Consider the following 58198-nt stretch of genomic DNA (forward strand, 5'->3'; position numbering starts at 1 on the left):
GTTTCTGACGTTTTGTACCAGTTTTGTTAGTTCAATCTTTTTAGTAAAGCAGTGCTCAACCTGCAATAAGATTTGTATCAGCATTGGTTGTGTTATTGTTGCTTTTTTGCAGCTGTTTTTTTTGTTTAGTTTTTTTTTTCTACAGTTTTTGTGATTTATCTCTGTAATAAAGAGTTACATTGTATAAGAAACAATGTAAACTTTTTTTCACAATGTGTATTAATTCCATATAGATTGTTATAATTATTTAAATAGGCCAATACTATTAACCAATTTTTTTTAGTGGCTTTGGTGTAAATGTTCTCTTCAGTGTTCCAAAACCAGTTGCTATAAGTTACAAATCATGTGACTATGGATGACCTTTTCTAAATTTACTTAAACCTTAAGGTAAATATCATACAAATGCTGAACTAATCAAGAGGTGGCATAAACAAACATTGGCCTGATGGCAACATTCAGCTTGAGGCTTGTATGGTGTGGGCCATTGTGACCTGGAAACGAGCGAGTTGAGCTATAGAATGGATGCTTTTATTTTTTTCAAAACAATACACTGAACACCATTCCTGCACAATGTTCCTGATTGTGTGTGTAGTGAGAATGCAACTCTTTGCACATTCAAAAAACAAGGGCCTCTTGAACTATTAAAACAAAAAGAACTGTAAATGCGTCATCAGATACAGAACATGGACAAATCTTTAATTTTAAGATTATTTCTATTTACAATAGATTTCATAAAATATTTAAACAATTTATAGACAATGGTGTCAAACAAATAATGACATGTTACTGCTAAGCGTCTTTGGGTTTTTGAAAAGCGCTATACAAATTTAATGAATTATTATTATTGTTTTATTTCTCTGAGTTGACAAGGATAAGAAATTACACAAATCGTACCATTGTTTCACAGTCAAAACTAATTGAGAGGAAAAAAATATTGTAATCTTGCACCATCACGCGTGAAGCTTGAATAACAGGTTAACTTCACAGTGCAAGAGTGTCTTTTATCAGCCTTCTCATGGTGGTGCTCACAGATGTGCCCAGAGAGTCGGTGATCTGGTATGTGATCTTATGGAGATAAGGCTGCACTTCTCTCAAACTGGTGTCAAACACATTGTCCACTTCGGACTGGGTGGGCATCTTTGGCACGTAATCGTGGCGATTGATGACCTCGACGACGTTGATCACCTTCTCGCAGAGTTTTTCTCCCACTTTCTCTCTGCAGATCTGCCTCTCCTGCTCGTTTGCTAGGTTGACCACGTTGACTTTGATGTTCCATACCTCCCAGGGAATACACTCATCAGAGAAAGGCCAGCGGGACTTCTTTTTCTGGTAGAATTCCAGGGAAATTTGACCAATGCCATCACTTCCGGAAATGTTCAAAGCGTCCTGTAAACAAACACACATGTTGACCCCTCAGGTGGGTCATCAAAACACCCTGAAAGGAATATTACCTTGAATTCAACTACAGCTTTTTTGATCACCCTGTCAAGCTCTTCCGAGGAAATTTTGACAAAAGTGAAGTCGATATAGTCACAGTCAATATCCACGGTCCCAACTGTACCGATGGAGTAGGTACCTTCCTTTTTATAGTGAAATTTTCCCGTGCTGCGGTGCAGTACAATTGTGTGCAGCAAAGACAGTATTGACTCTTCAACCTGCCTCGCCTCCACTGTGACTTCAAGAAGCTCCGATCGACAATTCATTGTCAAATCGTTTTTAAAACTCAATCGCATGCGATAAGTGATGGCGTCTGTTTACAAACTACATTTAGCTTTAGCTCGCGGCTAGATCTGTATTTTATTACCTTGACAAGATAAACGGGACAAAGATTTTACGACGTATTATAGGATAATATATCGTGTGATTATCCACTGATAATCCAAATTGTTATATTTCTGTCCAGGCCTCTTGTAGCGACCACAAGCCGCCGACCGAGCTAAATGTTTGCTACAAAAGGTACCGGAAGTCGTGGTGATGATGTCAGTGGTACAGTCTACGGCAAGTCAAGTGGTTCAAAATAACAAATTCAAATAAAATCTACTAAATGGCCATTTTAAAACCATTTTCTGCAAATAACATCAATGACATATAGTTGCTAAACATATGAACTATGAATAATAAAGCTATGGTAGGCAACATTTAAAGTTTAAAAGTGTCGCATTGACTTCGCGGTGCATCATGGGAGTTACAGTTTGTGCCACATATCCAAACGGTAACTTCTCGTACCATTACAGTGCACATACAAACCTACACGAGAAACGGGAGCGGCTCACTGTCTCGCTTCACCTTTAACAAATGTTTCATTGGATCATTTTTTTAATATGAATTGGACATCGTCTTCTGGCGCCTCACCGGGGACTTTGGATATAATTCCTTTTAGGGGAAAGTTTTTCAGTCCTCGCTGCTAATGAGCTGGTTACGCGAGCCTTAGCTGGGATTAGCCAAGTGAGCTAACTAACGAATTCGATGGAGGAGTATTATTATGCAGTCCTGCCTGACACTCAAAATTACCTGCAGCTATGAGAAGAGGAGCTTGGAAGAACTGTCGCCTTTTTTCCCAATCGGGATTTATCTTCAAAAAGCAACATGGACGTGAAGCATCATTTATTTGGGGCATTGAATGCAACGCGGTTATTATAATGTCTTAATTGATTTTGTTTAGAAGCAAAACTAATGATGCAAGGGACACTTTCACTGGAAGTGTGTTAAGGTGTAGACTTCATTTTATCAGCAAAGAATGTCCGACCTGGAAAGTTCCAGTTCATATTTTGGTCTGGCTGATCCGCAGTGGCTATGTATGGTCACACTTTTTATTGCATCCCTAGTTACCCTGATACTGTATTTTGTACAGTATTTCCAACTAAGGGCAACAGGGTTGGAGAAAATCGTAGTAGAGGACAATGCGGCGAAGGAGGAAGCCGCCTCTCTGCTTGGATGGGCGCTGTCACTGAATAGTTGGAAACGTCAGTGGAGAGGTGCATGGTGCAAGGCATTGAATTCCAAATCAAGGGAGACGAGTGGGGTAAGTCATTATTGCTTCGTCACCTCAATATGAGGCTGGTACTGATCAAAATGAGCTGATGATGTTATTAGATGTGCAAGTTGGTTGAAATATTTGGAATTAAAGACAGCTCAGGTATTGGTTGGCATTTCATTCACTTGGTGTTGCTTATTTGAGTGTTTTTTTTTTTTTTTAACAGAGTCCACTTATTTTGACCTTCGATGAAGATGACATCGAAGCATCTGAGCTCACCATCAGCAAAGTGTCCCGCTTTAAGAAATCGACCAAAAATAAGGTACACTTGACGAAAGTCTGCAGTTGCAGCCCAGTATATTTGCAATTTGACATTTACATATTCTATATAAAATATTTCGCTTGATTCTTGGCGTGCTTTGCCGGTTACAGAACATTTTGCGCCGAATGCACTTTATTTTCTAACCAAACCTCTTTTTTATATATCTAATATCACTTTTTTTTTTGAAGATTTTAATGTAACTTTCACGACGAATTCAAAAGAGTTTCTATTGCAGCGCCTTACATAAATATAATTTAGCTCACTGGATTTGCATCAATTGTAGAATGTTTGCTTGTCAGCTTCAAACAGAACAGGAAAAACATTGAAAAACAAGCACATTTTGACTTGTTTATGTAATTTACTTTGGTATGTACCTTACTGAAGAAGAGCGTCTCGTCAACCGTCCTTAATTTAGCTGAAAAAGAGTCGTCATGATCAGAGCCGATTGCCTGCAGTCGCTCACAACCACTGACTCATGCACTAATATTTTCTTTTACCAACCCTAGTCCATCCATTAACCAAGTGGTGTACAAACATTGACCATTGTGAGTTTATTGCACCTCCATTTGTTGGAAACTCTACAAAGAGATGACTCACCTAGAGTGATGCCATAATAAAAGGTTTCATTTAGTCAATATTATTACCTAAGTAGATTGAATCCCCGGTTTGTGCAGAATTCATAACAAGCTGCCACAACAAAGCGGATTGTAACAAATTCCTTTTCTTTGTGTTGTTGGCAATTACGTGCACAAACATCCCCATTGCTTTGTTGTTACTCTGTAATGTAATGAACCGATGCTTATTTTTACTTAGCCACAGCGTCTTTATTTAAGAAGCTTACATTGCCACGTTGGTTGACAGCAAGAAGCAACCCACAAGTGTGTGTGTGTTTACATTTACCACAATAGAGAAAAATCACGATACATCCTTTTGAAGTACTTTCATTGTTAAATTACATAATTAAAGTCATTCACTGCCAGCTCTGTTAAAATGAATCTTTGACGCGTCAGTTCAAATATTCCTATTTGTTGCCGACGTTCATCTCCTCAGTGGCTCGCTGTCTTCCTCCAACAGACTGCTTCCTGTTGCGTGGTCGGCGAAAAGCTTCAGTTCTCTCTCGGCGTGTCCACAAACACAGCAATGTCGGCGGATCCTTGTAAATACAGAGTATGCATATCCCCGCTGGAGCTGCAGGTACATGGAGTGACGTTCACGTCTATAGCAAATGTGTCCCCCTTTTTTTACAGTGTGACTCGTGAGATCTTATTTAAAATGACACGTGGCCCAGATTTAGATCACTACTGCCTGTCGGTAGCATTAGATTACATGGTTGAGGTATGTGTCTGGGATTGTGTCCCAAATACTTCACTGCAATCATGTAAAACTGTTCTACTTCATTTGAACTGTTCATATCGGTGATAGTTTTTAAAATGCATTTTAAATTTACTCCATTTATTCATAGCACCTCAAATATATTCCATCTTGCTGACTAGCACTAGCAAATAGCACGTTGATGACTCAGCCCCTTGAATTAGCATGTTTTCACTTCATCTTCCCTCATCCAACTCAACACCAAAGGTCTCATTTTAGCTACACTAAGCTTTTATCCCGTATTTAGGTTCAGTTTAAGATCTTCAATGCAGGCTAACCCACTTGTATTAAAGATTATTTTTAAACCAATAAGGTGCTTGTAACACCTCGGCGCTCCCTGAGCTCTTTGTACCATAAATACAACTTGAGTGAGAGGGTAGAGAGCTAGGGTCAGGATTAGAAGCTGTAGGTCGGCTTCAATGCTTGCTCTCGCTGTTTCGGCTCAGTCTGGAAAGGTCCAAAAGACCGACCGCATCCATCCAATGGAACTTTGACTCGGCTGCAAGCTAGAATGGTCCCGGCTTGACAATAATACACGTTGTATGTAGACAATCGAAAGCAGTCGAGGGCCTTTCAACCCACTCCTGGCCCACATGGCTTCTTGCACGTGAGCACACCCATGTGACACTTTTGTGTAAACTCAGCTACGTTGTTAAATAGCAGGCAAGTGTTCTATTAAATCAGCCAGATGGTGTGAACTCTGAAACCTTTTTAATACTATTCAGTGGAGATGAAAAGCTTCACTCGCAAATTATTTTCGTGCTTTTGTTTAGGAGAAATCTGACCGTCCTGATTTGGCAGTCAGCGCACCGCACACTGCGATATTGTTCTTTGGATCAATCTAGATGTCTTCATTGCGCTCCGATGTGGGTTTTGTTCGGCATGTTTGGTATTACGCAGGCAGCTCTGAAATCCAACACTCGAAATCCAAACAGGCTAGGACACGATTGGCAGCTGGAGTTGGTGTTCTCACTTGTTTTGCTTCATCTCTTAGCAGCTGGCTTCAAATTTGGAATGCACCTTTTTTTAATAATCCTCTTTGTCAAGCTGACCAAGTTGAATTTTTGCACATTTTAATTTGTATCTGAAAACCTCCCTTCAGGCATTCATTAAAATTCTCCCCTTTGTGGTCCTCAGCTTGAGTTACGATTGCAAGAAGCGGAAGATCAGGTCGGAGTGAGCTGGGGGATTTCTCACCTGGAGACAGAAATGGTGCAAGTGACCCCCAGTTTGATCCAGGTAATTTCCAGGGAAATGCACGGATCACCGAATAAAGACCCTGAGTGCAAATGTTCATTGTACATTGAAAAGGTCAAGTTTGATTTCCATGTTCCAAGTGTGATTTCACTGCTCTCATCGTCTGTGTGATCAGCACAACGTCAGCACTTCCTGCGTGGCAGCAGTAAAGGAGCAGTTGAGGCAAGTCCTCTGTGCGACGCAACCTTCTTTGTTATTGAGCTGCAAGCCTTCTCAGGCCTGTGAGGTCAAGGTGGGTGCTTGAGTCATGCCTCGTTTTAACAGCGCCAGTTTCCCCCCCCCCTGGTTGTGAATAAGTATCAAATGAAATGGACATCAATTAATAATAAAAAAAAAATTCAATTGTCTTCAACAGGAACTTTGCAACAAAGTGTTTTCACCCCCCAAACCTCCTCGCGCCCACGACTGGAAGCTGTTGGTGAAAAACATTCGGGTGACACTCAGTCAGCAGGAAGATGCTGCTGGTATTCACATTACAAACCGTCATAATGACGTCATGTCATATATAATAATGTCACATAAATACATTTAATGATGTTTTGAGATGATTGACAGCAAGTCTGGTGTTGTGGAATTTTTTTTAATAGTTTCCACCATTGAATACTTGTCCATTATATATACACATAGTCGTAATTATTATTATTATAATATTCATATATAATAATAATGTTAAATGCAGCTCTTTTTCCCCATCAGAATGAGGAAGAGGAAGTTGCAAAAGCAATATTCAGTCTTGCTTCAACACATTTGATTAGCCCGCAAGTCTGTTCAACTCGAAGACATTCTTTCATTTCATCTTAATATTTACTGATATGAAGATTTATTATGTCTCCTGGTTGACAGTCGGCGTTGGTAATAGGCCGTTGCTCAAAATTGCTGTGGACTCTAAGATGACTTTTTTTTGTTTTGTTTTTCTTATTGCAGGCAGCATAAGTCCTCTGTGTGTACTGCAGTTAGATGACCCTCCACAAAAATTTAATACACCAGCTTTGAAGAACACAGCTAATCTGGCCTGGGATCAGCCTTTTGTCTTGTAAATTTCGCAACACACCATCATCACAGGAAGTTGTACTCGTCCTCTCTCTCCAAATGACTTCTTTTCTCCCCCGCCTGTAATATTTGTGCTTTCCAGTGAACTGAATGGCCGATCAAAGGAGCTTTTAATTCTATTGATGAATGATGGACAATCTCAAGAAGGTGAAGAATTAAAAGTATTGTGTAGCCATCCTATGATTATCGCACTGGTTTGACTAAACTGTCCTTTCTCAATTGCAGATGGCTTTTTGGGACAGGTGTCAGTGCCTTTTGACCTTGTTAGGAAGCAGCCCAAAGGAAAACAAACATTTCCACTCATGACCAAAGATGTAGTGACTGGATCCCTTACTACTGATGTAAGACACTTTTTCTATTTTCCAGCAAAAGATGTCGCAGCGTCTTAACTCGCCATTTTTCAGTTGACGTACCTGGATCCCAGTGAGGTGAGGTCCTGGCAGCCTCCGACCCCCGCCTCCACCAAGAGAGTGGAGATGGACCGGACCGTCATGCCCTGTGGCACGGTGGTCACCACCATCACTGCGGTCAAGAGCAAACCGGGCCGGGTGCTCCCTCCCGGACTAAGCATTGGTACGACAAAAATCAAATTGACAGACAGAAAATATAATACAAGTCAATTTTGCTGATGCCATTTCTTTCGTGTTTGCCTTCAGATTCTTCACAAAGAGCTTTGACCCTGAAGCCCAAGATTTCCGAGCGCCGTGTTTCCGAGCAGATGTCAATGTTGGGCGCAACGGTTAGCAAGGCCCTGTCTTCTTCAGACACCGAGTTGCTGATGCTAAACGGCACCGACCCCGTGGCCGAGGCCGCCATCAAACAACTCCATCAGTCCGCCAAGCAGAAGCTCAGGTCTCCGGTGAAGAAGAGTACCATCATCATCTCCGGGATCGCCAAAGTAAGGATGAGGTAGCTTAGCTTCAGCATATTTTTGCTTGACTATGATTATTTTCCCCCAGACACCGTTGTCCCAGGACGACGAGCTGGCTCTGATGGCGGGCTACGCTGCAGCGATGGATGCTTCAATGTCAGATGAAAGCTCTTCTCAGGATATGACCACGGCCATTATGTCAGGGACCAGTAGCCCGCCGGAGGGCTCTGAACACGAGGACGGTCCCAGCGGAGTGGGCCGTCCGCCCGAGACTTGGGAGAGCCACGATGGAGAGGATCAAAATCATACCTCGCTCTCCATGTGCGTGTCAGAGGTCAGCTGCAAAAAGAGAAGAGGTGAGATGGACTGTTGTTAATTCACTTTGTATTATTTTTTTCCGAGGGGCAATTTAAAAAAAATAAATCATGTTTGACTTTTGAGGTTTAGCTAAATTATTGTTTACATCTCAATCTCAGTGATTTAAAATGACAACGCTAATATCGACCAGATTTTCTGCCCTGTCTGTTTTTATTTCTGTCATTTCTTGGTTCTATGGTCTGTTTTCTTTTTTCTCATCACTCTCTCACCGTTTGTGCTATGATTACTGCCATCTTAGAGGAAAGCAGTCCTAAGCGCACGATATATCCAGATGAGTAAGTTACCACTTGTGGGTAGTAGTAGTAGTTTTAGTACTGTAGTTTTTATTGTGTGTCCTTTGAGTGGGTAGAATGTGTTAAACTGCTCTCAGCAAACTCGAGCACCCTATTGATTATAGCAATCACTGTCGATTATACGTGCATTGACTTTTTTACGAAAGCTAAAGGTCAAATGATGAAAGCACGTTTCACCCTGTCCACTTCTGTACTCCAGGAAGCTTCCTGAGGAAGAGCGCCAAGTTGTTCTTCCGACGGCGGCACCAGCGCAAGGAGCCTGGAATGAGCCAGTCGCACAATGACCTGGTCTACCTGGAGCCTCCTGCCACTGTGGAGCGGGCCAGCAAAACTGCTACCATCAGCCGCATCCTCAGCCGTAAAGGCAAAAGCAAAGCGAATGGTTCCGCTTCCGTTGGGCAGCCTCCCGCGTGACACGTCCCTCTCCTCCTCCCTCATCGACAACTACCACCTCAAACTTGCCCTCTGTACGTCTTTGGGATTTTTGTCTTCCATTGGCTGGCCAGCACAGCGGGGCACCTGCATTGTTTGTGACAAAAAAAAAAAAAACTCTGCAGAATATGAGTCAATCATATCTCAGAGGATATTATTTTGCATGGTTCCTCAATTGGGTTTTCTGCAGCCTTCTCAAGGCGCTGGTGTGGCCTTGTTAGCAACTAATGGGACGGTTGTGGGCCTTCGTCTCTACCTCCCTGACTTTGAAATATCAACCATCCCTGCTGTGAACCGTATCTTTTATACGACGGATCAACAGGACCAACGATGAACATGAGAGTGGGCTTGGAGGATTTGCACACTTTTCACGTATCTTTTCTATTTTGAGTGCAATGACTGTTCCAAATATTCACAAAGGGAGATGATGCATTGGTGCAAGGCGGTGGGAGTGACATGACTACTTCTGGGCACAAATACTTTTGACGTATGGTATTTAAACACGACATTTGTATGCATATTGTTATTTCTCTTCACTCTGAGGTCAGTACGTCAGATGTGAGTGATTTGCAAGTCCAGTAACATTTGTAACATCAAAATTCGCATCAGCCGTGCAATATCAAAGTCAATGTCCAAAATATCCTAAATATAAACTCACCACACTGTTGATAGGATAACACAATGTGTGCATTTTTTTGTGTGTGTTTTGAACAATGCAAATGTATTGCGTCTTCCCAAAATATTTTTCGTGTACACTAAAATGACCCTTAGTGACTTTCACCCTGCAACTATGACATCACACTCAGCTACGTTATGTTTCACACAACCAGTTTTCTAGTTAGATCCTCAGCTTCATGGCCGCAGTACCACACATAAAACTACTTTTTTAACGTCCGGTATGTCAGATGCTGATTGACATCCAACTGGTTGTTTTTGCTTTTTGATGTGAAAGGTGTGTCTGCAGGCTGTTGTAGCTAACTACTGTACCTTCCATTTGAATGACTAAGATGTAAAACGATATGCAGTGCTAAGATTGCCTTACAGTAGCTCTGTGCACAAATGCGCTCTAGATGAGAACCTTGACTCAGCTTTTGGCTCCCATGCCTCATTATAAAGCCTATGCACAGAAAAAAACAGAGACTTCTGCATTTTATGCCATTGAGCATTTCTTGGAACCCATTTGCTTTTCTTTGTCCTTAATTGTGTAGTATGGCCCTTATCCGATTACAGGCTCCTCTTCCAGCAATGACTCCTGCTTCTTAGAGGTGTTAAATTTTGCTGTGTCTAGTAACCTGTTTGCACTACGCTACTATAAACCATTCAGTAAACAAAAGGGCTGTTGATTTATTTGTGTGTGTGGGTGTGGGTATCTTCTGTTTGCACAGAAACAGATCAGCTGTACTAATTCTACAGAAATAACCTGTCAAATCATTAAATTTTCAGCAATAAATACTGATTGCATGATTGGGATTTTGGTATTGGTTGTAGTTTTTAGATTTACAAGCATATATGGGGTTGCAAAAGTAGTTGTAAAAAAAAAAAGAAGAGAAAACGTGCTTTTTTTCATTATATTTTACATTAGTTTTTATTTACAATTGTATTTATTATGTCAGTTTTGATCCTTCATAGATAGTAAGGACACAAATGAACGTCCATTGGCGTTATCGTCCAAAATTCAACTTTGCCTACAACTCCCACAATGCATCAGGCATCTCATTTCCGGTCCTGCGCCGTTTCTGGAGCGGATTGGAACCCGGAGTCAGGATTCAATAAATGAAGTGTCTTTTGCAGAAAGGGTAAGATATTTCACCATCAATCTATGTGCTACTCCCGCAAAATCTCACCACAGTTGTGCAGAAAATGTGTAGCCGATTCTTTTAAATCGCTGCGAGTTCACCCTTGTCGCCTGCATTGCTGTTTACTGGACACCGAGGCACTGCGACTCCGGTTTGGCGCTTTGCGTCTCCCGTCCATCCGCCATGCCGACTGTTCTTTGTTACATTTTTATTCGAGACCAGACCCTGAGATCGGAGTTAAAACCCGGCTACAGTTTGGGAGCAACTGAAATCCTGGATCTACTCGGACTGCACACGTTAACATGTTGGCTCCAACTATGTCGCTTCATTCATGCTGTCAAAATACTCTTTTGTTTGCGCAATCAATGGTGCTCCATAGCACCGCATTAAAATATAATTGCAAACCCATCATTTCATTTATATCCGTATAGCCAGTCATTTTCTCTCTCTCTTTCGTTTGACATCTGTCAACTCTTTGGCTTCCTACTTACAACGTTGTTATTTGTTGCTAGGTTTACAGAATGGCAGCTCAGACTCCAGAGGAGTGCATCTGTGAGTATGGATCATCTCGGCATCCTATGGAAGTCCCTGTGTGTGTAATGGCAGGTTTTGGTATCTGTGTGCTTGATTATAGGGTGTGAAGACTGTGGGCAGTACCATGATTCCGAGTGCCCCGAATTAGGACCCCTAGTGACCGTTCAGGACTCATTTGTTCTCAGTCGGGCCCGGTGAGCGTGCACAATTGACTGGACTCCATCGATCAATTTGAGTTTTGCATAGAAAAGTAAACGGAAGTGTGTATTCTGACATCTGACCTCACTGTACAGAACTTCCAAAGCTATGTCATATTGTAAACATGCTCCGTTTAGAGGTTTTGAAGTGTAAGCATGAATATTAAATTTGTAATGATGTTGGATATGCAAGTCTCATAATGCACTCATACATTTACAGTCAAGTCCAGAATTATTTTTATAATAATACTTACTCCCATTCTGTATCAGTTCATCGATTCCGAATAGCCTGGAGATCAGACCTTTGGCAGAAGGCGGCGAGGGAGTCTTCGTCCAGCGACGGCTGGTCAAACGAACTCGTTTTGGGCCTTTCGAGGCGAAGCGGGTCTCCGTTTTGGACAACGAAGGCGTGTTTCCCTTGAAAGTACGTTCATGTGCTTCCTGAGATATTTGCAGTTTGAGACTTTGGTGTAATCCCTCCCCTCTGATGAGCAGGTCTTCCAGAAGGATGGAATCGTGGTGTGCTTTGACTGCAGTAGTGAAGATGACTGTAACTGGATGATGCTTGTTCGACCCGCCACAGATCACCAACACCAGAATCTGACAGCTTACCAGCAAGACGATGACGTGTTCTTCAACACATCCCAGGTTTGTCTGTGCGCCCAATCCCTGACGTCTTCCAAGTGTCCACTTAAGCTCATCCTTTCTGCTTTGGTCATTTGTTGCTTAGGACGTGCTGCCAGGAGCAGAGTTGAGGGTCTGGTATGGAGCTTTCTATGCTAAAAAGATGGAGAAGCCCATGCTCAAGCTTCCAGTTCAACCATTGCCACCTCAAGGTTCCGAACATTGTAATTATGATGTGTTTAGAAATAAAATATGGTAATTGTATCTCACTATATCTTCTGGATCTGTCATAGAGACTTACGTGAAAACCAGCTCCTCTCCCCCCCCTGTAACAAACTACAAAAATGCAGGTAATCCAGTTCAAACTATTCTGTGACTATGAGGATGACTCTAGCTCACGCGATATGAAAATGACTATAAAAATCTCTTGTCTTATAAAGACATCACTAGATGTCATAAAGCCAATCCTTAAAAATGATAGATACAGTTATATAATACTTTTCACAGTGTTCCAAAGGGTGCTTGGAATTCTTGAATTTTAATCGTCAGTATTATTTTGAATGTTGGATTAGGCATAAACCTCAATTTATTGCAAGCCATATTTTTATTTCATATTGTGTCGTAATAGTAGACAGTGAAAATGTTTTTTGTCGTTTGCCTGTTTTTCTCACATTCGCCATGACAGGTGCTGTCAGTAAGTTGATGGCCACTCCAGATCTCCCAGAAGACCCCCTAACAGAACAGGAGGAAAGCACAGTGGGGCCTAGTGAGGAGATTCACTCCCCCGCTGGCCGGCCTCCTGTGAAGAGGGGGCTAACTCGTGGAAGGAGAGCGAAAGGTCGCAGGCCTCACCCTGTCACCGCCGCCGCAAGCAGAAGCAAAGGTGAAAAAAACACAAGTGATCTTTCCAGGCTGCCAAAGCTGCAGATTTATTACTCCATAACCGTTCCTCATGTGTGCAGATGTGAAGCCCCCCGTGGTGAGCACGCAGTCGCTTACTTCCGAGTCAGCAGTTCCTACAGAGAGAAACCGTCATCTCGGGGCTGCGGACGTCGGGATTGCGCACAAGAGACACAAAATCCGAGAGCACAAGAGGGTGTACCGCTGCTCCCTGTGCACCAAGGTCTTTCAGAACAGCAGTAACCTGAACCGACATATCCGATCACACGGTATTGGGACGGTTTTACTCCAGTCAGGTGCCTCTTTGGATTTGAATCCGATTCAAGTGAATTCTCTCTTCACGTGTCATCTCTCCAGGTGATAAACTGTTTAAGTGTGACGACTGTGATAAGTTGTTCAGTCGAAAGGAGAGTCTGAAGCAGCACATCTCCTACAAACACAGTAAAAATGTGGTGGGTAATGTTTTAATCCATAATCAGCTTCTCTGTCAAACCTGCTTGTTAAAAAAACACTTGTCATGCATTTGTGCAACAGCCCGACCTGGAATATAAATATAAATGCATGACTTGTGACAAATCCTTCCGCCTGCAAAATGCCTTAAATTTCCACAACTGCAGGACAGGTAAGGATTTTGTATTTTTTTTTTGGGTTACATTTTGTTTGACACATCGAAATAAAATGTATTTTTCTTTTCCCGCCAGACGACAAGACATTCCAGTGCGATATCTGCTCCCGCTTCTTCTCCACAAACAGCAACCTGTCCAAGCACAAGAAGAAACACGGAGAGAAGCTCTACTCCTGTGAAATCTGTAACAAGATGTTCTATCGCAAAGACGTCATGCAGGAGCACCACAGGAGGCACAGCGTTGGTGAGAACATAGTGACTCGGCACACCTGCTGTTTTAATACCTGTCTGCTCACAGCTGAACAATGCCAACAAAGGAATTACGTTATCGCTGTTTACCCAGGAAATTCCTATTATTGTCGAGAGCTTCAGGGTTTTCGCTAAGCCACATGTCGTTTAAACAGGGCAAAAGCACATGAAGCGAGAGGAGTTGGAGACCAATGGAGAAGAAGCGTGCAAGTACAGAAAAGAACCATCACCGTGTCCCATCTGTGGAAAGGCGAGCTTTTTCTGCCTTGCTTTTCCAGCACTAGCACAAGATGGCAGATGTTTGAGCATTATTTTCACGTGTGTGTGTGAACAGGTGTTCTCCTGCCGAAGTAACATGAACAAACATCTGCTGACTCACGGCGATAAAAAGTACACCTGCGAGATCTGCGGCCGCAAGTTCTTCCGAGTGGACGTGCTTCGCGATCACATTCACGTTCACTTCAAGGTCAGGCATTCGTCGCTAGTCCGTTTGCAGCCTCACAAGTGACTTTGACTTCTTATTTAGATGATGAAGAGGAGAAATAATTAATAAAAAATAATTAATCAGGCATAGATGATAGATGGTATTTTAGCTCTCATCATAGATAACTAAAATAATCTCCAGCAATATTGAATTGTTAAAAAAGTAAATTAACAGTGATTAAAATGACAATGCTATTAAAATAATGACATTTTTGCAAACGTCTCAATATCAGCTTCTCCTCATTGCAGGATATAGCCGTAATGGATGAGCAGAAGAGGGAGGACTTCATTAAAAAGATCGGCATTCCAACAGCCGATAGTGACGAAAGGGATGAAGATGAAGAAGATGAAGATGACCCAGAGCACCACAAGTATCACTGCAAGAAATGTCAGGTAGGCTTTCAACATGCCAATGTGATCCCCACATGAATTCAAATGGGCCCTTTTTGCCGCGTACGCAGATGTCGTTCGCCAAGGGTCGAGAATATCTGAAACACATCACGGAGCAGCACAAAGAGCGAGGTTTCGGCTGTGCCATCTGCAACCGTCGTTTTGCACTCAAGGCCACGTACAACGCCCACCTGGTCATCCACAGGGAGCAACTCCCTGACCCCGCTGTGCAGAAGTAAGCATATTATCATTACTTCCCTTTCAGAGTTGCTTCAATATAGTAGAATGCAAATTTTTGTCCCGCAAAGGTATATCCATCCCTGTGAAATATGTGGCCGAATCTTCAACAGTATCGGTAACCTGGAAAGACACAAGATCATCCACACTGGTGAGGTCATGCAAATTTATCAAAAATGTATTTGATTTTTTAGGTCTACATATAATGTATTTTCTGGACTATAAGGCGCCCCGGACTATAAGGCGCACCTTCAATGAATGGCCCATTTTAAAACTTTGTCCTTATATAAGGCGCACCGTACTATAAAGCGCCCCATTAATGCAGATTTTTAATCCAAACCAAATCATTCTCCATTTTATCTTTTTTATTTCAACTTCAGACGCAACAAATTACTTTATAATCACAAAATAATGATCCATCGTCTTTTTGATTCATGATTCATAGTCTTCAGTGGGCCACTTATGATTGATTTCATGACACAATGCTTCGGGCCAGTTTAAATTTAGGAATTTGGTCCATATATAAGGCGTACCGGACTATAAGGCGCACGGTCGGCTTTTGAGAACATTTTAGGTTTTTAGGTGCGCCTTATAGTCCGGAAAATACGGTATTAAGTAGGTACAATCTTGCACAATCTAAATAGAGAGTTGTACATCCTGCAGGGGTGAAGAGCCACGGCTGTGACAAATGCGGCAAATCTTTTGCAAGGAAGGACATGCTGAAGGAGCACCTGAGGGTCCACGACGACATCCGAGACTTCCTGTGCGCAGAGTGTGGCAAAGGTCAATTTTTATTGTCTGCATGGAGTAGCTGTTGCTTGGATGCTTTGGACATGATTGAACCTTCTTGCAGGCATGAAGACCAAGCATGCCCTCAGGCATCACATGAAGTTACACAAGGGTATCAAAGAGTATGAATGTAAGGAGTGTAACCGCAAGTTTGCCCAGAAAGTCAACATGCTCAAACATTTTAAGAGACACACAGGTGAGTTATTGTTTCAAATTGCTGAGTTAAAATTGTCGATGTATTGGGTCATATTTAGTTTGTTTTTGTAGGTACAAAGGATTTCATGTGTGAGTTGTGTGGGAAGACATTCAGTGAAAGAACAACTCTGGAGACACATAAACTCATTCATACCGGCAAGTATTCTCTGGAGTTGCCATCTTGCTTGGTCCATTTGTCATATTTTCTTAATAATGGTTAAGCTAGTTACGCTAGCCTCACTGTGTTCCCCCTCTCGACAGTGGGAAAGACCTGGACTTGCGCCACCTGCGATAAGAAGTATCTAACCGAGTACATGCTGCAGAAGCACGTGCACCTGACTCACGAGAAAGTGGAAGCCCAGTCGTGTAATCTCTGCGGCACTAAGGTTTCCACGCGGGCCTCGATGAACCGACACCTCCGACGCAAACACCCAGAGGTGAGCGTCACGGCTTGTTTAGTTGGACTTGATGCAATTACACATTAACCTGGTTTGCCTTTTGTGTTTCAAGGTTGTCCCCGTGAGAATTGATGACTTTGATGAATTTCAGGAATCATCCACATTCAACGATTCGTCTATCAGCATCGCGCAGGTTAGCTTGAAGCATATACGACCACGGGCAACGTGTGTGTTTTCTCGTATGCTTGGTGAAATGTAATAAATGACCTCACAATTCTTTAGCCAAGCCTGACGCTAGTAAAAGACAGCCTGTCTCAGGAAAGACCCAGCCGACCTACTCGCCAGGCCAAGAAAAAGCTCAGAGTCGCGCCCGAGCCAGAACTTTCCGGATCAGATGATTACGTTGATTTCACTGAGCCCAAACATCTGCCAGAATTCAACACTGTAATCATTGGTGAGGAGACAGAAACGAGCTCTGCGGTGCAGAGTATCCAGCAGGTACGCTTGGAGTTGCCAAATAAAATCCTTCTGTTCAATGAAATCGTGCTCTAATTCCTATATTGGGATTATTTCAGGTGGTTGTTCTCACTGACCCCAACGCTCCATCCGGCTCCTCTCCTAACAACTCCGTGGGGCTGAGCAACATGGCGGTCGCGCCCAGCCCCACCCCAGCTCAGTTCACAAGCCTGCAACCCGTAGCCGTCGGGCACCTGACAGCCGGCGACCGGCCACTATCGCTGGACAACTCCATCCTCACGGTGACCTTCGACACGGTCAGCGGCTCGGCCATGCTGCACAACAGGCCCGCCGAGCTGGGCCCAGAAACCGTCGGTCCAGCGGGAGGACAGTCAGCCCAGTCGGTTTCACACTTCATCAACCTCGCCACTCTTGTCAACCCCATGAGTCACCAGCTTGAAGCCCAGACTCTGGCCTGGAGGCCAGTACCCACGGCTGAGGGCGGTCAGGTCACTCCTGTGGTTGAAGGCACACAGGGGGACGTTCACGGGGTCCAGAGTCAGGTCCCCGAGGGAGGCCACCCCGGCCAGAGTCAGCCACCCACGTCACAGCAGCAAAGCGGCGCCACACAGCAGATGTTCAGCTACTAATGAGGTGCTGGTCACCTAAACCTGTTGCTTGTCCAAACACTTTTATGAAATTTCATTTGATTTTATGAAATGTAAATAGATTTGATCATTGTCACCCAGAGGCCTCTCCAGTGTCATTCAAGTGATTGAATCAAACTGTTAGAATAATCAATTCAAACTTTTTTTTTTTTTTTTTTTTTTTATAAAAGAACTATTTTTTTTTTTATCCTTACTTAAATGCTACGCTATCCTTATAAATGTACAGTACATGTTATCAAGATGGAAGCGCTTGGACAGTTTTTATTCATTTGTATGCTTGTTTTAATCATGTGATAGTGGCTCAGTTCTGCATTTTTATCAAACGATGTCTTTTTTTTAACATTAATCTGTGTATATTTGTCTCAATTTGCCTGTGAAAAAAAGAGGATGTAAAACCTTATTTTGACTAAAAATATTTCTGTTTTATTAAGAACGTCTTTCCTTATGCAGATGGTCAAATGTGTTTGACCAAATCAATGACTGAATTATGACTGCGATGGCGTAAATTAAATTGATTGATTAAATTGATTGAATTAACCAATCGCATTCTTTTTGACTGTGACGCACTTGCGTCATTTCGCCTACTGATCCCAGAATGCATTGCGCCTTCCCTATTTCGACCCAAAGGTGCAAATACCAGTATTCAGATTTTTCCTTCAACATCACGCTTGCAGTGATTTTAGAACCTGAAATTATTTCTCGATTAGGACAAGTTCCTCTTGACGACATAAAATCAAAGTACATAAATGAAGTCGACGATTTCAAGCCCAACTATCGCTTGACAAGATCTAATGGAGAATCCCTAAGACGGTGAATATGATGATGACCTAAAATGTTTTTTATTTTTGTTTTTATTGTGTTTATTGTGAATTTGTATTTTAACCATATCTTTTTCTGCTCAAGTGCGTGGAGTGTGGTTTTTTTCCTCACCGCTTGGTGGCAGTAGCGTGCTGAAGACAACAACCTCACGTCACTACGAAGGTATTAAATCTAATTGCAAATAAATTACAAAGAATTAATGTAACTAAAGTGACAAGTGGATGAGTCTGATATACAATACATGTTTAGTATTTAGCATTTTATTTGTAACATCAAAGAAGGAGATATGGAAAACAATATAATATTAATAGTTTTATGTTTTCTGGGGGAAGATCGAGTGTGGAATTGTTAATTTGAACTTGATAACATAAACGCAATGTGAAATAAATGATAATGTACATACAATCAACTTGTGAACATAGTCTCAGATTTTTTTCCCCCTCAATTTTTCAATTTTTTCTCATATTGTCATAATTTAGTCCTGTTAACTGCCTGCTTCTTTGTACATATTGCTGGCACATTTGACCAGAGGCAACAGCGAGAAAGTAACTTGATTCTCACTGTTGCTGAGCTTGAGTACATTGCGCAAACCGGGTGACTGTTATCAGATGACCCCTCCTTGTTCTGCCAACTTTCCGGCCTACATTGACACAAGATTACGTATGTGAGATGACACATTCTTGATTTCACTGACTATGAATATATTTTCCATTTGACCACCAGAAATAAGAGTATATCTGGATTTGTGGCCTTCATGGTGGATCCTGTGAACGCTTCCATTTGTGCATGATGCTGTCAAAGCAGGAAATGATGTCACAGCAGGAGGCTCAACCCTCTTTTACACCTGAAGAGAGGGAGAGGCCAGGCTGGGTTAGACAAAAAGAAAAACAAGGAAGTGCTCACAAGTAGCTCAGTTTGGTTGATCACTCGTACACTTTGTGCCGGGGAGAAAAGAGGAGTTGATCCCTTCCAGTTGCTTTGCCAGCACGGATATGGATGATCCCGATTTACCGTATGGGAATATGGGACTGCTCAGGACCTTTGATTCATCTGAGTTCTGCAGTTGGGAGAAAATTGGCTCAGGTGGATTTGGACAAGTATACAAAGTCCGGCATGTTCAGTGGAAAACATGGCTGGCTATCAAATGCCCTCCTTGCCTTCATGTGGATGACAAGTAAGTCTTGGAGTGATGTCATCAAATCTCATTTCTGTCATTGAATAAGATTAGAACTGAATGACATTGAAAATTAATCTGATATGATTTTTGTTCCTCTTATTGGGATTTAAAATGTGTGTTTTTTTCCTGCAAGGTTTATTTATTTATTTTAAAAAGCACAATCAATAAATTCATCTGCATCACCAAAACAATCCGATTTATACATAAATATTTTTGGTTTTATAGGCTAGGCTTATGCTAAAAAGATAACCATGAATTAATATTAAAGACAGTTTATATAAAGACAGTTTATCTACTTCAAAATGAGTTATTAATTAAAGTTTAATACAACAACAAAACTTTATGGCATAAACCAGTAAATCATAAACCAGTAAGTCATAAATTAGACAATGCAAACAGTGACTTTATCATTTCATCTTTCCATGTCTCCCAAAACAATATGTGAACTTTTTAAGCACTGTCTGAATTTACGTAAACACTATATAAAGAATTATATAAACTTTACATACAATGTATATATTTTAAACCAATTGTAGCCTTTGTGATTTGAAAACTGCATTCTACTACTATGCAATGTTTTTTTCCACTGTTCACCTTCATGTTGGTAAAAATATTCTTCCATTCTAGAAATGCAAATTTTCACCTTTGTTTAAAACGGATATAATCAGCCGTCTATCCAAAGGAGGGGTTGTTTTGAAAATGACGTTGCCCAAATTTACTCAACAATGCAAAGTATGTAAATGGTGTGGAATTAACATCTTAAAGCCACCAGAGCAGCTGTTGATTCAGTCTCAACTAGTTTGCAGGCTAAATATAAACGACCTAATGTGAACTACAGCCACAAAGACACTATTTTTAATTTTTCTTGTTACTGCATTGGCACGGAAACAAGAGTTCTTATCCCATTAATACAAATACTTAATCAATGAATTGATGTTAAAGAGACACAAACGCTCATCCATAGTGTATAAATAGCAAAACCATTTTTAATTTTGAAAATATGATTTAATTTATGTGAGCATTAGAAATGAACTGTTACTTTGCACACATCAACTCACAGATCACTAAAGTGAAGTGACGATTTTAGTACACTTCCCCCCCAAGGTTGTGGCGCAACTCCCAAGCTGAACCCGAAGCCAAGATGTTATCAACCCTAAACATCTCCAAAGTACATATTCAGGACATTTAGCCTGCTCCTTCACTGACCTGCAAAAGACTCAAAGGCACCTTTTGTGCTGCTGCCGCTGCTGTGTGACACACACAATAATAGAAGCTGTAAAACCAGTCCTACCGGGCCTGTTGGGAACATTGTTTGGTCCTGTTTGCAACAAGTGAAAGATTGGGCAACAAGTCAATGCCCATATTCTTATATAATGCCTGAACATTTTTTTTCTGAGAGTTTGCATTATTTTATTTTCATGTATTTTACACTCAACAAGGAGCAATCATTAATTGGACACAACACAAGTATGCACGTCAATGAAAAGATTACATAAACTGTCTGTATTTAGTCGGTGTTATTTTGTTTTTTTCTGACTTTCAAGCACTCTGTGTGTCCTTTTTTTAATCTTTTGAGACACCTGTTGATTTATGTTACTCGAGTGGTCAGCTTGATTCAAATTAGAATCCTAGTTTTGTAATAATCATCTGCATGGTAGACAGTTCACAAGTGAGAACAAACAGGACAATTTTTAGAAAATTCCAAATGTCTATGATTAACGTCATTGATGTCTAAAGACGGATTGGATGCTAAAAAAAAAAACACCAGACAACTGTAATTTTCCTGGTATGTTGCTTACGCAAATGGTTGATGCGCCATTATTGTTACTGATTATCAGTTGCTAGGCAGAAGTTGCGTGCCAACTGATTAAAAAAATGCCAGTCATGCTTGGTAAGCTGCTTCAACTTTGAATCATTAGCTGAGACAAGGAGAGCCATCTGAAACATATGAGTTATAAATATCATTATTGATATTCTAAATTTCCCACCTTAGGTTTCTAAATTCAATCTGAAGCTTCTATCATTTCACTAAAGGCAAAATTCCCACTCAGGTACTTTGGTCTTTCCCACGCATTCCAAAATCACAAAAATTTATCTTTATCTAAAGCCCATTAAGAGGTTGTATTTTTAAAACGGCGTTTGCCTGAGATATTTGCTCTGAGTGCATGAATTGTGTTGCAGTGATGTCAACGGGGCCAGCGGGTAGATAACGGCAGCTTAGCAAAGGTTGAGCAACACGAAACAGGAGCGTTCACTCACCTGCAGCATTCCAGGCTCATTTGGAATGGGCTAAAAAATGTGCTTAAAAAAAAAAACTTCTTTAGTCCCTAAATTTGAAAAATAATTCAAATAAATCTTTATCATTTTATTTGTTCAGGTTTCATAAAACAATTAGTATATGCAAACCACTTATCTTGACACATTATGCATAAAAAAATAAAACAAGCATTTATATGTATTAAAAAATAAAGCACCGACTGAAATTAACTGAATTATATTTATTTGTTCGTTGTTTCATTCTTAAAATAGTTTAAAAGTGTACAAGGTCTTGGCTCCAAGGTTAATGCTAGTAAACATTTACCCTAACTGTTAATCTAGTCAGCATGACATGCAGGCTCCTGACATTTGATTTGGGCCTGAAGTTAAATATTATAGGTCAGTGAGCAAAGCATGAGCCTCCAAATGATTTGGTTAATGTTTTCTAAGAGGCTCACTCAAATATGTGATTAAAGAAGATGAACATTGCACGTTTGTTGACTTAAATATCGATTAGGATTATTCAAACAACAGCTTGGGAAAAAGATGGTTTATGCTGATGGATATATTTGAACTCTCTTTAGGTTACATTTTTCTTTTAGATACCAATAAAGCAGCAATGAATGAATATTTTTTTCTAGCTAGCAATTTCTAATGTGGTCTTCCATTTTGTTATTTGCTCAGGGAACGGTCAGAGCTGCTGGAAGAGGCCAAGAAAATGGAAGCAGCCAAGTTCCGATACATCTTGCCTGTGTATGGGATCTGCGAGGATCCTCAGGGTCTGGTGATGGAATACATGGAGACGGGTTCCCTGGAAAACTTGCTGGCTACGGAGCCGCTGCCATGGGAGCTCCGCTTCCGTATCATCCACGAGACGGCTGTGGGGATGAACTTCTTACACTGCATGAACCCGCCCCTGCTCCATCTGGACCTGAAGCCTGCCAACATCTTGCTGGATGCCCACTACCACGTCAAGGTGTGATATCCACTTATTGCATATCAAATCATTTGATCATAAATATTTTTGAACGGGTCAAATTGTGATGGCCCCGTCAGATCCAATAGTGCGTCAGATCATCATAATACAATTTTCCATGATAATTTCATATTTAGCACTTTTTATTTTTATTTCTTTATTATTATTATTAATTATTTTTTAACTTTTTTATTTGAGGCTAAAATCAAAGCATTGTAATTTCACAAATTAATGTTTAAAAGAATAACTCAAACACAAAACTATTCACATACTTATTTACTACTTGCATTCCATCAATGCACAATAAAATGTTTTTATGTTTTAAATAAATGATAAATAAATAAATGATGTGCCTGTGATTAAGTTAACTTGTTTTCATCCAGGAAACTACCCGTTAATTTGACCCTGCCTTGCCTTTCCTGTTGATCCGTTTGAAAATGACGCCCATCGCATTGTCTTTTTATTCTGAGCAGCTCAATGGAAATGAATGCAGTAGGCGGGAAGCATCCATTTAACTGTAATAGCTGCATGTAAACACCTCTTCCAGGCTTGTCCCTACAGGATTCCTTTAGTTCCTGTGACTGTCTATGCGTGTGTGTGACTGTGCGTGGGCGTGCTCATTCTGAAGGACCAGCCTCTCCTGCATCTGCTGCATGCTGGGACATGGCCCCTGGAGCTTTGCTGCTCCTCTCCTATGAGATGGGTACTCAGGGTCTTCTTGCTAAGGTCCCTTATCTGGTCTCTTCTCTTTCTCACAGATATCAGATTTTGGCCTGGCTCGCTGGAACGGGCTGTCACGAGCCGATGACATCAGTCGGGACGGCTTCTGCGGTACCATCGCCTACCTGCCACCTGAAAGCATCATTGAGAAAGACAGAGTGTCTGACACTAAACATGACATATACAGGTTGGATTTTTTTTTGTTTGTTTTTTTGGAAGCCTCGAATAAACTACTACTCTGTCTGTCGTTAAATCCCCATGCTATATTTCCTCCCCAGTTTTTCCATTGTCATCTGGGGCATCCTCACTCAGAAGAAACCTTATCAAGGTGAGACCAATGTAATACAGAAAAAGTATTCTACCAAAAAAAAAAAAAGATTTTGCTACCATACAATATAGTCATCAGGTAATCTATATGAAATGTGTTTTCCCCAAGGAGAGAACAACATCTTGCAGATCATGGTGAAGGTGGTGAAAGGGGCGCGTCCAGATCTTGGTGCAGTGCCGCGGAGCCGTCCTACTGCTTGTACTGGCTTCCTAAGTCTAATGCAACGCTGCTGGGCAACTAGTCCTGAGGCCAGACCCAGCTTCCAGGGTAAGTTTTATTTTATTTTATTATTTTTTTGCTTTATCTTGTTTTAAAGTGAATTTATTTTATTTATGATTGTTGATTCGTCCAGAAATCACATCGGAAGCTGAAGCTCTGTGTTGTAAACCTCAAGAGGAGCCCAAGACTCCGACTTTGCCAGAGTCCGAGTCTACTTCCTGTGACGGGCTGTCCCTTCACCACAAGGTAGGGGAAGCAAGAGCAACTAAATGGTCATTATAAATAAATGTAACATGTAAAACAATTTAAAAACACTTTTCACAGGTATGAGGGTTATTTATTGTCAGCATCTGTTGTTTAAGAATGTGTGGATGAATGAATATAATTGTCTTTATTTTTTTCATGGCTAAATGTCAGTTTATTTCCTGAGTGAATATTTGATTAGAACAGTGACGTGGCCAAGGAAGAATGTTAACTGATTGTTCAGCCTGTCTGCTCTGTGCACTGTTGATTTTGTGACAAGACAAATATGGTGCCCCAAAGCCCAAATTGGCAGTTATTACTGAATATTTATCAGTCTGTTCAAATGAAAGATTCTGAATTTAAATATAGGTCATTTTCAAGTGAACTACAAATATTAAAATAAACGTGGCCTTTTTCCGCCATAGCTTGAAAGCAGCTCTTGATCTTCTGCTCTATTCTCTCCACAGGTTAAAAACGATAAGCAAGCAGTTCGTCCGGTCTCGGCCATGTTGCCCGAAAAAGACTACAGTCTGTCCGAGCTGTTGACCCAGGTGGATTCTGGAATCTCCAGGAGCTTTGATCGACTGAAGGAAGAAAATTGCCGCAGCAAAGAGAATACTTGCAAGAGATTGTCTGGCATGTCCTCCGCAGATTCAGCCTTCTCTTCGCAAGACTCTATAACGCTCTCTTTTGAGAAGGAAAGCACCATCGGTAAGAGTTGACCTTAAAGTCAAAGGACGAATAGCAGCTAATGTTTTTAAACGGTATCTTCTTTCCACTCTGTAGATTCTGCCGAGGTTCACAAAAGGAAGTTATGTGACGCCATCAGAACCAAGGACATTGCGAAGCTGATGAAGATCCTCCAGCCGCAGGATGTTGACCTTCGCCTCGACGGAGGAGGCAGCCTCCTGCATCACGCCGTCACCTTGGACAATGAGGAAGCCATCAAGTTCCTTTTGTTGAACAACGCCAATCCCAATCTCGCCAACTCGCGGGGCTCCACCCCCCTCCACATGGCCACCGAGAAGCACTTGAAGCCACTGGCGGAACTTCTGCTGGGTCGGCGGAGCACCAACATCAACGCCAAGGATGAGGATCAGTTCACAGCTTTGCACTGGGCGGCCCAGAATGGCGACGAGGCCATGACGCGCCTGCTGCTCGACCGCGGGGCGGCCATCAACGAGACCGACGGTCAGGGGCGAACTCCCGCTCACGTGGCTTGCCAGCACGGCCAGGAGAACGTCGTCCGCGTGCTGCTGAGCCGCGGCGCCGACGTTCGAATCAAGGGCAAGGACAATTGGACGGCGCTGCACTTCGCCGCCTGGCAGGGTCACCTGGGAATCGTGAAACTCCTGATAAAGCAGGCCGGCGCCGACGTCAACGGTCAGACGACGGACGGACGCACGCCACTGCATTTCGCCTGCCAGAGGGGGCACTACCGAGTGGCCCGAATGCTAATCGAACTGAAGGCAGACATTCACATGAAAACCTTGGAATTAAACACGCCCTTGCATGTCGCGGCAGAAACCAGTCACACCAGCACATCCCGCCTCCTGATCAAACACCACGCGGATATCCACGCCGAGAACAGCCAAGGATTTACTCCTCTCCACTTGGCCTCCCAGCGAGGTCACCTAGCCACAGTCAAGATGTTAATAGAAGAAGGGGCCGATCCTCTGAAAGTGACCCGGGCCCAACGCAGCCCCTACCGCCTGGCGGCAGAAAACGGACAGTGTGCGGTTCTGAAAGAACTCTTCCTTCACTGTCCAGATGGGGGTGCTCTTTCAAATGAGCTGGAACCGGAGCCATACTTGCCAGAGGACTTAATTAGCAAAGGTTTGGCACCGCTTGAGCCCGAGCAGCCAGCAGAGTCAGTCAAATCACTTCAGAGGAGAGTCGTTATTCTCAAACTAACAGAGCGCAATGACAATCCCCAGGCGACCACCACACAATGTGCACCGGCTTTGTGCTAACTGGAAAAAGATGCGTACAAAACTGTTAAAAAAATATATGAATGTGTATAGTATTAATTGCCAATGCCCATGTGGTGCTTAGACGATCAATGGACCAGAATATGCTAAACACCTGCTCTTAGCATTTTATGATGCTTACAAAAGCTTCCATGTAAATGTGTATTTATGACATATAGAATTTACTTTTTTACCCATTTTTTTATTTGCTAGGATAAAATCTGGTATAAAAACTTTTTTGCACTGTAAATAACTGATTACCTTTTTATTGTTTGAGTCATCATGGATTTTGAAAAGGTTTGACAATGTTCTATGCCTGTTGCATATCAGTGCTACATCAGGGATGTCATTAAAATACCTTGATAGTATTCTACGGCCTAGTTTTTTTTTTTACGCAAATATTCGCTGTAATTATGATTTCACCAGTTTGTGAACATAGATTAATACAAATTCCCTAAAATTATAAATTGGAAGAACTCAACAAATGACTTACGGATAACGCCTGCAAGTCAGGGAAGCCTATGTGGCGGCCATCTTGGGAGGGTCAATGTTCCCATGAAAGATGTAATTTGCTCATTTCTCAACTTATTTGTCTTCATTGATTTTGTAATTGCCAAAATACATGCTATCAATACAGAACATCTTAAAAAAAAGAAAGGCATTTTTAAAATACCTGTGAAGGCTCTATACACGCAATTGCTTGACATTCTACACAACCATCTGCAACACCATTTTTTTTTTCTAATTCTGCTGATCTTTTTTGGAGTTCTGTTTCACAATAATTGGAACTCACAGTTCACAATTTGAATGTCCATCAACCACAGTCTATTTATAAGCAATAGAATATCTTGTTTCACGTGTCTCAGATTTAGTTCTCACAACCACCGGCATGTGAGAAACAATAATCGCGCTTGACAACAGGCCGAGTTGGCATGTCTTCATCTCCACCCTCATCTTGAGTGAAATCACAGGGTTGTCTGCTCTCCCGACCCCATAGATCACGCTCAGGTTGGCAAGCATCATGGGAACTGGCCCGGAGGAGGATCACATGATGCATGCCTGATTAAGAAATGAGTGAGGGTGCTGACGTTTTTTACAATTGCTGCCTGTTGATTCAAACGTGTCATCACAAAACCTAGACGCCCTGCAGACTTGGCACTTGGAACCCGAGGCATGTTGCACGGTGGCAAATGCGCAATTGTCCTGTTTTTGCAGAGAGGCTGAAAATGAGTACGCCTTTCCTTCCAGGTAATTTTTTCAGACCTACAGTAGCTCCCATTATGTGGCATTATTGAGCCACACGCTTTTATTTTCTATAAATATGGTGTTGGTTTTATTAATGTCTTAAAATGCTTTCTGACCGGCAATGTTTACCGCCATTTTAAAATCTTAACAATCAGCTCACAAATGTAACACTGTCTTTTTATTTTGAGGTCATTACTTAATGACAAATTAAATGAAAAAAATGTGCATTGTGCAAATGAAGTTTCATATATGTCCTTGGAGTTTATATTCTAATTTTTCATTTCTTGTTTCTTTTTCTACTTTCCTGTCTTCCCACTCAGCAATTTGACTCCTTCCCCTCAGTCTATGACAAATGATGGTGTCACTCCCTCCAGGTTGTGACTGTGTCTGTTTGTGTAAGATACAACCGAGGGTAAAATCCTGTGGATCTGCATTCACGTAACTAATGTCGGCTGTCATTAACTCAACTGTGTTAATTACAGAGCATGGAATATATGACCCATCTTATGATAGTGTGTATAAGTCCACCCTCCTCTGTAAACAAGTTATGAGATGGTTTGTGTGTAATCATGATGTTTTTTTGTTTACTGTACTTCCCCTGAGGGCCATTGTATTTTCCACTCACACTGTATAACACGGGGAGTGATATTTACTTTAAAAAGAATCTTTCAGAAGAAACACGTTATTGATCATATAAAGTCGGAAAATGAATGAATGAACCAAACTTTATCAGCATGTGATAATATAGATCCAAGCGAATGCTGTGAGCTGTTTTTCCCTACCCTCTCTTTTCTCGTCCTCCTCATTTATTCGAACCAGACGGAACAAGCTAAACAAGATCTTAGACCTCGCCTCTTAAGACACAAGGCGTGCGACAACATGTGCTCGTCTCCTCGGGGCAAATACACGGACGTGGGCGCACTCACACGGCAATAATGGAGTACAGTACACAATTTATGGCCTGTTTCCTAGTGCTTGCACAATAACACTGAAGTTGAGTTTGAGCTTACTAGGTAAAAGGTTAAAACGTGGTTTGAAATTATGTTACACGTGACAGGTGGCAAATCTATGTGTTTGGAATCAGTAGACATTTTTTATGGCCTAATGTGATTGCTTCCTGGAGATGTTTTGTGATTCAAGTTGTGAGGATAAAGTCCACACAGGGGTGGGAAGACACACTATGATGTCACGACAAGGTAAACTGTGCTCGTACTGAGTCAACACATGCGCCTCCTGCCAGCTAATAGAAAACTTTGCCAACATAACAGAGGTTTCATTTATCATGTCGACACCCTGGGAATTAAAAATAAAAAAAATGCCTGGGGCCTTGAAGAGGGATGGGATTTGTGTTTTATGTACAGTATTTTCACAAGAGTACAGTTATAAAAGGTCTCTTTTTTTTTTTTTTTTAATTGTTGATCGTATATAGTACGTAGTATATATATTTTTACCATTTTCTGTTGATTGTGATTATAAAAGCGGCATGAGTATGGTTTGGATTTGTTTTGTCTTAGTTGCTTTTCGGGTCTTTTGCATTGCCTCAGTCCCACCCAACATTTAATATGTTCTGTTGTTCAAAATTGCACTGACTAACATGTCATGATGGTCAAATTTGATTGTGTATTTTTCTTAGTTAAGAAGTGTTTTGAAATAACAAGATGTAATGTCCATTTTTAGCCACAAGATAGCGCAATTTATTTTCTCTCAAGCAAACTTGAGAACTCTGCTTCACGCCCGAATATATACATTTTTGTAATAAATAAATAAATAAATAAATGAATAAATACATAAATAAATAAATAAATAAATAAATAAATAAATAAATAAATGTATTAATAATGCATTACGCGTATCTAATATGAATTATGGACTCTTTCTTCATCAGCACCAATGCATATGTGCAAGTGTGCGTCCCTCTCCTGTGCGTGCATTACTCGTAAATGGGGATTAAATTATATTATTATTATTATTATTATTATTGCATGGAAATATGTATGCTGACGACATCTGGAGGGCATATCATGTTGAGTTTGCGGGGGGGTGTTGGTATTACATGAGACAAGTACGTTAAAAAAATAATGTATCCCTATATTCTATTCATCTATATATCTTCATACACATGTTTCTGTAATGATAATTATTGTTTTAATTACTAATGTGTTAACGATTCTTGTTAAGAAATTCCTATATTTCTCACCTCCCCCCTGGGGTAGAGTAGTGGTACATTCCGATGAGAGCCAAGAGGTTTCTGCTAAGTGTTTTGGGATTTGCCGTGACGCGTGGTTGTTATCAGATGTTAGGGTTCCTTCCCGTAAACCAAAGTGTGGCCCGAAAAGGCGACGACGAGTCAGTGGACAGTCTTTTTATGATAAGGTTGAGTTGACGACACTCGCTGGGTAAGACACTTTGGTGCTCTTCAACGCCGAATAACGGACGAATAATGCAATGTAACCACTCGAGGGGATGCTAGTTTGAGCTACTGTTACTAGCTTAACTTATTGTTAGCTGTTATCAGTTTGAACGAAATGGACACATACAGTCCATCAGTCGTATTATTTATACACCATCCAACTTTATTCAGTCAACGAGGAAACTGATCGAGTGTTAATCAAGATAACCAACGTAATCGTGTAGTCGCTAAAGCGAATACAACGGAAATCGTGTATCGTTCGTGCAAACAAACCATCTGCACCAAACAAAGAATCAGTTACTTTACTTCTTTCCTATTCTTCCTTTGGTGGGTGCGAAAGTTTCAGTGAATCATTTACGTCAAGAGGCCTCTAATATCTGTTGCATTATTTCTCATTATAATCGATCGAAACGTCACTAGATTAAAATGACACAAAAGATTGCAATACACAGCACATCAAGAAGATAGAAGAACTTTCTGGTTGTGCAAGCTTCTTCTAGTAAGCCATGTGATCCATTTCACAGTTGTGTCGCCCTACGCGCCATGGATGAAGAGGAGCAGTTTGTAAACATTGATCTGAATGATGACAATATCTGCAGTGTCTGCAAATTGGAGACAGATACAGGGACTTTATCTTTCTGCCACATTTGCTTTGAACTCAGCATTGAAGGTAGGACAACTATTGTTTTTCTTTTTGAGCATCAATATGTGTATGTATGTAGTCATATCGACTCTGTGGAAAAAAAAAAAAAAGGTTTCACAATCAGTTCTATATATAAAGACATATTAAAGATCAGGAAGGGTATTCTTTGTTGGTGTTCCGAGGAGATGTTTCCTGTTACTTCCAAAAATGACAGCAGAGTAACGGGTTATCTTCATTTGGAATTTCTCACTGGTGAAGACACATTGTATTGCTCCACTGCACCATGTGAGCTGTGGTCATTACGTAGCCTGAAGCGTCAACCCGGCAGAGAACAAGGGAGCTGCTGTGGTCTCAAAAAACAATAACAAACAAAAAAAAAACATCAATGTATGGTTTATTCACTTATCTTGACATATACGTTCCACAACTTAAACGAAACACAAGAAATTACCACCAAAGCTGCTTGGAGGGAATAGCAATTTAAATCCCTTTTGCTGGATTTTGTTTGCATTGAGATTGTCCTCTTCCATTATGGTGGCAATCTAAAAGCTGCGTTTGCTAAGCCCCCCCACACCATATAAGCAGCTTTACCAGGAGGATTGTGATGGGTCAACTTGACAGTTTTAGCTTCCAGTGTTTATGCACAAACTTGACCACCCTCTATTTGTGCCGGGGGGAAAAAAAAAGAAGCAAGCTTCAAGGTTGCTTCTTAATTGTCTATTGGTGCATTTCACGTCAGAATCACAGAGTCCACCTTGCGGCTTGATTGACCGTTGTAAATAATTAACACGTCTAACTTTGTCTGCTGTGACCTTTCGAATGCCCAAGCACTCAAGTTACAGACTGGTTAACATCCACAACAGCCAACTGTACATTCTCATTGGTTAACTTCCACGTCACTCACCAGGCCATGCCCAGCCTTTTAAAGCCACACACAATCCAAGTTACATGAGGAGAATGATACATGCCGATTTATTCATTTATTTTTAATTAATGCAAAACCAATGTTTATTTTCGATTTGATTCTAGTGTTTGTGTGTTTCCAGGTGTTTCTGCTACCACCTTATTACATTCAAAGTCTCTCCGCGGCCACAGAGACTGCTTTGAAAAATGTCACCTCATCGCCAACCAGAAGCTGTCACACTCCAAGGTCCCCCGAAGTGCCTACGAGGGCATGAAAGTGGCCCTCGGCCAAAAACTGAATCGTATCATCCAGTACGCCCAGAACAAAGACAATGCCTCTTCCAACAACAGTCTCAGCAGATGCGGGTCCAGGCTTCTCTGTTACAGCCAACCCAGCGAGCGCAAGCTGCTGCCTCAGTCGGAAGCCCAGGTGCCTCGCTACGCCCCCCGCTGGGAACCGGTGGAAGCACCGCAGCTGCCCGACTACACAGCCCAGGAATTGAGGATGCTGCAGAACTCGCAAGGGGACCTTTGGTCCAGCGATGTCAGGAGAGCTCTTCACATTCGGGAGTCCTCGTCAGCGGGAGGGCAGACCGAGAGCAAGCATCGGGGCCACAGCAGAGATGAATGTGAGCCAATTTGGAATTTACCTACCGCTGGTGCAAAGTTTCACTTTCAATGCTTGAGCGACATGACTCGGCACGTTCACATCATTTTGTGGTCATTGTTCTGTGTCCATTCCTGTTTTCAATTCCTACTGATAAATATTGACAACATGTAAGATGCATCTCTGCTTTTCATACAGAATCTGGATTCACATTTTGTTATTATTTATTTATTTTCTTTTTTAGTGACTGAAAAGAGTGTGGATGAGCTCCATCACTTAAACACCCAGCTTCTTATGAAGATTCAAAGTAAGTGGTGTGACTGAGCAAGTGCGGCTTGATTGTGTTGAACAGCGCTCATGTTTTGCAGAAAGTCAACTATCATTCAATGTCCAAATTTGAGGGACAATGCAGGTTTTTGATTTATGTTCTCTGCTTTGACATTTGACATGACCTCTTCTTCCACAGAGGTCTTCGAGGAGCTGACTGCGGCCGTACAGGAGAAGGACTCGCTGGCGTCCGAGCTGCACGTTCGTCACGTAGCCATCGAGCAGCTCTTCAAGAACTGTGCCAAATTGCCCTGGCTCCACATTAGCAGGGCTGGCATCAAGACCAGCAGCAGCACCACCGGTATCGGAGGCCCTGTAGAGTGATGATGAGTGCGGACGTGTCTTTGGGACACTGGTGAAAGACGGTGGTTGCTGCAATAAGACTGAGAACAAAATGCCCTCATCGGGGTTAGATAGCACTGAGCTCAGTATTAAGGGCTTGCTTGCCTTGTGACAAATGGCTGAATTTTGCTCCAATTGCTAAAAGTCCAAGTCACTGGATTTCATTTCATTTTATGGGGATATATTTCCCTTTTTTTTTTATTTTAATTGTCTCTGATCACCTTCAGCATTTTAAAAGTTTACTTGCTTGATTTTCTGTTGCAACAATAGCATCCATGTTTGCAAGCTGCTTCCTGGCATTTCAACTGCTTTTTGTGCTTCTTTGGTATCTTAACCTTTCGAAACAGTAGATACCATAAAAAAAAAGAAGAGTGAACGGTGATGGTTACATAATTGTATCACAAAGGACCTTACATTATTGCAATATGACATACAACCCTGAAAAGAGCACAAGTCTGTAGAAAACAACCAAAGGGAGAACTGATCAACTAAGGCTTTATAATTATTGATCTGTATAGCTTATATGCCCACTTGGGTACCCCCCCCTCCAAAAAAATGCTTCTCTTCTTCATTAATTCATTCAAGCTTCCTCTGAAAAAGTATTGCTGTTGTGTACACAGATGCATGAGGAAATGTTAATCTAGTTTATTGTCAAACCAAAGTTGCTTCAAATTCTGTGCTTCAAACGCCACAACTGGGATTTACTTGTGCTGTGATGTTTAGAATCAATTCCACAGCAATTTTACTTTTTACCAAGTGAGAACGATGTAATTCTTTCCGTTTTCATCCACGTGGAGTTTTATGAATGTGTGATGGACTTGACACAATGTTTTATAAATGTACAATGTTTTAGTTCATGAGATGAAAAATCTATGCAAAAGAGAAGCAGATCATTTAGAAGCCTTATCCAAACAATTATTTGTCTTCTGACGACGACTCTTAGCTCCAGAATCGCATTCACGGTTAAAAAGAATTTCAAGTTGTTACTGTATTGCTTTCATTCTCTCTTTATAAGAGAGTACGTTAATTTGACCCTTTTTGGGGTTTAGCTCTTCTTGAAACATATATTTTTTTAGCTTTTAATGTGTGTCTAAAAGTTGTGGGATTCTAATGTTTTGAATACGGATGCTGTGTATTTTTGTACCTTGTGGGAAAATGGCCGTGCTCATTTATGCCTTTGTTCAGCAGAGTTCCTTGACTGCAGACTCAAGTATTGCTGTTACTTTTTTTGCTTTTTACTTTGAACAAGGCCACATTTGTGTTTCTGTGATCTTTTATTTTCTATTTATTTTGTATGCGTGTTATAGTGGACTTTACGCGGGTTGTGTAATGTATGCTTTTTCATTTTCAATAAACAGACAATTTTTGCTACCTCGTTTGTATTCAATGCTGCAAGCACGTGTGGTAACAAAAGATCAAATTAATGTATTTTAGTCACTTCTCATCAAAAATCTTTTGTGCAAATTCATAAACATTACCCAACTCTTAAGCCAAAACTTACAATTTTCACATAGTAACAGAACGTATGAATTTCAATCGGATAATGTTTGGTTGATAAGCAGCAGATATGAAATGCGTTCACCATTATGTTAAAGCACTTAAAGGGAGGTAATTAACAAAATAGTGTAAATGCTGCCATCTAGTGGATGATTAACAAAATAGTGTAAATGCTGCCATCTAGTGGACCGATGGCCCAGTTACACCTCATGAGGTAAGCCTAAAAGGTTACTTCAAGGTACTGTAGTCTGCACGTTTTGACGGATTTTGACGGGTTAAAGGTCAATTCTTGTCTTTGCCATCGCCAATGCGTGATCACGCGTTATCTTTTCGGTTTAATTGCATAACGCAATAACACCATTTAACCTTTAGATGGCAGCACTGTATCGAGTTTCGGCTGACCAAAGGTCACGTGACACCCTGCGGCTCCCTGTGCACCTGCAGAGAATAGAAGGAGGAGCGAGCGGACTTGTGTGGATGCTTGGCGAGAGCTCTGCGACCGCCTTTCCCCTCTGCGAACAAGTTTTCCCGAGTAAAGTTTTACCGAAACGACTTGGACTGACATTGAACTGCAACGGGGATGGAGGCACCTAACGCCTGCTTGTGGTATTTGCTGATCAGCATTTTAGGCGGTAAGTTTTCTGTCATTAAACGCGACTTGGATTCCGACGATATTTTTTCGGCTGGTAGTGCGAGTGGTCAGCCTCGCTGTGTTTTTTGGAACGTTAAAAACCAGTGGCGAGAAATTGCACACTTGCATTGTTTAAATTGATTATGCGCTGATAACTTTGCTGTATTCTCAGGACCTGCAGGAGTAGTTAGGTGTGCATAGGACGTGCTTAGTAGAAATAACATAACTAAAAAAAAAAAATGAATGCAATGCTCAGCTGGGGCCAATTCCGATCCAAGGTCAGTTTCATTATAAATAATTAAGCGTCGCAACTACGTTTGTCTCAAGAACTTGAATGAATTATATTATGCACTTAAATCATGAGTTTGACTGCCCTTACACCTGTCTATGGACCCCGTGGAGGCTATTTTGTGTGTTTTAGGGTGTTCTCTTGTATTGAGGGGTGCTGGTTGGCCGCTGTTACTTTTTTCCCTTTGTCTTTTAGCTTTGTTTTTGCTTTGATGGCTTTTATCTTGTGCACTTTCTTTCTTACTTTGTGGCGCCGTTGTGTGGCAGCCTTATGAGAGCCTATTGAGTTGCGCTCATGCCATTTGTGTGTCTTTTGTATACGCACTCTGTGGTATGGCTACTGCTGGGGCCTGAATTTCCCCACCCGTGGGGATCAATAAATATTCAATCAATCAATCAATAGACCAAAATGAAATAACCCATAAGTACACGTTTATGTGGCCTCTTTTGATGAACACAATGGCCGGAGGGTTTTTTAAACCTGTGGCTGCCCTGTAGCGCTTCAAAGTGCGCACTTTAGCAAATAAAACTAAATGCAACGTTGAATTTCGTTGTGCTTGTGTTAGCTACTAGTTACTATTTAACCCTAGTGACCTTTTACTTAAGATTGCTAATGTGGCCCATTAAACCAAAAGTCACCTTTTTGCCTTGCATATCTTTCTTTTAAGCACATATTTCAATTTTAATATTTCTTGTGATCTTACAATCCCTTCTTATGTTTATTTGTGTATTTATATGTTGCTATAAAACTGTACATGGGTGTGTTTAATGTCCTGGAATTTACATTGAAACTCACAATACTAACTCCTCCCACGCTAAACAGCAAGTGAAGTGTGATTGTGTTTTTGTTTCACTATGTTTTCTGTTAACATTAGGAGAATTGCTTTTTAATTTTAAGTGAATTCCACCGAGCATTTTCTTATTAGCATCAGAGCCATCATGTAACAAAGAAATGCTTTGTTGGGATTGTGGGGCATACAATGTTTAGATTAAGAGCATTTTTTTTTTTTTACACTTCTTTTGTCTCACGGTTCACATTGTTTGTGCTTGTGTGTGTGCGTGCTAGTTTGGGCTCATTATCATCCCAATGGCAGCCTGGCCTCATCATTTGGGCAATGTTCCACTTGAGCAGTCAGGAACAGTATCTGCCGAACTGGTAGCCTTCTTTTGACAGTTTTGTCTTCAGGAGTAAATCATATTTGTGAAGCACTCTTTAATGCTCTTATAACAAGGAAGGGTATTTCTGCTCTACTTTTTTTGTGCAGTTTGATGCAATTCAAAAGAAAATAAGTTACGGTTGAACCGAGAGGAAAGGAATACAAGTGCTCTGGACAGATAAAACGTAAAATCAACAATCTAGTCATTTTGCTGGTGCAACCTCGCCCACCTTCTGTTGTGCAAACAGTCATTCATTTCTTCCCACCGTTTTGAAACTTACCACTTAAATAAATTACAATCCGTCTGTGCTTTGCTCTCCACGTCTGCTATTGACTCTTTAGGTCAATACTAGAACAATGTCACCGACCTGGGAAAAACAGAAACCTGAGGAAACAGCAGGCGCAGAGTGCAGTTACCTGATAAGACTATAAGTGAAGGCTGTGGCCAAGAGCCGGTTGCTTAGTTACCTTTTGAAAACACACACGCAGTGATCCCGTCCGTGAATGCACTTTGTGTGTCGACTATGTGTATGTTTCAAAAAGCTCCCCTCCCCCTTTACATGTAGCTCGAAACAAACAACCCTGATTTTAGTTATTGTTGTTCTGCATGCTATGAATAGTGTGATATGTGTGATCAGGATTTTATTTTATTTTTTATTACCAGCAGAATAACTGGCCTTTTTTTTTATTTTTTTTATTTGTAATGTAATAGAGCCTGTCAAGGTTCATAGGTGCCTCCGTCCGCCATTGTCATTGGCCCCCGGGGACACGGCTCGTAACGACTCCAGGTCACGTTCAGCCGTCCGTTGCCATCACTTCCCTCCTGACACAGGTTGCACCTAAGCAGCCGCTCACTGTCGCCCTGCCCTTGAAATCCAAGCGGGAAACACGCGGAATTAGATTACACTCCAGAGCACTGCTCTGTCCTCCACAATTTGAAGATGGAGACTATGAGGATGGAGACCATGAATATTCACAGCGCCTCCCGAGCCTTCTGCCAACTGCTGTTAAACGATACGGGAATGTGAAATCCTGCTCCTGCACTACCTCATCCCTCTTTTCTTTCCCCTCCATTTCATTTCGGTATAACTCAATGAACAAATTGCCGCCTAGTATAAAAATGAATTGATTAATAGTAGCGCTTGTTTGCCGGTTCAGCTAAGGGCCGAGCAGCCGTTTTGTATTCACAACCCCATTCCGTTGTGACAGGTAGGGAGTCAAACTTCCTTCACGGGGGATCTTGCCAACGCATTCTTGTGCGAAGATTCTGGAAAGAGTCGTTTTCCACCATCTTGTTTATTTCAAACTGATCATAAGATTGTTTCATTTTAGTGACACACATTTGTTGATTGAGTGACATTGGACCAAATCATTAATAAGAGTTTTTGAGAAGAAATACTTAGCGAACTTCAACGGAAGCATTTTATTCTTGCTTATCTATTTATACAAGGTCATTGTGGTGCAGTTTCTGCCAGCCCCCCCTGGAGTCCATCGGTTATCTCGCCCAGCTTCTGCGAGGGTGATGAATACCCTCGAAGCACATTCATCATTTAGCCGCCACTTGATGCCCAGCCTCTCAGTAGCCTTTGCTCTTAATGGCAAATAATAAGGAGCTCAGGGACAAATAAGACATTGCTGTGATGATGATGGTGATGATTGCACACAACATTCTTTCAATGATCATGTCAGGGCTCAGGATGGTTTTTTTCTGGCAATAATGAAGTCTTGTTATTTTAAATCGGTGTGATAGAAGTTAGCCCAGGCATTCCTTCTCGCGTTTGAGTTGTGGGAAGATAATTGCATTGTCTCCTCCAGCAATAAAACCCCCAGCTCTCCTTTCTAAGAACAGTCGAGGTAATTGTTTGTCTAATCTTGAAAAATATTGTGGCTCTGAAAGGGCGGCTATAAAAAGATTGGTAAGGGGGGAGGAGTGAGCGAAGCAGCTGTTGATTTAGACGATTTTAGCGCACCTAGCTCATTAAAAAACATCACAGATTGTTCGGGAGGATTGTGGAAAAAGGCAAATAATGTCTGCTGAGATTATTATTTTTTTTAATCATCAGGTCACATCATATGCACTGTGGACAAAAGTGTGTGTGTGTGTTGTATCGACATTGTCACTTTTTCAGCATCAGCTTGACCGCTTGAATGGTGTGACCCTATCGACCACATTAAATATGCCAATTTACGTTTTAATCTTGTTTGGCAGCCGAGGGAATAATCAATCACTATTAGCTGCTCCAAAGCAAAAAAAAAAAGAAAGCTTGGCCATCCCATGCCTTTTTTGTAATCTGTGCACTTTGTAACTGGATGACTCAGCAGTCGGTTTTCCCCGAGTACCATCCAGATCCTACACTATTAAAACCAGCCAGGAATCTTAGCTCCTTATTTTACTTTAACATTTTCCTGCCAATATTTTATTCATTCCGTAGATACTGCACATGTGAAAAAAAAATGACAGATACTTAAGAGGAAGTCGACCCTGGAATTTTCTAATATGTTCATTCAATGTGGGCCATTGTTGTCTGGCAGATCCTCTTTGTCTTCTTCCACTGTTTACAGCTTCTACTTTCTCCCTTTGTTTTCTGCCAACTCCGAAACGATACACTACATAATAGCGGTAAAAGTAACCAAAATGTTTCTTGTTTTTTGAGTTGTTTTTACCAGAAAACATTTGAGTGAAATTCTCATTTCTGACAATGCACAATATTGTAAAATTCAAATAGACGGCCGGGCACAAGCTGTTAAATTTATTAGTGGAAGCCATGGAAGCCGTGTGTTTTTCTTTTCCTTTTTCTTTTTTCAAATCTAGCCAGTAAAGATGATTCTGATTCCGATAAGAGCTCCCAGGTGACTCTTCAACTTGTGTAGCTGGCGCGATAATGTTGACTTTACTGTTTGGCTTCTGTTGTTCGTCCTCTTGACATTGAAAATGAGGCGTTGCCCTTCGTGATCTTTCGGCCATTTTTTTTGTCTTATCTCGAGTCAAGTTACGGGTCAGCAAGGAAACCTGGACTTTAAATTTAAATTGAATCTTTATTGATCTCGCCCATGCAAAATGCATATTTCTTTTGTAATTGTATGATTTTATCTGAATTTGACCAGTCAGACACAAACTTCAATGTATCGTCATCTAATAGTTGAACAATATCTTGGATAATATATTGTATAAAATATATTGTATGTCTTTCTAGTGTGCCACAGTTTATTGCACAGGTGTCAAACTCAAGGCCCGGGGGCCATATACGGCCCGCCACATCATTTTATGAGGCCCGCGAAGACAAATTGTGCATCAAATTCGAGTGTCATTACTAGAATTGCAAATTGTCTTCACTTTTAATAATATCTTTTTTTTTTTAAATATTTGACCAGTTTTTACTCGTCTGATTTGAAAACGAGTTGTCAGTTTTGAAGCTTTTATAATGGCCCTCCGAAAGAAGCTATGACTACAATGCGGCCCGCGAAAAACATAAGTTTGACACCCCTGGCTTACTGGAGTGCCTTTTTTTTTTTTTTTTTTTGCTTAACTAGTTCAGCTAGGTTATTTTTACCATTCCCAAATTGCATCTTGTCACTTAACGTTGTATGCGGAGTCGTCGTTTTTGTGTCTGTGCTGAGTGTGCGAGCTGGAGGCATGAATAAACCCGGGGGCCCCTGTTAAGCTGTAACAACAACTGACAGTCTTTGCCTGTGGCGTCCTACAGGCTTCATTACCCAGGTGTGTTTACAACTTTGGCTTTCAAGAACCTCCGAGTGAAGAAGAGACTCTCCAGCTTCGCAACATCTGCTCTGGCTGTCCTGCCAAGATAAAATGTAGAAGACAAAAAGGGATTATCCATCTTATCTGTCAACAGCTTTCTTATCTTGATGTCCTGCTGGAGTGTCTCCCTCTTCATACAGAGGACAGGAAGGGACAATCTGTGTTGGAACATTCTTAGCAAATCCTCAGAATTTGAGTGGCATGAATGTGTTTGGATGTTTTCATCCGTGCTCATGTTCTCCGGAGTTTCAGCAGTAAACAGATCTTTGCAATGGGATAATGTCAACTCATTTGACAGAATGAGTTGGCTGCGATATAACAAATATTGAAAGTAGCGCTTTTGAGGAACGCTACTCACGGGAGATGGAAATTCTTTGGCGCGTCAGGCAGATGTGGAATGAAAAGTTGTGAAGTGGAAGTCTTGTGTCCATGAATTTATTTTTATTTATTTTTTCATTTTATTATTGTTTTGCATCCTGGTTCTCAGATCATCCATGTGTTGCCAAAGTAACTTTCTTTGAGTCCTTCACAAGTCTGGATGAAGTAGGATTTTCTGCACTGCATTTAAGTCTGAGTGTTTGATAAATGTTGCTGCCTCCTGATCTGAGTTGGAACTTGGCCGTGTGCCCTGGGGCACTCACAAAGGCTGGGGCGCCAGCAGGGGCCCGGTCCGTATCAGGCAGGTCCACTGTATTTGTTTTGGGGGATGGTGGGGGGTATTTTATGAAGCGAAACCCCTGTGTCAGGACAGACGAGGAGACACCACACCCCATTGAGCTTTGTGGCCCTCTCGGTCTTTTCTAAGCTTTTCGTATAATTTTCTGGGCTGGATTGGAACTGCAGGTCTGACTACCTCATGTATGGCCCTATTGTTTGGGTCACGGATTGGGAATTTCAAAATATCAGGTTGATCTGATCTGGAGCGGCATTCAAGGATTTATATTCAGTTTTTATCTTTACTTGAAAAAAGATACCTGATATCTGATGGCTTTGCTTTTTTTTTTCTTAATGCCAAACCGGATCCCCCAACACTTCAATGGTGTGTCTTTGTGGTTATCTTATTAAAATGTTATTTTCTAAACTTCGTCAGCCATGAGATATGAGCTCTGCGTTTGTATTTATTTGTGCTATTTTGCACCACTTCTCAAGCCATGCAAACTATTTTCACATGCTCTCTAATTGCTCCCAGGGAATTGTGTTCTCCCCTGCAAAATCTGGCCGACATGATTTTGTGCTTCTCCAGCATCTCTGATTGAAGCCTTCTTGTAATATATTCTCCATCCCCCCCTCCTTTTTTTTTTTTGGGCTATCTACAGTGTAACAATAATACAGTTTGTAAAGCTGTTTACAGCTAATATCTATTTTCAATATGCTGCTTTTCCTGTTTAATTTCCTCCAAGACTATATTGTTACTTGTTTTGTTTTTAATCATGAAGATGTTATCGGTGTTGTTGTATGGCTTGGCGCCAAGCCTATCAGCTTTGCGACAATGTGCAACATTGTGAAGGGCTGGGCCAAGTAATCAATGGAACAATCCATTCTAAAATCTGATAAAATGTTTCTTTAGTTCGTTGCTGATCAAACCTCTAGTGACCAAAAGGTTAGCAAATGGCGGTACTGTTTTTAAAAGTGCACATCCCCCGACTATGACATCGCAAGTGCAATTAAGGCTTGCTGAGTTTTTCCATTAACTGACCATTAAATTCCAAACACCAATGGGAATTGCAATCTCTTCCCTCTTGTCGGTAGTTACTTTGTTGCCTCTATCGTTCACCACCGCCGGGTATTTCTCACGCATTTAAATACATGAATAAAGTCATCCCCTTTTTAATTATTATTGCAGCAACTGCTAGGAAGACATGAACTGCTACATACAGGAAATAATAATATTTGTGCAGTCAGTTTGAAACAATGTTTTCGAATGAAGGGATACAAATTTTAATATTTACCCGATTCGATATATAATCGAAAGCTTAATCGATCATTACCGTATTTTCCACACTATAAGGCGCAGCGGATTATAAGGCGCACCTTCAATGTATGGCCCATTTTAAAACTTTGTCCATATATAAGATATATACATTTGGCCCACGGGCCGAACTTTGGACACGCCTGCTGTAGTGGCTCAATATTGGTCCATATATAAGGCGCACCTGATTATAAGGCGCACTGCCGGCTTTTGAGAAAATTAGAGTTTTTTTAGGTGCGCCTTATAGTGCGGAAAATACGGTAATCGTTTGTTGCAGCCAATGTGAGTACCTATGAAGTCTTCTGCGTATGTCCACTACAATGACATCAAAACACGGCCCACGGGTCAAAAGCTGTCAAATGGCCGTGCAGCAAAAAGTGCGTGCCGTTTGTCACCCCTTCATCATTTAATGTCCAATTATGTCAAAACAGTCTTTAGGTCATTCCTCACTGGCAATTGATGGCTGCATTGTGTGCAAAGTGGAGCTTTCAGGCCGCATTACAGCCACAATCTGAATGCTTCAACATTCCCAGCGATTGCAACGCTAAATAAACGTCACTACACACGCATCGCTTTAAATTCCTCTGGGTACACTCGGGCGAGTATTCAAAGGCTTTCCTTCTGAGCGCCAACCTAGTTAAGAAGTTATCTTGTGCTATGAGCAAGATAATTGATGTTCTCTCCGGCACAGTCACAGGGGACGGGCTTAACTGTTTGTGATGGGGAGTGTCGAAGCTATTTAATTTACTCATTCCACTGCCCCTCGACTGCTATTTCACAATAATGAACGTGGTGTTTATTCAATCATTATGTCCTATTCAGGAAAATGTTTACTCTCCTTTGGATTCTTTTTATCTTTGCAAATCAAATGTACCATCATATATTTCCCTTGCCAGTAACAATACATCTTAAATACAGAAAAGTTAAGGCAACAGATCAGTTTCCATCTCGAAATATATTTTGAAGTTGGAGGACTTAAATAGTAACCGGCTTCCATTCAACCTGCCATCTAGTAAACGTGCCTGCCTTTTTTTTTTTCTTCACTGCCCATTGTCACTGAAGCTCTCCCTTTCCCCTCTTAATGGCGCCGTCTCTATCGCCACAGCAAGCCACCCTTCTCCGAGGCTTTGGTTGCCAGGAGACGGGATTCACTCCCCATTGTATGCCGACAAAGGTGGAGGGGGTCGCCGCAATCAGTAACATGGCGGAGAATCGGAGGTCTGTTGGCTCGCCGTAGTCACTCCGCAAGTCCTCGGAGGGAGAAGGACATACAGTAGCGTTGGCACCATTGGTCAATGGAAGTATTGAATGGGACATGCTGACAGCCTGAATTCCTCACGCTTGTTTTCAGTCTCTCGGTAACCGTACTTGACCTACTGTAGTACAAACTGAACTGGTAGAGTAGCAAATCCAGTGTCTGAGATTTTGCAAATATTTTTAAAAGCTTTGAATACTGGATGCAAATTCTGAAACGTACTTTGAGGCGTTGTGGTTGAATTTGTAAATTGATTCATCAATTAAAAAGTGTATTACAAAATGATTTTCCCTAGTTATTGTTTCTTATCCAATTATTATTTTGTATTGAGACATGGTGTTATTTAATTAATATAATTCAAATCACTTATTTTTATGGTTATCATATTACAATGAATTCATGAATTCGGTCTGCCTAATTAGTTTTGACCAATAATAGTCAGACACACTGTTTATTTTCAAAGTTAGGAGTAACTTTTTTTTAAAAATTTATTTAGGACCCCTTAGAATTAATTTAAATTCCCTAAACAACCCTATAAATATTTGTATGTGTGGGAGGTAATGTCTTTTTTTTTTTTTTTTTTCTCTGACCCACATTTTGTTTTTGATGCTGTATTTGCAGTCGAGTTATGGTCATCGACATTTTGCACAGTTCCGGACTTTTTTTTTACACTATTTGGATTTGCCAGGTGTATCGCTTCCCATGTGTTGACTGAATTTGGAATCAAGCGTTACACTCTGTGTGTTCCTCTGCCCTGGCACTGGCGTCACCTGAGAGCCACCGGCCAAGCCGAGCCGAGCCGCCTTTTGCATACACAAAGCTGACATGATATCATGCTTTGAAACTTCACATGTCTGTAGACTAAAATAAATCTTTAGATAAATCCTATATGGTCTATGATTGATAGGTGTAACTTATTAGACAATCAAAAGAGAACAGTAGTTTTGTTCTCCCTTTACAAGCACCTTTGACAAATGACCGAGCTTCCACGTCACAATGTTTTAAAGCTCCGTTGGAAGAGTGACAGTTTTCGCAATATTACTTTCCCTGTCTTTAGCCAAAAGCAGTAGCTGGCGCCCATGGGAATCTGTCAAAACGTTCAAACGACCAGCTGGAGCAATATGATGTCAAAAGTATGTTTGTGCAAATGCTCGACGGATTTAACCGTGCTTGTGACTGCGCACTTGTGTGGTGTATTTTAATTCACTTGTGCAAACATGGCCCACTTCCAGCATGAAATTGAGCTGATGCTTTTGAAATGAGCCACAGAGCTCAACCTGTAGCTACCGTTGATTATGCGCACTGGGCAAGGATCTTGGACTTGATCTTATCCGATAGTCTGGAGTATTAAAAGGAGTTGTAAAACATTCAATGGCTCGGGATGTTGTTCCAAACTAGATTTGTGTGTGTGAAAATCTTTGTGGGATGGAAATCATCTCCTAATTATTGTAATCCTTCCAGAAATAATATGCAAATGTTGCTGTTAATGACGAGCTCACACTTGCGTGGTTTGGCAATTAGTTTAATTGCCGATGCAAGTTTAGTCATCTCCGTGTCTTGAAATGAGACTTTTTTTTTTTTTAATTCAAGAAGGATTGCTCTTTTTTTTTTTTAAATCTGCAGGAAATTTAAGTGACATCTGTCAGTGTTTTGTTTTTAACGTTATGTTTGTTACACCTTGCATTTCAGCAGCGACATATGGTGGTGGTTTCATTTTATTTTATTTTTTTTTTTAAGCCAGCACCCGCTGATTCAAAGGTGGATGGCTGTCAAACGGATTTTAATGTTTTGAGACAGCATGTGACAACTTCATTCTCTATGCAGCCTCCCTTTTACATTCTGGGCTTTAAATGTCTCATTGAATGGAGAATATTAGCCCAGGAAATTACTAGGCCCATTCGTTGGAAGAATAAATACTCAGCTGAGTTTGCAACATGCATTGGTTATCACTATTACTGTGTTTTTCACTGTGTTTTACCTTATGCATATTTTAAAAGGTACTTCGCTCCTCCAACGCCATGTAGCCATAGTTATTTTATGAGTGCAACATTTTCTGAACCAAAACATTTGACAGCTTACAGGTTTCCTTTTTTTTTGTCTGCTCTGCATGTCACTGTTGATTCCATCAGTGAGAAAAACAAATTATTGCAATTATGCTCTAGTTTTAAAACAATTTGTTGGTGTTGCAATGTGTAATGGTTGACAGTCTCTTGTATTTGTGTCCGTACAGGTTGGACCATTGGACTGGAGATAACATCCACGGGACCGACATCCATCGAGAAAGCCAGCGGTGAAACCGTAAAGCTAGAATGCATGTTTACTTTAAGCCCTGAGGATTCTGGACCGTTGGATATTGAATGGAGCCGTCTGTCGTCAGACAACCAGAAGGAAGACAAAGTGGTATGTGGCAACTTGAACATTACCGTATTTCTTTTCAAACAAAATTGTTGCGACCTTCTTTTGTTGCTGGAACATTTGTAGATAGGTCGTTTGAGCAGAAACGGGAAATGTGCCAAAATACCTCTACAGAAATGCTTTGAGTGCACTGAATGCCAAAAAAATCTATTTATTTTATTTATTTATTTTTTATTTTTTTATTTCATTTTTTAATTTTTTTATTTTAATTTTGCCAACAATTTCTTCGACTTATGTACGCCCCCACAAAGTGAACTAAAATCGTGGAGGTGTGATAGTTTGGCCAGTGTTTGGGTTTTGGCATCAATGTACCGTGCCTGCATGGTTTATTAAACAAGAGGTGAAATGAAATACAAAGGCAAACACAAGTTGTGTATTTTCATAAGGGCTTTCAATATATGCACTATGTATGAGCGCATGTAATTTGAGCCACATTCATTTCCAGTGACTTTGTTCTCTCGCCTTTTACTTTGTGTCTCTCACACACACACACACACACACACACACACACACACACACACACACACACACACACACACACACACACACACACACACACGGTAGGAGTGATGGAGGGTTTTTCTTTTTATTCCAGCGCCAGCCAGTTTCTTTCCTTTCCAGCATGGCACTCAGCCATGTAAAATGAAAACGACACAAGTCCATGCCTCTAGTGCAGGGGTGTCAAACTCATTTTTTTTTTGCGGGCCGCATTGTAGTCATAGCTTCTTTCGGAGGGCCATTATGACATATGAAATGTATGAGCACCTCATATTATATAGAGTAAAAGCTACAAAACAAACTGACAAATAACTCGTTTTCAAATCAGACGAGTAAAAACTGGTCAAATATTTAAAAAAAAAGATATTATTAAAAGTGAAGACAATTTGCAATTCTAGTAATGACACGAATTTGATGCACAATTTGTCTTCCTGGGCCACATAAAATGATGTGGCGGGCCGTATCTGGCCCCCGGGCCTTGAGTTTGACACCTGTGCTCTAGTGGATCCCCACATGCCCTCAAGGCGTCGCCTGTCATAGAAACAGTTTTGTTACTGTTGTTTTTTTTTAAATATTGTTGTGCTCGTATATTGTTGCTTTACTGCAATACCTCACAGCACTCACAAATATTTCCTCGTAATTCTCTCTTTATTTTGTGCTAGGGTTGGATAGTTTGTTTGTGTAGAAAAGAAGTTTCCCTTGGTATTTGTTACACAAGCATTCTGTAGCCAGTCTTTTTGAAACTTTAACAGCTAGGCACACAGAAGTTTTGTTTTTACAATTCCAGATTTTTTACATTGTTTGAGTTAATCACCGGCGAGGGAAGGGCAAGTCTTATGACTCAGGATATTTTGCTGTTGGTCGAATCTGTAAAACTAGCATTGAAACATTGTGGTCTTGTGATTTGCCTCACAAATGACTTGCACCTCTTCCTTTTTCCTCACCAAGCAACGGCATCACATGATAATGACCTCATAATAAAAGTGAAACCATTTTTTTTTTTTTTTTTAAACCTCTGAGCCGTCCACAGATGGTGATTTTATCATATTGTCAATTATTTCCCCACCAGCCTGTCATGTGCTTTTCATTTTAATTCCGCAATGATTTTCTTTTCTTTTTTTAATACTTCATTATTCTCAGGGTTATAGTGTTTGACTGAAAGAAAAAAAAAAAGTAATAACTAGACGTGTGTAAAAATACTTCCATCTGTGCACCTGTAAGTATTTGAGTAAGAATTCTTGTCTGGCTGAGCTTGGGGCAATTTAATTTCCGCTCCTTTGTGGTCTCATCTCACATACTGCTGTTATTACTGCCCATGTTCTGTTCCCCAGTGAAAGTTGAAACGTTCATCCCCCCCCTTGACAACTCTGTGGAATGTTAACTGAATTACCTGTTTAGGTTAATATATACAAGATGAGCACTGACCCCCTTTAACCCTTTCGCTGTTCCGTACTAGCAGAACTATTCTTCGGTTCAAAATGGTTTGGTAATCTGGATTTTCTCCAGGGGGTTTGCCTCCACCAATAACTTCATTCTTTTCCGTCCATGCCATGATTAGTTTTCCCTGTTCTATTCTGAAGGAAAATGTTGGCTTCACTGGCCTTCATTTTTTTTTGCTGCTCTTAAGACCCACAGTGTGGGTGTGTTTGTGTAGGTGGATAAGAAGGGGGGAGTGGACATAATTGTGGTCGCCTGTCCTTTGTTGACACAGCAGGTGTTGATTTGACTCCACACTGGCCGCTTTGTTTGTTCCACCTTGGCTCCACTTGGGAAGACTGAAGGACATTGTGATATAAAAGAGCTTACTTTTACTCCTCTGGATATTTCCCAGAGCTTTCGACATTGCGGATTAAATGTTGTGTGCAAATGTGCATGTATGTACGTATCGTTAATATGATGGGGGTGTGACCTTTGTGCAACATAATTCAAAATGTATTTTTGTTTGTCTAGAGTATATCCAGCACATGTTTGCATTTAAAAATCTTTTTTTCTCGATTCCATATGAATAGACGGATATTCAAACTTAGCAAACGTGCTCTTCTCTGTAACCAGGTGATCCTGTACTCGGGCGACAGGGCCTACGAGGACTATCCCGCTATGAAGGGGCGAGTACACTTCAATTCAGCCGACCCCAAGAACGGAGATGCCTCCATCAACCTGACAGGCCTGAGGTCGTCGGACTCTGGCACTTTCCAGTGTAAAGTGAAGAAGGCTCCTGGCATTCGTGGCAGAAAGATGCTGCTGATTGTCATGGGTGAGTAAAACAAAAGCAGAAAAAATAGCTCAGTACCCTCAGCGTTGTTGTTTTTTTCCATCTCTCCTCTATATGCAGTCGAAATCAAACACGCTTTGCCTCGCTTGGCTGTTTTGATTTAATCCCCACTAAAATTGAGAACATACCCTTCCCAGAGGCTGTAGACCACTGACCTCCTCGTGTTACAATCCTGTGTTCACCCACCCTGATTGTCAAAAGTGATCATCTTTTACCTCAATATTGAGGTCATTATTTATCTCTCATATCTGTCTTGAGTATGTTTTTTTTTAGATGGATTTAGACTTCATGCAGCATTGATGTTCATTTATAATCGACTATAAACGTCAATATTGGATGTATTTTCCTTTTATATGCATTAGAAATGAACTGTATTTCATAAAAATGCAATTCTTTATTTTTATGCATGCTAGAATGACTGACTCATCCCAGTTATGTGTTCGATAACCTTCTGCAAACAACACTCATGCATATGTGTTGCTGATTGGTCCACTGATCAAATGAGGTTGAAAGTGAAATTCCTTCTGATTGTGCGTCTGGGAGAAAACTAGCTACATGTAGCACTCTTGTGAGATAAGCGCTACATTTTGCCCTTATCGTAGCTATGTGGGCTATTTCAGATAGTCGCTTTCCAAAAATGGCTTACATGCACTGCTCCCACCAGTTCAACCAGAAATATTCCAGCTCTTGTGCAAATTTCAGATCTGTTGACAAAGCTCTAATGAAGGTTGTTACTGTAAACAGTAAGTTTGACTTGATTGTGACAATGAATTCCTGAAGTTGTCACTTGATTTGACTGCCATTACTTTATAGTAAATTAATTTAGAAAACTAGGTTGACTATAGATGTTTTTTCTTGGAGGATTATATTCGATTTCATTTGAACTCGAAGCAGATGAAATTTGATAGAGAAACCTGATTCTCTAAAACGTTCCTCAGAAAGGTTGTGACCCCTGAGGCAAAAATGCAGTGACAGGTTGACGTCACTGGCCTGCTCCACTGACAGACTGAGAAACTCCTTTAAGTCCACCCCGGGAGGGAAACAACAATATCACATTCCCTCGAATTTATTGTAGATCTTGCACACTGATCTCCATGCAGCGTATTAATGAATAGTCTAAGAACCCGGAATTGTACAACCTTGTCCAAGGTCACTCGTCTTAATTTTTTACAAACACTTTAACCATTCCCATATTCCCATACGGCATTTGCAGTGCTACTTCTATTAGCTCTTGTGGATTTCGTTGTGTGTGACAGATCTTCCCATCCGCTAACCGACTTAACGTGACCCAGCTCTGATGGCGGTTAATATGCTGACATCTCAAGTGTGTCTGGCAGAGAGGGAAATGGCTAGAGGCTACATCTCTGACAGGTAGCTAGCTATTGAACCTAGGGCCAGGGATGTTCTTAGCAAAGACACACTGACAAGGAGAAGACAGGGCAATTTTCTGCCTGCTCTGCATTTTACCTTTAGGCCCATCTTGTCACCGTGTGGCTCGTAGCGAGAACACAAACACACGTCTATACTAATATATACAACCAGGCCAGGTGTTGCTTTGCCTTGTCACGACCGCTGTTATTTTTAGGAATACACGCATGCTGACAACCGTTCCCCTTAGCTTGTAGCTGGACATTGAATTTGAGAGCGTGACAATATTTGAGATGTTTTATAGCCTAATTGGTTAATTCAGTCGACCGGACATGCTTTATGAAGATCTATGAGGTCATACAATGATTGTCCGATTATCCTGTCAAAGGGAAACATCAGAGATTATCTCGAGGCGTAGTTCAGAATCAACGGGATTCTTTCTAGAGATGCATCAACTGAGCTAACAGGGGGAAATAGATTTATAGCAGCATCCAAACTCTTTTGCAATCTACCAATTAATGACCAGACCAAAACACTTAAAGGTATGTTAGACTTTGGCCAAATACTCCCAAAGGACTCTCGGATTGACCTCTCTTTGCTGTGAAAGGTAGACCTGGTATTTGGTCATCTCCTGGCCAACCCAACCCCTACAGTGAAGCAAAACACTCCCACAGCATGATGCTGCAAGGAATGTTTTTCAACAGCTGGAACTTGGAGCCTTGTCAGGAGTAAGGGAAAGATGAATGCAGCAATGTACAGACACGTCCTGGATGGAAACCCGTTCCTAAGCGCTCTTGACCTCACGGGAGGGCAACTGTTTAGCAGAACAACAAGCCCAGGCACACAGCCAAGCTATCAAAGAAGTGGCTTCAGGACAACTCTGAATGTCCTTGAGTGGTCCAGCCAAAACACAATCCGATTGAACATCTGTGGAGAGGGATCGGAAAATGGCTGCCCATCCAACTTGATGGAGCTTGAGAGGTGCCAAAAAAGGGAAATGGCCAAAAATAGGTGTGCCGAGCTTGTGACATCATAGTGATAAAGGCTTTAGGTTGAAATTGATCTCAAAGGAGCTTCAAAATAAAATTCAAGTTGACTTTTGGGAATACGGCTGGAACGTAACTTAAACGTGGAAAACTGTAAATTCTTTCCAGACACATCGTATATCCAAACCGTTCTGCATACCTACCTCAAGTCATCTTTCATTGATTTGCTCTACCTGGCTTTTCTTGAAACGCTTGGCTTTTTTATTTTTTTTCTCTTCAACAATAGCCCTTTCAAGTTTTGCCTCCTTCTGACCGAAATGTATGCCACGGTGGATATCCACTATATTATTTGCGTATCTAGGACACATGATGGCCTTGGAAAAACCCATAAATCCCAACCCCGTTATTCATTTTCCAATGCCAGCTTAGCTGTTCCTTCTCTCACCTTCTCCTTTAACCTCATCTTTCAAACAAATAAATGTATTTGTAGCGCATTCCTAATGTGAGATGTGTTCCAAGCCTTTGACGCATCCACTTTCACCTTTTAAAAGATGTCTCGTGAATGTCATCGCTCTCTGACATTTACCGTGTGCGGTCCATGTTCGTGTGTGTGTGTGTGTGTGTTTAGATACAACACAACAGCAGCAAGAGCAGTCAGAACTCAGCCTTGGCCTCCATCACACTACCATCTGTCCATCATCTCTTGCTTATTTATTTATTTCTCTCTGTCCTGTATTTAAAATAATACCATAAGCTGTCAAGCACTGTCAGTCTAGGCTTAATCCAGGCAGCCAAGCGCTGCCCTTCCGCTTGACACCTGGTTCTCATCTGGAGCCTTCCATTTCATGCTCTTGTTGAACCCATTACCACACCATGATGTCAGTCCTGTCAGAGAATACGCACAGGCTTGGACCGTGGCCCTCTCCGCCTACCCCCAATGCCTGGCTGACAGTGTGTCTGGGTTTCACCGGTCTGCTTTTAATTTGAAGTTTGTTTTTGAACCTCCCATCTCATCTCCTGCCAACACTGACTAACCAATGTGTTTGCACACATTTTGCTTTAAGATGGAGGAGCTATGCCAACATAATTTTTTTCTCACTCATAGTTAAGCCATCCAAGCCCAGGTGCTTTGCTGAAGGACAGACACAGGAGGGCAAAGACATTGTTCTCCGGTGTACCTCCAACGAGGGCACCCAACCCATGCAATACGGCTGGGAGAAGACCAGTAATGGAAAAGTGCTGCCTGCTTCCGGTGTGCTAGGTAATGCTTTTAGTCAATAGCACATAAAAGCTGCTTTCACACCATTTAACGTCCTGTTAAATTCCTTTCTGCATTGGTTTGCCCTTGCTACAGACCCAGTGGGAGGTACCCTTAATGTGAGGAACGCATCTGCCAGCGCATCTGGCACATACCGCTGCACCGCCACCAACCGGGTCGGAAGCGAGGACTGTATACTCTATCTCAATGTCACGCCTCGTAAGTATACTTAACAATCGGGGACTTTTTGTGTCATGATTTAACACTGCACAGCAATCAATGATGATGGATGGGTACCAAAGCCTGCACGGTTTTGGTACGGACTGATTTGGGTCGGAGCACTGATTCAACCAAAGGGTGCCTAACCCAATAATAAGAAAAACTATCAACTTGAAAGATTTATTATTATTATGGTGGTAATGATGGCGATGATGATTACCGTATTTTCCGCACTATAAGGCCTTATAAGACCTTATAATCAGACGCGCCTTATATGGACCAATATTGAGCCACTGCAGCAGGCGTGTCCAAAGTCCAGCCCGCGGGCCAAATGTCTATATCTTATATATGGACAAAGTTTTAAAACGGGCCATTCATTGAAGGTGCGCCTTATAATCCGGTGCACCTTATATATGGACAAAGTTTTAAAATGGGCCATTCATTGAAGGTGCGCCTTATAATCCAGTGCGCCTTATAGTGCGGATAATACGGTATTATTATTATTTCTACATTGTTGAAAGCCGTATGCAACGAAATTTCGTTTTGTACACACCTAGTGTTGACAAAATGACAAAGTTCTGTCTAAGTCTAAGTCTTATTGATATCAAATTCGTTCTCTCTTTTGCACTCAGCTCCCAATACCGCCGGCATCATCGCAGGAGCCATAATTCTTGTACTGCTGATCCTCATCATTATCGCCATCATACTCTTCTGCTGTTGCCGTGCCCGACACAGGAAGAAGTATGAGAAGGAAATCTGCAATGAGATAAGGTACCCAGCCACACTTACATTTGGCTCACTGATAAGGACAGATAATAAATATATCATCTTACATAACCACTGTGGGGAAAAAAATCCTTCCTAAAATCTAAATATTTCATACCTGCTGCGAAATATAATATTATATAAAAATATAGCAATTGAAAGAAATGTATGTAATCAATCTAGTACAACATAAAAGATGCAAACACTTCTGCTGCAAATGTGGTGTGATAAATGACAAGGAAACATGATTGAATAATGAGGAAATATTGGAATAAATTCAAATGAAATATGGGGAATGAAGTGACGTAAATTGCTCACCAATTTGACAAGCATCATCCGTCATACTAGGTGTGCCTAGGAATTTCTTGCCAGATGTAAAATATTGGAAGCAGGCACACTTTTCTTCCCCCAGTACATCAGCGTGTAGAAGTGCACACAAACACGATTCCACCCGCCATTTTTTTCGCCTCCATCAGCGTTTTTTTTTTTTTTTTTTACACACACACACCACTCCTCAAATAAACAGCTGTGGTAATCAGTTTGAAAGCTTTGTTTGCTCTGTGTATCCTGTGTCATGTCTGTTGCGCCCGACCGACCGACTGCCCTGCCCCTCCCCAGCGCACCATCCACCTCTCCATCCGGCCCCCGGGCTCTTTGCAACCAGCAGGCTTACTATCACTCTGCTGCGGACTGAATCTGTCTAAGACCACAATGTGACACTGCTCACGCTGTAGGACAAAGAGGATTAGACCACTGGTCCTGTCTAGAACACACAGACACACATTTGCTGAAACACCACCCCATGACGCCATGGACAACACAAGCTCTGTGGCCCCCTTTGGCTCAGTTTGGGCGAGCATTTAACTGGATTAATGCTTCTTATTAGCTGCTAATGTGGCTGCAGAGGGAGAAGAGGGCATTGGCGCTTTTTGGTGACTAGCTTCACGGGCGATTGCAGTCAGCGGCGTGGCTAAGCGGTGCAGACGTTACCCCCGCCTCATCCAAAAGCGTCTCCTCCACTAATTATTTCATCAATAATTTGTTCTTGGCTTTAAATGAATCGAGTGGTAGTGTTCTTGAAATGACTCATCGTCTTGAGTCTTCATTGTTGTCCTTATTATGGCTTGTCTAGAGTACATACTTAATTGTAGCAGTGTCAAACTCGTTTTTTATTGTGGACATGAGCATTGCGGAGGCTGTTTGGGATGAGCAAATGATTTCCGTCGATACTCCAATTGTCCTTTTATCTATTCATGTTCATGCTCGCCTTTTAAAATATTTCCTTATATATATTTTTTCAGTTCAATGAACAGGTCTATTTTCATACAAAATATGACCCACATTATAAAGCACATTATTTTTGTGAAGCATTATAATATAATGCTTGGGGTGTCAAACTCATTTTTTTGGCGGGCCGCATTGTAGTCATAGCTTCTTTCGGGGGCCATTATGACTGTCAAGCCAAATAAATGTATCAGCACCTCATATTATATACAGTAAAAGCTACAAAACAAACTGACAAATAACTAGTTTTCAAATCAGACGAGTAAAAACCGGTCAAATATTTTAAAAAAATAAAAGTGAAGACAATTTGCATTTCTAGTAATGACACATGAATTCGATGCACAATTTGTCTTTGCGGGCCACATAAAATGATGTGGCGGGCCGTATCTGGCCCCAGGGCCTTGAGTTTGACACCTGTGCATTATATGTTTGAAAGTTAATATATCACCTGAAGTGAGACAAAATAAAAATACAGATGAAGCAATGGGGATGGGGGACTTGTATGCTCAGTTTTGTTCCGTTTTCTAAAATGTGCCACTGACTGATTTCCCCTCAGAGAGGACGTTCCTCCCCCCAAGAGTCGCGTTTCAACGGCGCGCAGCTTCACAGTGGGTAGCCAGCGTTCCTCTCTCGGCTCCATGTCACCTTCCAACCTGCACGAGTACGCCCTGAAACCCCAGTATGACAAGATCCCATCGTCGGAGGAAGACAGACCTCCGAGCCACACCCCTTTGCCCCCACCCACCGCTCCCAGGATGGCGGGCCCCAACCTCAGTCGCATGGGGGCCATCCCCGTCATGATCCCTGCCCAGAACAGGGACGGCTCCATCGTTTAACGTGGCCTCCTCTTGCAGAGGGGACGGCAAGACCAAGGGGAGGGACCAGAGCAAGGGAGTGGGGGCAAAAGCCACCTAAGATGAAGCTGGAGTTTCAAATGAGACAAAATGAGAACTTACTCCTCCAATGAAGACCTGACTGCTGTGGTGCTGAGAAGAGAAATTTGCCGAAGTCACGCCAGAGCACATAGACTTTTTTTTTTTTTTTTTAAATCACAATTTAGAAACATTTATCTAATGATTTAATGATACTGTATGTTAAGAACAGATCCAGACTATCTGTACAGCAGTATGAATGCATGTGTGTATATGTCTCTGTGTGTGTGTGTGGTGAGATGAACAGTTCAGCGCGACAGGATTCGTACCTCGGACAAATTTGGTTGCCGAATGGGATCTCTGAGCAAATGTGTCATTTTTATGTTATGAGCAATTTTGGCTTCAACTGTTTGTTTATGTTTATGCCCGCGTTTGTAAAATGTAGAGCTCATTTGTTTTCTTCTACTGCCTACACAATTCTATTATGTTGTTAGCAAGTAAGTTTTTGCTAACATTTAATTAAGACGAAATGAGATGCTCTCACCTTTGGAAAAAATTACAATTGTGATCAAATGATCTCAATCTGTTATATTAGCGAAGCCCCCCCCAGTTTCAAATGTCCCATCTGGGATGAGAAGCATAACAATTGATGATTGGAGGGTTTGTGCATTGTGATTGGCTGGATTACCGTGTCTCGAACAGGCTTAAAAAACAATAAGTACCCCCCCCCCCCCCCCCCCCCCCTACACACACACACACGCATTTACCTCCTCAAAAGGGGGCAGCTGGACAACGGGCTTCACTGAGCAATTAGCTTTGAATATGTTTGACGGCCAAAGGACCACAACTCCTCTGGCCACCACACACACACACGCTAGATGTATTAACAGCCCAACGTTCATTATCATCTGTTGCAGTAGTAGCCCCCCCGCCCCCCCATCTGTGCCAGAGAACACATAATCCTCCTTCTGTGAGGTTGCATTCCAAAGAGCCAGCATCTTGATTAACCTTCTCCCCACGCTCAATATGAAACCTGTCATGGCTTCTGTAGCGTGAATTGAAAATGTTTTAATGAAGCAACATTCCCACTATAGCGTGTGATAAAATAACAGCAGCCACTTCATAATAAAGCCCCAATGCAACTATGTACTGTATCTTCATGCCAGATGAAAACGAAGAAAATAAAGGGGCCATTATTCTTTTCGGAAAGTTGGAATACACAAGTGGGGAAATTGTTTACTTTGTGCTCCAGAGCCTTACTCGTTTTCATTTTGACTGCTGGCTTCTGTTGTGCCTTGTCTTGGTTGTAGCACATCCACAGCACTGTGGTCGTTTGCATCGTCCTGGATGGCCGTTGTAGTCCACAAAATGTTCTTCTCTCCACTACTGATGTTGTCACGCCAATGAGTGTCACATTTCCACTGTCTTAAGAAAGTTTATTTCATTTGCATTTACTTTCCTATACTTCATTGTGTATTTTTGCTAGGTTCATTTTTTTTTTCTGTCTAAGAAGTCGTGGTTGTATTTTGTCCAAGTATTTGTGTCTAATAATACCAGCTGTATGAGTGATGCTCTGCTGTGCTCGACGAATCGGTTATAGTACAAATGTGTGCGAGTGTGTTATGTGTGTGTTTTGCAGTCTGAATGTGAACCATCGTAGAATTCTAGATTCAAACTACGGAGGTCTCAGCGGGTAGTCCCTCAATAAATACGCTCACAACTTTGCATAATATTAACAATATTAACTGTAGTTTTTTTTTATTTTACTAATATTATATGAAGAGCTCCTTTTCAGTTTTGCACTGTGTATGAAATCCAATTATCCATTTTTTTGTGTGTGTATTTTTGTGCTGTATTTTTGGAATAAATAAAGTCCCTCTGGACATGCAAAAAAAAAAAAAGAAATCCCCGTAAACCTTTTTTTTTTTTAAATATTTGCACACAGCATCTGTCTGCTTAATTTCTCAAGACACGTGCTCTCCAGTGTGTCGACCTCCCGCCGTTTCTTCTCCTCTGATTAATTCTAATCGCTCAGTGAATTCCATTCCCAGACGCTAGGTGAGGCACTTAATGACTAATCAATCAATAAAGGGACAGGCTTCTTTTAACGCTTACCACTCAGCAACCGCATAAACACACAAGCGCTTTCTGTTTGCCAACCAGCACAGTTAAGCCAACGGCTCAATAAGTCTACTATTGATTCTTTGTCTGTCACCTGCTGCTGTGGAAGTGTGGCTATTTGTTTCTGCACGGGATTTACTTTTTTTTTTAATTACAGCCTATTTGCTCTGTTAGTTAATGCACTGGCTAATTACCGTCACTGCCAGCCAGCACTAATCAAAGTTGCGCTGAATTAGCGCTGCCATTTAAAATGCCAGATGATAAACGCTTAATTAATGTGTGGAATCATTTAAGTCTCATTTTTGTGACCGCCGATGGTCTCATAGCACGCTTAACGGTATGCCGGTCATCTGGATCGATAGCGTATTATTTGCCAGTAGCTCGGCCTCGTGCGGGCCGTTGACAGGTTGTCAATAAAAGGGACGAAAGCACTTAGTAGTTGTGCAAAGCGGACATCCATTGGTATAATTGGATGTCAGTAATAGATAGGACCCTGGAGCACTGATCTGTGCCTAGTCGAAGTCACTCATGGAGTTTAATGGCTCCCTGGTAGTGTGTGTCAGGATGGCTCAGCCACAAAGCGCCATCCAGCAAATGGATATGTCGGGATGTAATGGTATTTTTATGGCCGTGTATTCCAAATAGCCATTAAAATCACGTTAGCGGTTGGTGTGGACCAATTCGGATTTACAAACAAAATGCTGTTGCAGCCTCGTATTTATTTATGTCCCTTTTTTTTTTAACTCGTTCAGTGCCATTGACGGTTTCAAATATATTAATTGGGTTGGCATTGAATGAGTTAATCTGTTTTGCAATGCACCTGAGGATTTGTGTTTACCTCCCCCCAGTTTGCTCACTCAATTTTGCCCGTGTATGGTATTAATTGTTTGCGCAGATCATGGAGAAGAC

General features: G+C 41.4%; 6 protein-coding genes and 1 long non-coding RNA gene across 8 annotated transcripts; 5 read left to right on the top strand and 2 right to left on the bottom strand.

Moving 5' to 3' along the window:
* Positions 1-506: 506 nt before the first annotated feature.
* On the bottom strand, positions 507-1978 carry atg101 (autophagy related 101). The gene is made up of 3 exons (XM_037270616.1): positions 1452-1978; positions 845-1386; positions 507-792 (listed from the first exon to the last, which is right to left on the bottom strand). Exons 1-2 carry the CDS (start codon positions 1731-1733, stop codon positions 982-984), a joined length of 687 nt encoding a protein of 228 aa, XP_037126511.1. The 5' UTR covers positions 1734-1978; the 3' UTR covers positions 507-792; positions 845-981.
* Positions 1979-2204: 226 nt separating this feature from the next.
* On the top strand, positions 2205-10418 carry LOC119134076 (C2 domain-containing protein 2). 2 transcript variants are annotated; one of them, XM_037270529.1, is made up of 13 exons: positions 2205-3022; positions 3201-3296; positions 4371-4490; positions 5805-5906; positions 6040-6156; positions 6280-6388; positions 6849-6957; positions 7057-7121; positions 7200-7315; positions 7379-7547; positions 7631-7872; positions 7934-8201; positions 8716-10418. In XM_037270529.1, exons 1-13 carry the CDS (start codon positions 2738-2740, stop codon positions 8928-8930), a joined length of 2013 nt encoding a protein of 670 aa, XP_037126424.1. In that variant the 5' UTR covers positions 2205-2737; the 3' UTR covers positions 8931-10418. The 2 variants fall into 2 exon arrangements, with proteins under 2 accessions (XP_037126424.1, XP_037126425.1); XM_037270530.1 differs by lacking the exon at positions 8716-10418 and adding an exon at positions 8462-8694.
* Positions 10419-10681: 263 nt separating this feature from the next.
* prdm15 (PR domain containing 15) lies at positions 10682-18026 on the top strand. Its single transcript, XM_037270502.1, has 24 exons — positions 10682-10744; positions 11257-11296; positions 11379-11472; positions 11746-11899; positions 11971-12123; positions 12206-12311; positions 12393-12449; positions 12785-12982; positions 13062-13268; positions 13357-13451; positions 13534-13621; positions 13701-13868; positions 14029-14123; positions 14208-14339; positions 14606-14749; positions 14818-14981; positions 15055-15134; positions 15647-15766; positions 15837-15968; positions 16040-16123; positions 16229-16404; positions 16478-16558; positions 16648-16863; positions 16941-18026. Exons 2-24 carry the CDS (start codon positions 11266-11268, stop codon positions 17469-17471), a joined length of 3306 nt encoding a protein of 1101 aa, XP_037126397.1. The 5' UTR covers positions 10682-10744; positions 11257-11265; the 3' UTR covers positions 17472-18026.
* LOC119134142 lies at positions 13649-15138 on the bottom strand. Its single transcript, XR_005100270.1, has 2 exons — positions 14938-15138; positions 13649-14844 (listed from the first exon to the last, which is right to left on the bottom strand). It is a non-coding gene; the product is annotated as an uncharacterized LOC119134142 (long non-coding RNA).
* Positions 18027-19180: 1154 nt separating the features above from the next.
* Positions 19181-26836, top strand: ripk4 (receptor-interacting serine-threonine kinase 4). Its single transcript, XM_037270516.1, has 8 exons — positions 19181-19482; positions 22426-22717; positions 23476-23624; positions 23716-23765; positions 23874-24032; positions 24118-24230; positions 24695-24938; positions 25014-26836. The coding sequence occupies exons 1-8, from the start codon at positions 19301-19303 to the stop codon at positions 26198-26200; spliced, it is 2376 nt and encodes a 791-aa protein (XP_037126411.1). The 5' UTR covers positions 19181-19300; the 3' UTR covers positions 26201-26836.
* A 2850-nt stretch (positions 26837-29686) lies between these two features.
* Positions 29687-34045, top strand: c14h21orf91 (chromosome 14 C21orf91 homolog). The gene is made up of 5 exons (XM_037270610.1): positions 29687-29838; positions 30377-30522; positions 31542-32027; positions 32250-32312; positions 32472-34045. The coding sequence occupies exons 2-5, from the start codon at positions 30396-30398 to the stop codon at positions 32654-32656; spliced, it is 861 nt and encodes a 286-aa protein (XP_037126505.1). The 5' UTR covers positions 29687-29838; positions 30377-30395; the 3' UTR covers positions 32657-34045.
* Positions 34046-34627: 582 nt separating this feature from the next.
* Positions 34628-57073, top strand: cxadr (CXADR Ig-like cell adhesion molecule). The gene is made up of 7 exons (XM_037270591.1): positions 34628-34803; positions 45462-45631; positions 48197-48398; positions 51876-52031; positions 52125-52247; positions 52880-53018; positions 54853-57073. The coding sequence occupies exons 1-7, from the start codon at positions 34752-34754 to the stop codon at positions 55130-55132; spliced, it is 1122 nt and encodes a 373-aa protein (XP_037126486.1). The 5' UTR covers positions 34628-34751; the 3' UTR covers positions 55133-57073.
* The last annotated feature ends 1125 nt before the right edge of the window (positions 57074-58198 follow it).

The sequence above is a fragment of the Syngnathus acus genome, chromosome 14 (genome assembly GCF_901709675.1).
Source record: "Syngnathus acus chromosome 14, fSynAcu1.2, whole genome shotgun sequence".
NCBI lineage: Eukaryota > Metazoa > Chordata > Actinopteri > Syngnathiformes > Syngnathidae > Syngnathus > Syngnathus acus.

What these genes read in the sequence shown, in the direction of transcription:
- atg101 (XM_037270616.1), bottom strand. Translation starts at nt 1,733, where the DNA reads ATGCGATTGAGTTTTAAAAACGATTTGACAATGAATTGTCGATCGGAG. An exon ending in AAGCTGTAGTTGAATTCAAG is followed by an intron (nt 1,387 to 1,451) that starts GTAATATTCCTT and finishes GTTTGTTTACAG; the next exon opens with GACGCTTTGAACATTTCCGG.
- LOC119134076 (XM_037270529.1), top strand. Translation starts at nt 2,738, where the DNA reads ATGTCCGACCTGGAAAGTTCCAGTTCATATTTTGGTCTGGCTGATCCG. An exon ending in CTGGATCCCTTACTACTGAT is followed by an intron (nt 7,316 to 7,378) that starts GTAAGACACTTT and finishes GCCATTTTTCAG; the next exon opens with TTGACGTACCTGGATCCCAG. An exon ending in CCCTCCCGGACTAAGCATTG is followed by an intron (nt 7,548 to 7,630) that starts GTACGACAAAAA and finishes GTTTGCCTTCAG; the next exon opens with ATTCTTCACAAAGAGCTTTG.
- prdm15 (XM_037270502.1), top strand. Translation starts at nt 11,266, where the DNA reads ATGGCAGCTCAGACTCCAGAGGAGTGCATCT. An exon ending in TCCGACGCAAACACCCAGAG is followed by an intron (nt 16,405 to 16,477) that starts GTGAGCGTCACG and finishes TTGTGTTTCAAG; the next exon opens with GTTGTCCCCGTGAGAATTGA. An exon ending in CGGTGCAGAGTATCCAGCAG is followed by an intron (nt 16,864 to 16,940) that starts GTACGCTTGGAG and finishes GGATTATTTCAG; the next exon opens with GTGGTTGTTCTCACTGACCC.
- ripk4 (XM_037270516.1), top strand. Translation starts at nt 19,301, where the DNA reads ATGGATGATCCCGATTTACCGTATGGGAATATGGGACTGCTCAGGACC. An exon ending in ATGCCCACTACCACGTCAAG is followed by an intron (nt 22,718 to 23,475) that starts GTGTGATATCCA and finishes TCTTTCTCACAG; the next exon opens with ATATCAGATTTTGGCCTGGC. An exon ending in GGCCAGACCCAGCTTCCAGG is followed by an intron (nt 24,033 to 24,117) that starts GTAAGTTTTATT and finishes TGATTCGTCCAG; the next exon opens with AAATCACATCGGAAGCTGAA.
- c14h21orf91 (XM_037270610.1), top strand. Translation starts at nt 30,396, where the DNA reads ATGGATGAAGAGGAGCAGTTTGTAAACATTGATCTGAATGATGACAAT. An exon ending in CTTTGAACTCAGCATTGAAG is followed by an intron (nt 30,523 to 31,541) that starts GTAGGACAACTA and finishes GTGTGTTTCCAG; the next exon opens with GTGTTTCTGCTACCACCTTA. An exon ending in GCTTCTTATGAAGATTCAAA is followed by an intron (nt 32,313 to 32,471) that starts GTAAGTGGTGTG and finishes CTTCTTCCACAG; the next exon opens with AGGTCTTCGAGGAGCTGACT.
- cxadr (XM_037270591.1), top strand. Translation starts at nt 34,752, where the DNA reads ATGGAGGCACCTAACGCCTGCTTGTGGTATTTGCTGATCAGCATTTTA. An exon ending in CTATCTCAATGTCACGCCTC is followed by an intron (nt 52,248 to 52,879) that starts GTAAGTATACTT and finishes TTTTGCACTCAG; the next exon opens with CTCCCAATACCGCCGGCATC. An exon ending in GAAATCTGCAATGAGATAAG is followed by an intron (nt 53,019 to 54,852) that starts GTACCCAGCCAC and finishes ATTTCCCCTCAG; the next exon opens with AGAGGACGTTCCTCCCCCCA.